Source organism: Ochotona curzoniae, unplaced genomic scaffold (assembly GCF_017591425.1).
Source record: "Ochotona curzoniae isolate NIBS_2020 unplaced genomic scaffold, NIBS_Ocur_1.0 scaffold_3223, whole genome shotgun sequence".
NCBI classification, from domain to species: domain Eukaryota; kingdom Metazoa; phylum Chordata; class Mammalia; order Lagomorpha; family Ochotonidae; genus Ochotona; species Ochotona curzoniae.
In genome coordinates this window covers 336,971-408,152 of record NW_024467108.1, presented here as the reverse complement: position 1 = coordinate 408,152, position 71,182 = coordinate 336,971, and the positions used below count along the sequence as shown (strand labels likewise).

The 71,182-nt window shown below is 44.6% G+C and overlaps 2 protein-coding genes, 1 non-coding gene and 1 pseudogene across 5 annotated transcripts; 1 reads left to right on the top strand and 3 right to left on the bottom strand.

Moving 5' to 3' along the window:
* The first annotated feature begins 492 nt into the window (after positions 1-492).
* CCKBR (cholecystokinin B receptor) lies at positions 493-10,568 on the top strand. Of its 3 annotated transcripts, none has more exons than XM_040964329.1 (5): positions 493-834; positions 8,196-8,447; positions 8,630-8,879; positions 9,143-9,300; positions 9,519-10,568. In XM_040964329.1, exons 1-5 carry the CDS (start codon positions 684-686, stop codon positions 10,052-10,054), a joined length of 1,347 nt encoding a protein of 448 aa, XP_040820263.1. In that variant the 5' UTR covers positions 493-683; the 3' UTR covers positions 10,055-10,568. The 3 variants fall into 3 exon arrangements, with proteins under 3 accessions (XP_040820263.1, XP_040820262.1, XP_040820265.1); XM_040964328.1 differs by having other exon boundaries at positions 640-834; positions 9,143-9,315; XM_040964331.1 differs by lacking the exon at positions 8,196-8,447 and having other exon boundaries at positions 640-834.
* A 42,830-nt stretch (positions 10,569-53,398) lies between these two features.
* CAVIN3 (caveolae associated protein 3) lies at positions 53,399-54,930 on the bottom strand. Its single transcript, XM_040964271.1, has 2 exons — positions 54,522-54,930; positions 53,399-53,964 (listed from the first exon to the last, which is right to left on the bottom strand). Exons 1-2 carry the CDS (start codon positions 54,903-54,905, stop codon positions 53,563-53,565), a joined length of 786 nt encoding a protein of 261 aa, XP_040820205.1. The 5' UTR covers positions 54,906-54,930; the 3' UTR covers positions 53,399-53,562.
* A 3,195-nt stretch (positions 54,931-58,125) lies between these two features.
* Positions 58,126-58,251, bottom strand: LOC121145544. The gene has a single exon (XR_005882036.1). It is a non-coding gene; the product is annotated as a small nucleolar RNA ACA64 (small nucleolar RNA).
* A 12,184-nt stretch (positions 58,252-70,435) lies between these two features.
* On the bottom strand, positions 70,436-70,937 carry LOC121145265 (annotated as a pseudogene).
* Positions 70,938-71,182: the final 245 nt, after the last annotated feature.

Sequence of the window (71,182 nt, the reverse complement as noted above, 5' to 3'; positions counted from 1 at the left end):
AGCCTCTCACTCCTATCCCACTACTAAGAGTCACTTGCGGGCTTTCACTGGAAGCTTGGATGCTGAGAGGTGGAGGATGCAGGGGCAAGTGCAGGGGCTACCCCAGCCTGCCACAGGAGCTGCAGAAAACTACAATAACGAAGGTGTCGCGGTCGCAGCTGCCACTGCCGCAGACTACCGCAAGGCCAAGGACCTACGTCGCAGCGGGCGACCCCACCGCACGCAACCAGGTCTCCAACGCCACGTCCACGTCCCCTTCCCCACCAGAGAAAAATGCTGGACCCTTAACAGCGTGCCCTGCCTTAGCCCTCCTACTCGCCTTTCACACACACACACACACACACACACACACACCACCACCACTTCCCAGGAGTCGTGGGCGGTGGTGAAGAAGGATACGCAGAAGACATCTACAAAGAAGCTAGAGCGGGGGCGGGTAACTCCTCGGCGGGGCTAGGGAGCGGAGCGTCACCTGGAGGGACTGGCACACCAGAACCCAGGCGGGGCGAGCGGACAGTGAGTGCAGGGCGGGGGCCAGGGCTGGGGGCGGGCCCAGGCGGGGCGGGGGTGGGCTAGGCGGGCGCAGGAGCTCGGCGGGAGCCGCAGCGCAGCCCTAGCAGGTGCAGCCGCTGCAGGAGCCCGCCGGGCCGAGCAGAGTGTGGTGCAGGGCTCGGCGGGGGGCCATGGAGCTGCTGAAGCTGAACCGGAGCGCTCAGGGATCCGGACCCGGACCGGTGGCTTCCCTGTGCCGCCCGGGTGGACCCCTTCTCAACAGCAGCGGTGCTGGCAACCTCAGCTGCGAGCCCCCGCGCATCCGTGGAGCCGGGACACGAGGTGGGTGCCTCCCTACGCCTGCGACACCAGCTCCTTTTTACTGCCCCCTCAGAAAACTAAGAGCGGACCCCCGTGACCTCAAGAGTCCCCTCATAGTGCCTTTCCCTCAGCCGCCGAGCCAACCTTCCCAGCTTCGGCCCTGGCAGCTACCACCTAATGAGAGCCTCTTCACGTCCTGCTCCTCTGCCCACCCCAACACACAGCCCCCTCCCCAGCACATAGGTACAGTCGAGAAGGCAAGGACCTCTGCTTGCTGACTCTCCCGGCCCTCTTTATGCTTTTCCATCCTCATCAGAGCCGTACCTGGGGAGCGAAGGAAGAAAGGCAAGATATAGACAAGAAGGGGGCCGGTTTAGGGAGGCAGCCCTCTGAGTGGGAAGTTAGAGACGCAATCTCATGTGTTCCACGTCCCACACCTCAGCCTTCCCTAATAAGTATCTTTAAATCTGAATCAGGTTGAACATCTCTGAGGTGTCCTGTGTGCCTTTTGCTCATACTCAAACCCCAGTCTCCAAATCCTTTCCCAGCCTCCCCTCTTGCCTCTTCTCGCCATCTGAGAGCCTAGTTGCCCCCTTTCATCCCATCCATTTGTGTCACCATCTTTTCTTCACAACTGCTCTTCAGACTGCTTCCCATCACCCAGTTTTCCAAACAATTTTCACTCTTCCCATCAGCCAACATCTGTATTTTCTTGACAATCACTTCAAAATACAGCCTCCCCCTGAGCCCGGTACCTATCCTTTTCTTCATTGTTGACTGCACACCTGCTATTGTACTCCCTAGGATGGATGCTGGGGACACAGAGATGAACCAGACCCCTTCTGCACCCTCATGTGTCCATAATCAGGTGTAGAAGGGGAGGTGAGTCAATGGGAAGAATCACAGTCAGCATGGAATTCCCAGGAGAGGGTTCAAGAATTTCAGAGGATGGAATCTTAGAATTGGGTCTTTAGGTTCAGCAGGTCTTGAGTTTAGAAGTCAGAAAAGAAAGGAGTGGTGATGGAGGGGAGAGAGCAGTATTAAACCAGAAAGTGGAGGAAATTATTCTACCTCCAAGAAGAGAAAGATGGAATAAACTGTAATCCAAATATTTATTTACTCCACAAAATAGCCTATGCTTTCTCGGCCCAGGTGTCATGTCTGTCACTTAGACTCCCTCATTCAGCAAATATTGATTGAAACAAAGATTGTGCCAGGCAGAGGGGGGTATGAAATGAGCAAAATGGACACAAATCTTACCTCATGGAGGCCTGAGTTTAGTGGAGAAGACAGTAAGCAAGGCATCGCAGCAAGAAGTGCCTTGCTAGAAGAACAGAGTGAGAACATGACAGGATAACCTTCCATCTATCCTTGCCTTGGGAAGTAAGGTCAGCCTCTGAGGTGAAATGTGCATTGAAACTAAAAGGTGATTGACAGCCAGCCACATAAAATGACCTAAGAGGCAGAGGAACAGGATTTATACAAGATACAGCCTTAATGTTTAAGTCTGTGCCACCTTTGTTCAGTGTGACATGGTTTCTAGCCAGCTGTGTAGCATTAAAGAAAAATAATAAACACTTATGTTGCAGACAGATCTACTGTGATTGTGGGAAGCCTAAAAGATCTGACTACAGAGTGTGGAATTCATCCCGAGAGCAATTGAAACTACTAAAAGATTGAATAGTACTGCCAGGATCAGCTCTGTCATGTAGAGGATGGATTGGACATAAGATGGAATACAGAGGAATGCTTCAGAGGCTATTGTATTACACTCTTCTGGGTGAAAGATGATGCTAGCTTACACTAAGGTACTTGCAGCAGGGTGGAGAGAAGTGGATGGATTTGAGAGTCACTTCTAGAAGTGGAACCAACAGAATTTGGGATTGATTACAAGTGGGGAGGGTTGAAGAGGTCAAGGGATGACATCCAGGTTTCTGGCTTGAACAATTGAATGGATATTGAAACTACATAATGAAAGTGACAACTAGAAATAGATGTGAAAGAGGGGATTATAAACTTTGGGACCCACTGGATTTAAATGCTGGGGAGATATTCCAGTGGGACTACCCACTCAGCTGTTAAATCTAGAGGCATAGAACTTACTGGAAGAAAACGTAGATTCAAAAACTCATTGCCTACAAGAGGTAATAGAAGTCACAGCAATAGATAAAGCAATACAAAGTTTGCATAGAATGAGAAGAAAAGAGACTCTGGGATAGAACCTTGTAGAAAACTAGCATTCAAAAGCCGAGTACAAGAAGAATACATAAAGGAAAACCACACAGAACTATCAGAAACAGTAGATGTCTCCTTCCAGAAGACGAAAGAAAAAAGGATGCTAAGCATAATAGGTTAAGCTATTTTGAATGTTACCCATGGAAGTCAGATGACAGAATAATATCCTTTAGATTTAATCATGAGAAAATCCTTGGAAGAAGTTCTGAATGTTGAGGGCTGAAGACTGGGCAAGAGGAGTACAGAATGTGAGAAGTGAAACAGTGTGTGTGAACTTTTGAGAAGTTAGGTATAAAGATTAGATAGATATAAAGAGTTTGAGAGATAAAAACAGAGTACTGCCAAAGTTAACATGGGGTTGAGAAAGGTGTGTGTAATATGTCTTGTGTTTGTTGGTATGTGTGGTAGAAATAGGAACATTTATAAAAAATTTGGTGGAAAATGTGCCAAAAGAGCAGAGAGTTGAAGATGTGTAGGTGAGAAAAGGAATAGTCAATAGAAGAAGGGTCTGAGGAAACAAGATATGACATGGTTCCAATCACAGGTGCAGAAACAGGCTCACTTATCTAGAAGTTGTTGCTCACACACATTCCGATGTTACCCAGGCAGTCAGGTGTCATACTGAAAGCCTGTTAGTGACACTCAGCCAACTATTAGCCCACAGGTTCATAAGCTACCCACACTTACAACAAGGTTACCAGCAGAAAAGTAGATTGCTGCCCACTTTATTCTTACACAATCTATGCAGAATTGAGCATTAGCCATGTTCTCCTTAGAAGCTACCCACAGAAACAGAGAAGTTATTCACACTTACTTCAATGCCACCCAGTCATTTAGATATTACCCTCCCATCAAACACTGCTCTTATTTTATTATCAGCTATACATAATCACATACTTCCATGCTTAACTAACTGTTTGTTTCTGTTCATTCACCTGTTGCCAACACCACTTGGCTTGTCCTCCTATTAGTACACATGCAGGCCTTTGAACATAACTCATACCTCCTGAAGCTGTTACTTATGAAATGGAATGTCATCTTTGGAGACTTAGATATATCCTTGCTCATTCAAATTTTACAATACTTGCTTAGATATGACCGTAGCTTAAATGTAACCCACACTCGATCAGATGAGACTTATAGACACAGAGATGTTACTGTACCCTAGATATTACAGAAATACGGGCTACTTTTACCTTCACCTATCTGGATAGTATTTCAAAAACTAAAGCATTTAGCCAGCGCTCTCTCTGATGTAACCTACACACCACTGTATACTACTTTTTCACCCTTGATTAATACCCACTGGTACTTGGATGTTCCTTATACCACAAGCTACTTTCCATAGTCCATTGGATGTTGCCCATGGTTGCTGCAGGGACGTGGATATGACTTGGTATATATGGGTGACAGATTCAACATTTCAATGGGAAGCAGAATGTAAGGAGTCAGCAGCTTTCATGATCTGTAGCATTTTTTCTAGGAAAAGCTGGATTCTTGTTTAATGTCTTATTGTTCAGTCTTTTGTATCATATTTTTAGCAGCCATCATATGGACAAAGAAACGCAGGCCCTCTAAAACCAAAGGAACTCAACTGCCCCAGTCTTCTGGATCCCTGCACTGATGTCTGCTCTCTTCTCATCCTCAGGAAGCTGATGCGTATGGATAAACTATCAAGGCACTACTAGCTGAACCCATACAAGTGCCAGCTCCCATATTCCCACCTCTGTTTGAGAGCCCTTGTCACTGAAGCCGCTGTGATCACTCATTTTTCTGCTAGAGAGAGAGAGATGTGCATGTATATGCATACACACAAACACACAGTTAATTAAATTTATGTTCATGTGTATGACACTTTAAAACAAAAGTCTTTTTTTAAATATTTATTTATTTGAAAGCAGAGGTACAGAGAGGTAGAGGCAGAGATGCAGCAAGAGATAGAGATCTTCTGTCTGCTGACTCACTCTTCAAATGGCCACAAGTGGCCAGGTCCAACCCATGCAATGGCTCAAAATACTTCTGCTGCTTTTCCAAGCACACCAACAGGGAACTAGATTGGGAATGAAACATCTAGGACTTGAACTGGTGAATACATGGGATGCTGATGCTTCAAGCAGAGGCTTAACCCACTGTGTCACAGTGCAAGTCCCACAACAGACAATTTAGACGTAGTCTTATGTTTCAAAAATACTTAATAGAAAGTGCAGAGTTCCTGTAAACACTCATATTTGCAGATACTCTCACACTTGAACATATATGCAAGCACACAAGGTTTACCATATTATTAACATCTTTCATTGGTGTAGAACACGATTACAATTTTTGGAACAATGTTCACACATTATTACTAAGCATTAACTACACTTTACACTTGGGTCCTCTTTGTGGGGTGCCTTTCAGTGGGTCCTCTCTTGTGGGGTGCCTTTCAGTGGGTTTTGACAAGCACACAGTGTCGCGTATCCACCACCATGCAGAGGAGTTTCACTGCCCTGACAACTTCCTGTGTCCACTTATCCCTCCCCCACCACAAACCCTCGGCTCTGAGACTGATTTTAATTAGAATTTTTTCATGTCCCTTAATTGTTCAACAACAAAGACCTAGAGAAATGGTGGTGACTGAAAATAAGAGAGTGGCTAGTGATTTTTTTAAAGATTCATTTTTTGTTTGAAAGTCAGATTAACACATAGAGGAGAGAGAGAGAAAGAGAGACAGAGAGAGAGAGATGCTTCATCTGCTGTTCACTTCACAACCCCCTTCCCTGCAACAGCCACAACTGCCAGAGCTGGGCTAGTCTGAAACTAGGAGCCTGGAGCTTCCTCCCGGTCTCCTACATGGATGCAGTGACCCAATGACTTGGGCCATCCTCTGCTGCTTTCCCAGACACATGAGCAGGAAGCTGTATTTGAAACAGAGCAGCTGGGACTTGGACTAGCACTCATATAGGATGCCAGCCCTACCTACAGAGAGAGGTCTAGACTACTACACCATGGCCCCAACCCCTGCTGCTGGCCATTTTTGTTTGGAAGTTTGTTCTCTAGTTTTCAGGAGTCCCCAGGCAGATTGAAGCTTCAGAATAGTAAGACCTAGCCTCATCTCTCTGTTCCACCACAATTATCCAAATTCCAGGTCATGCATATGGAGCACATCAGCTGAATGAATGAATGAATGAATGAATGAATGAAAATGTGCCTTCACACTTCAGAGTGCTGAACCAACTTGAGGTGTGGTAGCTGAACCAAGAATTAGCTAAAGAGAGACATCCAAAGGAGAATTTGAGAGAAACAATTCAAAGAGAAGGCAAGGGAAGGGAGTAAGGGGGAATGGAGGAGGCACAGAAAGTCCAAGACAGACCACCAGTTCTCCTCTTCTGGATCCAAGGACCTCCCTGACAGAGACATCCTTCCCAAAGTTCCTTTATTTACACACACACACACCTCGACGTTATCACTCCATAGAGGGATCCACATTCCAAAGGAGATACAGATTGTTTGTATGTATTATCAAAAGCAACACATCTGAAAGCATAGCCCCAAAGGTCTCCAAGAAGCCAAGGGGGTAAGAGAGGCATTCTAGAGCACTTTCAATGAGGAAGAGTAGAAAAGTAGGTGCATTTTTACCTTGAAAAGCATTTATTCAAGAGTTATGAAGGCATTGCTGACTGTCTCTCTGTCTCTGTGTCCTAGACATTACAACAAGTGCTAGGGATATACTGAAGAAAGAGGCAGATTTGATCTAGTGGAGAACACAAAAATAAGAACATTAAAACAATGAGAAATGCCTTGGTGGGACACAGAGAGGGACAGAAAAAGGCATTCAGACTTAGGATTTATTAGGAGAAAAAGGAGGCAGTGTGGTGAATGAGAGTTGCCAGGGACCCGTAGGCAGCAACACATTTTAGGGGTCCAGATTCTTGGCTTCTGTTGTGGCTCAGTGCCTTACTCACTGTATCTTGAGCAAGTTATGTTACAACTGAACTTAGTGTAGAAATTTCATATAAATAGCACTTACTGGATGCTTACAACAACGTCTACAGAAGTGGATTATTATGAAAAAAAAACAACAACAGTTCTATCTGTGGGTTAAGCGAAATGAATCAATGTATGCAGTTATAGAAGAGACAGTTATACCTCTATCCCTTCCCTAACCCCTAATCTGGGAGGTTCTGCCCCGCTACACTCTCTCACTTATAGCTTTTACATTCCTGTTGATAAGTGACTCTGTCCAGTTAAATTCAATTTAGTGTTGTCGGGTGTGCATGGCTGTAATGTGGAGAGCCAAAGATGAATTTGTCTCCCTCTAAACTATGACACAACCCATGTGGTCAAGCTCTCAGCTTATCTTACCCGCAAACACTAGAAGCTCTTCCTGTGAATTCCCACAGCTCCTTGTCCATCCCTCAATCTCATGTCTACCACGTATTGTCTATGTTCATATCGGAGTTTCCCTTTCTACCATGCATTATTAGATATCAGGGCATTTTCAGCGTTCACCTCTTTGTCCCCAGTGCCTAGCACAAAGGGTCTGTTTTAAGTATTTATTGAGTGAGAATTAAGGTTTGGAGATCATCAAAGTCGAAAGTAGAAAATAAACAAAAGGGGCTCTGATGGAAGCAAAGGGGACTTGCATAGATCAGGAAAAACCATACAGAAAAGGTAGTTAATTGAGTTTGATGAGCAAGGGGCAAACAGGAATCACCAGACATAAAAAAGAAGTAAGTTTGTGATTTGGACAGAGGTGTTGGTAAAAGTATTCAAAGCTGAGAAAACAACCTGAGCAGAGAGGGAGTCACAAGATGCATGATGAAGAAATTGAGTCATCCAGTTGCTTAAACGAGTACAGTGCAAAAAGGAAGTGGGAGGACTGTGGTGGGGAGCGGGTAAGTTCTCAGAGGATCTTGATGACAGGCTAAGGGTTGAAGCTGGCTACAAACGAACAGAAGAATTTAGAACAAACCTTGGGAAGAGATAGGCTTCCTGAATTTAGCACAGCTTCAAGTTGTTAGAAGGACAGAGGCGCCAAGTTCGCTGTTTACTGAGCAGGCATTGGACGGGAGCTGGAGGGATGTGTTCTTGGCACACAGGGATCTGGCTAGAGGGGTCACTGGGGGCCAGAACACCTACTGCCACTTCTTCCTTTTCCTGTCTAGAATTGGAGCTGGCCATTAGAATCACTCTTTACGCAGTCATCTTTCTGATGAGCGTCGGAGGAAACGTCCTCATCATTGTGGTCCTGGGACTGAGCCGCCGCCTGAGGACTGTGACCAACGCCTTCTTGCTCTCGCTGGCAGTCAGCGACCTCCTGCTGGCTGTGGCCTGCATGCCCTTCACGCTCCTGCCCAATCTGATGGGCACATTCATCTTTGGCACAGTCATCTGCAAGGCCGTTTCCTACCTCATGGGTGGGTGAGATAGCTACCCTACCCCTCTTGACCTTCTACCCTCCTAAAGTCCTTGCCTGATGTAGGGAATTTTGCCATGGGGGATATGGGGGCGGGGGAGAGAGGTTGAACTGAGAGAAAATCACACTGATGAGCGTGTGGTGCAAGTTTCCAAGGTGACTTCTTCTTTTGCCCTTACTCAGGGGTATCTGTGAGTGTGTCCACGCTAAGCCTCGTAGCCATCGCCCTGGAGCGGTACAGCGCCATCTGCCGACCACTGCAGGCGCGGGTGTGGCAGACACGCTCCCACGCGGCTCGTGTGATCTTAGCCACGTGGCTGTTATCCGGACTGCTCATGGTGCCCTATCCTGTGTACACCGCCGTGCAGCCAGTGGGGCCCCGTGTATTGCAGTGCGTGCATCGCTGGCCCAGTGCACGGGTCCGCCAGACCTGGTGAGGGTGCCAATGACCTGTTGCTAGAAATTCCCTTCTCATCTCTAGTATCCCTCCAACTGCTACAAGAATTGCTTGGTACTTCCCCTTCTGCATACCCGGCTTCCCAAGATTCCAATCTGGGGGCCTTCCCTAGATCTCTAGCCCTTCCCAGTGACATGTCCCCCACCCCATTCCTCCAGACACACCCACCCTAGAGCTTCACCCATGTGCAGTCATGTCTGTACTGAGACCCACCTGACCGCTCTTTGTTCTGCCTCCAGGTCGGTACTGCTGCTCCTGCTCCTGTTCTTCGTCCCTGGGGTGGTCATGGCGGTGGCCTACGGGCTCATCTCACGTGAGCTCTACCTAGGGCTTCGGTTTGACACCGACAGCGACAACGAGAGCCAAAGCCGGGTCCGAAGCCAAGCAGGGTTGCCTGGTGGGGCTGCCCCAGGTGGGCAAAACCCTGGGGGCGGGGGACGGGGGCAGAGCTTTGGAAGAAGGGCAGACCTAGAGTGCGCAGGTGAGGGCTAAAGTGGGTGCGAGAAGAGACTGAAAATAGAGTGAAGGCTTGGAGCTGGGCAGCATGGGAGGGAGGGATGGGCTAGAGGTAGGGAGGACTCTGCCTTCGGGTCTGACCACCCACCTTCTGCTCAGGTCCTGTCCAGAATGGGCGTTGCCGTCCGGAAACGAGCCTGGCTGGTGAGGATGGTGATGGCTGTTATGTGCAGCTTCCACGGGCCCGGCCTGCCCTGGAGCTGTCCGCACTGACTGCGCCCACTCCTGGGCCAGGCCCGGGGCCCCGACCAGCCCAGGCCAAGCTGCTGGCCAAGAAGCGCGTGGTGCGCATGTTGCTAGTGATCGTTGTGCTTTTTTTCATGTGTTGGCTGCCAGTATACAGCGCCAACACGTGGCGTGCCTTTGACGGCCCAGGTGCGCACCGTGCCCTCTCGGGGGCTCCCATCTCCTTCATCCACTTGCTGAGCTACGTCTCGGCCTGCGTCAATCCCCTGGTGTACTGCTTCATGCATCGCCGCTTTCGCCAGGCCTGTTTGGACACGTGTGCCCGCTGCTGCCCCCGGCCGCCACGAGCTCGCCCCAGGCCTCTTCCAGACGAAGACCCTCCCACCCCCTCCATTGCCTCGCTGTCTAGGCTGAGCTACACCACCATCAGCACGCTGGGGCCCGGCTGAGAAGTCGGGGTGGGTGGAGGTGTGGGAGCTGAGGCGGGACGGACCATCCCTGCAAGCACTGACCCATCCAAACCGCAATTGACACTAAAGACTGCGGGGACCAACCCCAATGCCCTCAAACAAGTAAGGTAGCTTACCTGATGCAAAAGGAACAGGAACCAAGCCTTCCACGGGAAACATGCTGGATCTGAGACTGAACCTGGCCCATAGAAACTTGGCACTGACCTTGGACAGACTATCCCTGCCGGGTAGTAACTGCAACACGGCTGACCTGCCCCTCCTGTGAGTTTGTCCATGGCATCAACTCTTTTAGGAGCTGTGGAGCCCGGCACAAGGCCAAGGCCTGGAACGCTCCAGGCCAGCCCCAGTTTGACCTTAAAATACTCTTTTTCACCAGGCCTGGTCTCACACCTCCCTGATTGTTTGGTCTTGAACAGTCCCTTCTGCTCTTCCCAGTCAAGGACTGTGACCTGCCCCTCCTCCTTTACCTGGTCTCTTTGAGAAATAATAAATGACTCGGCTTCCTTTTAGGCTTCCTTCATGGCCTTTTGTAAGGGCAGAGGAGGTGGCAGGGAACTCGGTGGCATCTCCCCTGTCAGCTGCTGCCCAGGGCTGCCGCCTCCCACACTGCAGTGTCCAGGATCGGAGGCTGGGTGGGATTGTCCTCCTGGACCCATCTTCTCTCTGCTGCCAGTCACTGGGCATGAGGCAGGAGACGGGATCCATGGCATATCACACTTCCTGAGCCACTGGTAAGGCACCATACTCATAGATGAGTGTGTAAATGTTGACGCAAAGGTAGTAAAATCACCATTTATGTTTGAAACACTAGATATTAGCCCAAGGCAGCTGTACATAAGTTAATTAAAAAGTAGGGCTTTTTATTGCATGCTTACTCTTCCCCAAGAATCTTGGCCAGGATTCTGTCAAATGGAAGCCCCCTTTCTGGGGAAGCAGAGTGTAGGGCTGAGATTTGAACACTCAGTCTCCTTTTGACTCTGAGACTGGTCTCAGCCCAAATACAGGCAGAGGATTACAATGTCACCTCACCACATATGCACAATGACAAACCAACAGGAGGAACAGGAATGGATTATCTCATTGACAGACTATACATGGGTAATTCAAGACGCAGAATGTCAGAAGAGGGTTCCCGGAAACTTACAATGCATGGGAGAAAATGAGATGCAAAGAAAGAAGTCAAAAATGGGGTCAGGACAAAACGGAAAAAAAAAAAATCATGCTGATGTCAACACTGAACTGGAAAGAAGCCATAGCTTGGAAGAGCAGATCCAGGTTTTATGGGACTAAAATGTATGCAATTGGGTACCCTATTGGAGAAAAGGAATACAAAATTACAGACACAAAACTAGTAGCATCCTATAGCATTAGGGCGCCCTGTACAATTTGTCCGCATTAGCTTCACAGCCAATACAACTGTAGATCTTGCCACTGACTGTCCTGGGGAAGGACTAGAGTGAAACTGAGAAAAGAGGGCTGGTCTTCTGGTTGCCAGTTCTGGGGTTGCACCATTTGCCACTCCTATAGGGTTCTGGGCGGCAGGAAGGCAGAAAAAGGGAGAAGTGTGTCACACCATCCGCCTGTGGCAGTGCTGGTTAGAAATGGAGCCCTAGCTGACCTGGGGAATTGGAAGAAGACTCAAGACTTTCATCTCAACGTTTCTGTGAGCCAGCCACAAGTGGGCTTGCTGTCAGGCCCCTCAGCACCACCTCTTGTGAAGTGATGGTGGCAGCTGCCCCATGGTGAGCCCTGCAGCTCCTGACCTGGGTCCTGCCCCTTTGAGCCTGGTATCAGAACCTGGGTATGATGTGGCTCAGGCCCAGCCTGCAACCTAGCACACAGGCCTAACTTGAAAAATACTGCTTCATATGCTGTGGCCCTTTATTCTATGGAATATTCTCGTGGCTGTCACTCTGTGCCCCACCCAGGCATCAGCAGTGTATTTTTGGACATCTCCCATCCATTCTCCATGTCTTGAAACCAACAAGTGTGTCAAGTCCAGATGTCATTGCATGATCTCCATGAAGGCCTGTTTGGCCACTCCAGCCCAGATGGGATGCTAATCAGTGCCTGCTGCTGTCTCCCCTGTGTTCCTACCTGACTTCCCTGGTTAGGCTAATGAATGGGAAGATGATTGAGGAACAAAGGATAATGAAGGGAGTGGTGGTGAATTCTCATATTTTTTGATGCTATGCAGCAGGAATTTTATATACCCAATGCATTCCATTTTCAGCACACACACTGCTAGTTTTCTTCATTTAATGGGTGAGGAAAATAAAGCTGAATAAACCTTGAAAGTTATGTGAGACCCACAGCCAAAGAAGAGATGAATACAAGTGCCAGTATCTGAGTACTTAGATTTCTCTTGGTCCATTTCACTATATTGACTTTTTTTTTTTAAGCCTGTAAGTTCTGCTTCTGTCTTTAAAGCTGAGTGATTTTATCCAAGTCATCTCACTGAATTTTAGCCTTAGTTTGAAAAACTGGAATAGTTATATTAACCATGTGCTATGGTCTTGTAGCTAATCGACACATGTTTATGCAGCATTTCTCATTGTATTGGGCACGTAAAAGGAGGGCTGGACTTTGGAATGCTTCAAGACCAGAAGGAAACAAGAGCACTGTCTCTGCCAGGAAACAAGGACATTGAGAAACACTCAGCCACTAACAGTTGAGGGGGGAAACTCGGGGTCTACAATGAGGTGATATTAGAAGTGGTGAAGTCAGGATTTGAAACCACTTCTGTCCAACCCCAAAACTCATACTCTGTCACTCACATCATGACTCTAAACTCCCAGAAGGCTCGTTGATGGCTAGAGACAAATGAACTGACCAGGAGCACTTGGAATCACTCAGGACTTTTCCCAGGCTCAAATAGAAGAATGGGTGAATCTACAGCTCTGTGGGCTTGGATCCCAAGGGCCACCACCCCTCCAGGAAAGCCCCAGTAGATGGATCTCCACAAAACAGGGGTTGGGGAAGTTGTAATTTCCAATCTTTCAAACCTTCCAGAAAAGGAAACTTCATGACTAAGTCTCAGAAACTCCAGGAGATATGGGCACAAAAGAAAGGGGAGCATCACAGTGAACAGAACATGCCAGAAGCTGGCTCCTCTTGGAGACATTTCTAGCCAGAAGCTTGAATGGCCATACACTTAGGTAAGACAGATCTAGTAGGTTGGTACATGGAACACTATATGGAAAGACACTTTTCCTTAAAATAATATAATAATAATAATAGCAGCAAACAGAGAAATAAGGGAAAAAAACAAACTAAAGGTAAGCTAAAATTAAACTATATATCTCTCCAGGAAAAGGCAGGAGGGATGGAGGAAAGGAGAGGGATAGATGGGGCAAGGAAGAAATCAGCTCCCATCTAGAGTCTAAGCCTTGATGCTTGACCAGTGTCTGATGGCAGGGTCCTCCTGGAAACCGTAGCCCTTTCTGCAAGTTCTAATCATGATCTGATGAGCACCTGTTGTGGTGCTGGGACCTGGTCTTGGAAATTGAAGTCTAGCTTGGCTATGTGGCCAAATTTGGAGGACAAGAAATGGTTAACCAATCTGGACCATTGAAGTGACTCTTTGTCTTAATTAAACAGTTTTAGGCGTCAGAACCCTAAGAAGGCATATCAGTAGCGAGAGATAAGACTTAGAGGGCTCTTGAGGAATGTACATTTGAGTGTTAACACTGGCTTGATGATAAGACTGTCCAGTTTCTCAGGGTGAGACCAGAAGGCTTTGAGCAAGGTGGGAGAGGCAGAAACCCAGACATTCCCTCTGGAATGTACCATCTCAACCACACTTCAGTACACAGGACCACAACACTGTGAGCAAGAGTAGCCAGGTACAAAGGCCCCACCTGGACAGAGGCAGAAGTTTCCAGGCAAAACTCAGCTGTGGGAAGGGAGAAGCTGCTTTTACTGCCTCAAACCAGAAATGACTTCCTGACCTTTCCAAACGCCTGGAGAAATGGGGTGGCCTTTCAAGACATTTGAAGGCCAGCCTCCAGACCACCTAGCTGTGGGACCTTCAGCTCAGCCTAGGAAAGCCCAGAGCAAGAGTGGCAGGGTACCTGAGGAAGCAGTTTCTATTACTGCAGCCAAAAAGGTGGAGGAACTTCATTATACAAGGGTACTATCAAAAATTCAGGGAAAATAAAATTTAATAATAATTTGGTGCAAAAAAATGAAATCCATGCATATAAGAGATTCTCAAATTGTTCATGAAAAAATGCATGTTATAAAAAATGAGTGTATACATGCATTTTAACTTTTTCATCAAAATAAACTTTACAAAATTATATTTGCCATGGATTTTTTAAAATGCTCTCATATGTTAGGCAGCAGCTATGTTCACCAACTTAGAATAGTGATGTAGGTTGAGTCAAACTCAAAAATAAAATGAGGACCAGGCCAGAAGAAAACGATGTACAGCTACAGGTTAGGGAGCTGACCTCAGACTCCTACTAGGAACAGAAGTGCCTTGACAGAAGGGTGCACTGCTCAGTCTGCTCCACTGCCAGTTATGAACTGTAGAAATACTAGCTCTGACTGGTTACCTCTATTTGCATGCCTCGGTCTCCTGTGGATGTTTCAAGAGTTGCAGCGTGGCTGTGAGGTTTGTGGGAGACTGAGTCTCCATCCCCTGAGAAAACACTCATGCTCAGTAAGAATGCTGGAGGCCTTGGCCTTGGATGAGTCTGGAGTCCACCCCCACATGTAGAAACTGCACTGAATCATATCACCTACACAATGAAGTTCAGTAAACTCCTGGCTTCCTCATGGATAAATGTGTCAGTCTTTTTTTTTTTTCTTTAAGACCAAATACTAATTTTACTTATTTAATTAGTTGTATACGCACACAGATGAAAGAATGAACTTTTTCTTCAGCATGAAGTCAAATAACAATCCTTGCTTCTTACTTTGCCCTTTCCTAACTCCCTTCCCCAGAAGGAATCATTTTCAAACCTTTCAGACATTGTTTTACAGTATTTATCTCCATATCTTCAAATAGCATTCTATTATTTATTTTTCTGTTTAGCAACACAACAGCAACACCTAGCAAAATGAAAGCTTAGCTGTTATGTCTACTACTAGACCACGAGATATACATACCCCTATACAATCTGCTTGTTCCAATACAATTATACTATAATTTGTGTTGTTGTGATAACCAATCTCCAAGACAATCCCCAATGACTCTCTTACCAACTTGTTCCCATGCCTCTGTGTGATACCATTTCATTAGAAGTAGGATCCATTTCTTAAAACATGTATTTATTTATTGACTTATTGATTTGAAAGGTAGAGTGACAGAGGGAGAGAGATAGAGAGATCTGCTATCTGCTGCTTCACTTCCCAAATGGCCAAAACAGCCAGTCTGAGCCAGGCTAAAGCCAAGAGCCAGGAACCCCATTCTGGTTTCCCACATGGGTGGCAGGGTCCTAAATATTTGGACTTTCTTCCATTGCCTTTCCAGGCACATTATCAGAAAGCTGACTCAGAAGTGGAGCACCCAGCACTGGAGCTAGCACTCCAAGGTACAATGTTGGTATCATAAGAGAGGGCTTAAGTAACTATGCCACAACCCCAGCACCTAGGCTTATGTAATTTAGAAAGTACTCAACTGTTCTATAAACACAGAATCCAGCCCGCACCTGCATGACTTGGCCTCATTCACTTCATGTTAGTCCCAGTAGTTTCTTTGTTTGTTTAACATTTACTTATTTTTATTGGAAAGTCAGATTTACAGAGAGAAGTAAAAACAGAGAAGGTCTTCCATCTGCTGGCTCACTCCACAAGTGGCCACAATGGCCAGAGCTGAGCCAATCCAAAGCTAGGAGCCAGGAGCTTCCTCTGGGTCTCTCATGTGAGTGCAGGGTCCCAGTGCTTTGGGCCATCCTCGACTGCTTTCCCAGGCCACAAGCAGGGAGCTGACTGGGAAGTGGAGCTGTTGGAACATGAACCCGTGCCCATACAGGATCCCAACGCATGCAAGGCGAGGACTTCAGCCACTCGGCTATCATGTTGGGCCCAGTCCCAGTAGTTTTAAACCCTTTAAATAGTAGTTTTAAACTCTTTAAATAGCCTTTAATAGCTTAATATTTTATTTATTGTAAATTTTTTATTATTCTGATTTTAAAATATTCATGGAAATATTCTTTATATTGATTACTTAGTTTTTTTCACGTTCATCAAATTGCACAAAATGTGAATACTTTACTCAGGTTACTTAGTCTAAGGCCTAACAAATTCTGGCAGCATCTTGAGAATGGGTGTGTAGAACACAAAATTTTGAAGTTATACTTTAGAATGTTTTGAATTCTATCTTTACACTAGATTCATAGTATGACTGGGTAAAATGCTAGGGATTATTTTTTGAAATTCTTATTCTAGTTAACTCAAGGGAGTTATTAGATTTCTCATCCTTAGCTGTACGTAATAGCCAGAATGTGTTTATTGTCAATTCTGAAAGTTTGTTAGTTGTATAGGCTGCTGCTTGGAGCTACTCATATCCTGTATTGGAATGACTGGTTCAAGTCTTGGCTCCACTTTCAATTCCAGCTCCCTGCTACCACACATTCTGCTAGGCAATAGTAATGATTCGAGTGCTTGGGTCTCTGCCACCCACATGGGAAAAATGGATTGAATTTTGGGTTTCTAAATTTGACCTAACACAGGCCAGGCTATTGTGAACATTTAAGGGAGTGAAACGGCAGGTGAGGTATCCTTTCTCTTTCCTTGATGGAATATCCCTCTCTCTCTTTGCCTTTCAAAACAACAAAAAATGTTTAAAAAGTGAACACGAATCCCTTTAAATTGTTTTAGGGAATCATGGTAGTCCTCAGGATGGTGCCAAAGGGGAAAAGACAATTTGGTGTAAAACAGATAAGGAAATACCACTCTCCAACTTTCTTTCACTCGCATCCATATATTACAAACAAATGTACTCAACTGGAGGCAGAGTGTGGACGTGGAAATCCCTTCACTATTGTTTCATTGGAATTTTAAGAACAGATAAGATCCACCCCCAGCACCAACATGGTGATGCAGCATGCTAATCCTCACCCCATGTGAAAGGCAATAGGTGTCCCAGCTGCTCCACTTCCCATCCAGCTCCTTGCTTTCAGCCTGGGAAATGAGTAGAGGATAGTCCAAGTCCCTGGGACCCTGCAGCATATGGGAGACCTGTAAGAAGCACCACATTCCTAGCTTCAGATCAGCTCAGCTGTGGCTGTTGTGTCCATACAGAAAATGAAACAATAGATTGAAAACAGACCTCCAGGTCTCCTCTCTCTGTAATGTAGAATAAAAATAAATACATCTGAAGAAGAATAGGAAGGATGAGAAGGAAAAGAAGAAGGAGGAGAAGAAGGGGAAGAAATGAAGAAATGACCAGAATTCATCCCTGGCTGGTGTTTAAACTGCAGCCTGACTGGGAAGCGTCCTAGACCTCTGCTTAGTTTGCTATTGGATTACAGAGCATTGGATGGGTTGCTTTGGAGCTCAATGCCTTTAAGAGAGCAAATGCTGAGGGTGTTGTTGGGTTTGCCATTTCACAATCAGCAAACATAGAGGATTTCTCAAGTGTTCTTCTGAATAATTATAACAACCTATAACAGTCATAAAAGTGTGATTTTTTTACATAGAGAGTTTGGGGCAAGGAGAGTGGTCCCAGAGATGACTACTGGATCTTCTTGCCTTGCAGGTTACCTTTCCCCATCCCATCCCTCCTTACCATTAGTTACCTTAAGGGCAGGGCCTGAAGCAAGGACGGAGCTGAGCCAGCTCAGGAAGAGACAGAGGTACCAGGAGTGCCCAAGGAGGAAACTAAGTGCCAGACCCTAGGACACATTCATGAAACCTTTAAGCTTTTATGAGTATCAAACTATGCATTTCTATACATGAATTTCCAAAATATTTTTCACCAAATAAATTTTCCTTTTAATTTCATTTCTCATGAACTAAATGAAGTACTCCCCTGTGCATCACCTTTCCCAGACAAGCTCTGGAAAAATTGGAGTCTGTGCCTGTCAGTGCTGTGACCCTGCCTTCAGCTTGACCCACACTTGGGCCCTCCACCCACTCGTGCAGATGAAGTCCAGACCACACAGTTATGGCTGAAGCAGCCTAGGGTGACAGCTGAGAAAAAGGCTGACACTGCAATGCCCTGAGCCTAAAATAAGCATTTGAGATGAGGAGACGGGAGAAAGGGAGTGACGAATTGAACAGAAAAGTGGCTGGGACTAGGAGGAAATAAAGAATTGGGGAGAAGCACAGGGAAAGTTGCACAAAGAAATGAAGGGGTGCCAGGATGGATAAGCAGTTTGTGTAAGAGCAATCAATAGGGGAAGGGAAACTGATGGGGCAGAAGGAGAAAGAGGACAGTGAAATAGAGGCTGAGAAGTTATGTAAGGGGAGAAGTGTCTCAGGAAGCTAGCCTGAGCGCTCCCTCGATGCAGTAAGGAGGCCTCGGCTCTCACCACGACAGCAAAGGCAGGTGCTGCTGTGGAGCCCTGAATAGCTGCCTGGGTAGTTTTGAAAATTCTAATATGCTTTATTGACTAGACAGGGCTGTCACTTGGCAAGACCTGGGAGATACTGCTATAACCGTTGGGCTGCTTGTAATTTAATCATGGCAGTGACGGACATATGGAAGTAACTGTTACAGTCCTGCCTCCAGTCATGTAATAATTAACCTTGCAAAAGTGCTTTCCCTTAACATTACGAGGTGGTCATATCGTCCACATTTTACAAGCAAAGAAGTTAAGAATAGGTGAAATGACTTGCTCAAACCATAGAATAAGGAAACAGCTGAGCAGAAAAAAACAAATGGTGATGTTTTTGACGTTATTGTCCAATCTGGAGTAAACGCCATCACAGCAGAATGTACCTTGTGATGAGGGATAGCACTAAAGTGATGATTTGCTGAGCCCACCAAAATAAAGTCCCCAGACTCAAAAACCGTTCCTTCTTCATTCACAAATGCCAGGATGGCAGGTACTGCTCAAGCTGGGTGTCGGGTCTCTAGGCCTCTTTAGCATCCTGTGAGGCTTAAGTGTAGAGCCCATGTCAGCCATGCCATTAATAAAAAACAATCATCAGTTTAGAAATTGGGATCCACCAAGGTCCCATTTGCTGCTTAGGTGCCATCTAGCACGCTCAAGTGACACTGCTGCACTTTTGTGGTTTGGGGCGAGACAGGGTTACAGTCTTCTGTTTTGTCTTTTAGATCAGCTCCACCTGCTATCTCATTGATTTAGATGCACTTAGATTTTTCTCTGATGGATGTGCAGGACTCATCTAACTTGGGTGCTGATTCAATCTACTGATGCTGACTCCATGCGAGGATTCCAGGCCTCGGCTTTGGTGTATAGAAGTCACCTACTTGAAGGTCTAGGGGAAGAGGTTTGCCAACGTTTGGACTAAGGCACAAAAGGTTCTACCAGGAATGAGTGAGGTAAGTTCAGAAAGCAGGGACCGTGGAGCCAAGGCACAATGAGCAGAGGAAGGTGGAGCAAAATTATGTCAAAAAGGAATGCAGGGCTCTACCTGGATGCTTTGCGGCCAGGGTAAAATCTAAGCAGGGGCGTGCTAGGAGGAGAGATGAGAAAGTCCCCTTTGAGGAGCCTGATTTAAAAATGCTTATTTTTTATTGGAAAGACAGATTAGACTTATGGAGAGAAGGGGAAACAGAAAGATCTTGCATCTGCTGGTTCACTCCCCAAGTGGTCGCAATGTCCGGAGCTAAGCTGATCTGAAGCCAGAAGCAAGCCAGGAGCTTTTTCCCAGTCTCCCATGTGGGTACATGGTTCCAAGGCTTTGGGCCATGCAGGGAACTGGAAGGGAAGTGGAGCAAATGGGATATGAACGGCTCCCATATGGGATCTCAGCACATGCAAGGTGAGGACTTAGCCACTGAGCCATCATGCTGGCCAAAGGGTGACTGATTTTAACACTACAGAACAGCAAAGGAGATAAAAATTGAAGAAGCCCAGGCCAGCCTGGCTAAACTTCCTTAAAAAGAAGGCTAGCCATGGTGACACGTAATGGTTAAGAGGAAACACAGGGAGTCAGAAACCTGAGGAACTTGATTTAGAGCCACATAAACTTCCGGAACCCAGAATGAGCGGGAGGTTTCAGAGGATATTGTAGACGCAAACCCAATCAAAGCTGCAGACCCTGAAACTCCTCTGAGGAAGGAGACACACCTCTCTCCTGTTTTCATTATGAGAAAATGTGAAACTTCCCATCTTTCTTGGTGTTGGGACATAGAAGTGCATTGTTCACTCATGTAAGACTTGTCCTTTAAAAATCTGCAGCTTCAGTATAGGATTTTATCAGATTGTCAATGTGATTGCAATGATGCCTAAGATCCCGAAGGATCAAAACACCCTGGAATATAACACCACCCTGAGGACTTCTGTAGTCCTAATGAGTTTATATTCAACCCTAGACTCAACAGGATCACCAGAGAGAAACTGACACTATAAAACTCTGAGTTTTCTGTTAACACATTCAGCCAAGCCACTGTCACCTCTTGCCTAACTTGTTTCTCTGCTTCCACACTTGCATCCTTACAAACTCTTCCCCAAACAAAAGAACCTTCTAGAATTTCTCAAGTTCTAAAGTCAGGATTTCTCTTCTCCAGGATTGATGAACTAGACAACTTAGACCAGTTTTCTTCCAAAAATAACTTTTGGAAAAAAAATAAGTAGGAAAAGTATATGAAATATTTCCTTAAAGTCAGTAAAAAGCTGACAAAACAATTAGGAATTAGCATGCCAAAAAATGAAAGGAAAATGTAGAAGAATATGAAGGCATGTGAGCCAACTTTGTTATTAGCCATCATAGTAAAATTCCAGGAAAGCAAAGAGAAACATTTAAAATATGCTAGTTAAAAGCACAAATTACATTTATGGAAAGGTACATGTCACGTGAAAGGTGTTCAACAAATATTTGTTAAGTGAATAAGCGATCTCACTTCTGTTTGCCTGACAGGTTCCTAGTCTGCAGAATACAGATAAGAAAACCTACTTGGCAAGGACAATTGTCGGGGAGTGTCTCTCCTTTCAGGAGACACAGCATCTCCCGGATCTCCCAGCAGGGGCTTTCCCCTTCTTTCCCATTCACTTTCATGTATTCACTGGGCGAGTAAAACCTCTCTGAAAAAAGAAAGGACAATCATTAGGATAAATCACAGCTAACATCTCCCAGTATGTATTAAACACCCCTGTTCTAGGCAAATTTGGGTTTATAGTCTCTTCTACAGAAATCCACCCTGTTACCTACCCAGGTCTCCAGGACAGGCTTTCTTCCCAGCTTTCCATATTCACCTGAAAACTTTTCAGTGTCTAAAATGCATTTTCTTCCCTGATACAAGGGAAAATAAACTCCAGGAAAAAAATAGCCCTATCGCAATCACACCTGCCCAGACACAGAAAACGAAAGGGTGAGAAGAACAGACATCTACCCCAGCGTGCACCTGACAAGCCCCTAACCTAAAGCGTTTTCAGCATTATTTTTGTAATTTCTATCATGATAATTACCTGGAGCCCTTGTTAGTAATACCCTTTTTCACTCTCTTCACTTGAGCAACATAATTCTTTAGGTTCAGAAAATCAGGAACCTAACTTTTTGAGCACTTATCTAGGTGACTTAATCTCCGTGGAATACTGAGACTGCAAACTTTGAGATCAAGATTGCAAAGTTAGCCAAGCCTCTAATTGGTTTGTTGCTCCACGTATTTTTCAGTGCAGGAAGGGAGAGAAGCAACTGCAAGCAAGGGCCTAGATGTGTGAAGGTAGATGTAATGGGGTCCATGCTTGCACAGGTTCATTCATTTTTGTAAGACATGAGTGTATGTGAAACTGTGAAGCCAGCCAACTGTGCTCACAATGAATGGGCAATAATAAGAAAGAAAAGTGGCTTTGATTGTGGGGTCCAAGAAAGCTTTGTGAAGGGAGTGCTCTAAATTACACTAACCTTGAGAATGCTATTGTTTTTTCAAATGCATATAAAAGGAAATGGAATTCCGAGAAAGGAAAATAGCTTTGAGCAAAAGAAGAAAAGTACACAATGTTAGGGTTGGTTTAAATATAAGCAAGAAAATTGAGCTATTTTCTCTATACCTGCAGGGAATATACTGTACCAAGAGTGTAGGCTGGAAGAAAAGGGTGAGGTGGAAATGAGTGGACAGTTTGAAATCCAAAAGCAAAAATCTGGCCACAGTAAGGGAGGGTCACCCTGTGAAGGCTACTAGGAGACTAGAAGCCCCTGGAACAGAGCAAGCCAGACACCAGCTTCTGCCTCAGCAAGTCCAATGCCCACGATTTTCAGGGTTGGTTCTCTATGGCTGAATGGTAAATCCTGAGACATTACACTCAAAATATCAACCCCCCACTAATCTATTTTAGTAATGGGGAGACCCTGCATTGCTTCCCTAAGACTTTAAGCACTTCTGACTGGTTCTATCTCCTGTTGTCAGGTCCAGTATCTTTCATTTGTACAAAAATCCTGCTTGTTCCTTAAGGGAGAATAATTTCTGCATTTCATTAGCAATTGTAAAAAGTATCCTGCCTCTTCCGTTTACTTACCACAGTCATTTGTCACATCTTCATTTGCGTGGTTCTTTCTCAAAGAAGCCTTTGCTACTCCCTTAGTCTAAATTGCCCTCCATGTACCATCTCATATGCCACTTTTCTCTTTTCTCCCTGGTGCATACAGATATTTCCGACTCCATAATCATCTGTGGTTTTAGCTCTTTGAACACAGAGCTCCACGACCCTGAGTCTCTCACCTCTCTTCAGTTGGTACCTACCTACAGCCCTTTCTCACTATTAATGTTTGCTTACCCAAGGGAGGGAGGAGGGACGCTTGACCTCAACAACTTAACCCAGGGATTGGCCCACCTCCTTCTCCAGGATCCTCTGCCGTCTTATGCCTTCACTGCTTTCACTGTCTCCTCCTCCACAGCTGATAAATCCTGACATTAATGTTCACTAGCCATGTATTACTGGATAGTCCATGTTGCTTAAATCTCAGGTGCCTTTACCTATGAACGGATGGGATAGTAATTCCTCATAGGATTACCAGAATTGTGAGAAGACATATGCTGCATTGGTCAGTTTCTGGCTGCAGCATCAAAACACCGAAGGGGACTAATTCTACAAAGAAAAAGATGTTTGGATCTGTCGGTTTAGGAGATTCAAATCCAAGCTAAAGCATCCTCCTTGATTTAGCCTCTGGAGTGGACAGCGGAGAGCCATGGCTGAGCATGTGCAGAAGGAATACAGGGAGAGCCAAGAAATGGAAAGAGAAGTTGGGCCCAAACCCAAGCAGAAATCTCCTGCTCTGAGCTCCCTTCTCCGTGGGTGCTTGTTGCTTCCCTACCTGGTATGAGGACCTCCGAGACCAGAGTTCTTGGGAGGTCACATATCTCTGATTCACAGTAGCCTTGAAAATCACTGCACACCGAAAACCGATTTCTAGGATTTTCCAGTGACGTCTCATGTGTGCTCCTTGTGAACCCCTTTGTGCATTTTCTTGTTAGGATGCCCTTGGGACAGTTCCCCAAATCATTTAGAACAGTTTTAGAAAGAGGCTGCCTTCTGTGGACCTGACCTGATAGGCCTTAAATTAAAGGAGAAGAATTTGGTGTGGTATAATCATAAAGCATTGTTTCTGTCTGTTTTCTTATTCCCTCTACTCAAGGGTGGATGTCTTCTTTGTCCCTTAATGAAATGTCAGGTGAGCCTCATATCCTTGTAGACATTCTTAGAAAAATTAAAATCCCCCAACCATTTTCAATGATAAAATATGTGGTACTTGAAATGCCCAGTCCCAAGAAACAGTTGAAAGTCTGAACTTTGGCCTGGTGTGGTGGTGTAAGAGGCTAATCCTCTGCCTGTAGTGCTGGCATCCCATATGCATGCTAGTTCAAGTCCCTGCTGCTCCACTTCCACTCTAGCTCTCTTTGTGAGCTGAGCTAACAGCAGACGACGGTTTAAGTGCTTGGGACTCTGAATCCATGTGGAGTACCTGAAAAGAAGCTACAGGTTCGTGGCTTTGGATCAGCTCAGCTCCAGCCATTGTGGCCACTTAGCGAGTGAGGATCTCTCTCCATCTGTCCTTTTCACTATAAGTCTGCCCTTCAAATAAAAACAAATATTTTTTAAATGTATGAAGTTTATTTAAGGCAAATGATTCTCCTTTTCCCCTCAGCAAAAATCCTAGCTGATTTAGGACCCAAATAGGGAAAGGGATCAGGATGTGAGGAGACGTGGCAGTGGTGGGAATTCTCTGAAACCATAGCTGGCCTTTTTTGTTTTCCCACCTACTGCTTCTACTGATCCCCAGCTCATTCTAGGGAACACATCCTACAGGGCTTGGAGTAATGTGGGAGAAGAGAAGCAGAGAAACTACAGTGCTCACAGACATTCAGTGGGGACTCCATCTTTCATGCAGCACTTACTCCGTGACTTCATGCATTGAAGTCTAACCTGCCTCTAGCAGGAAGCCACAGATCTGAAGCTCCCTAAGACCTTGTGTCCTTCACAGGTGTGTAGCATCCTAGCTAGACTTGTCACCTGTTGCTTTTGTCCTTTGTTCTTGGACTGGCTTCAGCTGTATCCGAGACAGAGTGGCTGGCCCCATTTAACATCATATCATGCTTTGCAGCTCCACAATGTACTCATAAAATTTCATCTTAAACCCTTTGGGGGAGACGTAATCATATCCACCTTTTCCAATACTATTTTAGGCATGTGAATGATAACACTGCTTTATTTTCCTGTCCTCACTAACAGTTTAATAATATAGCATAGTTTTGTGAAGGCTCATGCTTTCTTCCCTTTTGTTAACCATTGAGAAATGAGATTGGGCAACTCATCATCATGACTCCTGATTCAAGAATATTTACAAAGAGGTTTCAGAGAAGTAGGGGAAGCCTGCTGTTTTTCTTGCCTTAGGTAATTCTAGGAAAATAAATGCTTTTGGATTTGCAAGTATTTTCTTTTTACAGGGGAACCTGATTACGGAGATTTTCAACAAATTTGGGTTTTAAGAAATTGCTTTAAACTTTTACATCAGGATTTCAGAAACATAAGAGGACAATTGACCTTTTTTTTTTTTTTTCCATTGTTTGTGGGCCTATTGGTAACATTGCAAGCGCAATGTAGGTGGCAATGTCTGGCCTGACTGAACGAAAAGTATGGAATTGGTAGGTGCGGGAAAAGCCTTGGGAGAAGAGTGCTGCAGTCATGAAATAGAGCTGGGAAGGGATTACCAGGATTAGAAGTAAAATCTTTCTGGTGTAAGAAGTGGTGTACGATCTCAGCCTTAATGGTAGTCTTATGTTGGGGTAGGGAAGTAAACATCAATAAACCCATGCATTGTCTACAGCCCACCACTGCCCTTGTCTAATTCTGATGCCAAGGAAGTTATTTTACAACCTAGCTTGTAGATAACAGCAATATAAAGCACCATCATGATCCCACAAAAGCAAAACAATGTTGACTGTTTACATATCCTTGCTCTTTCCCTAATTTTAATTTTCCTTTCTACTAATTTTGTGTTTTGCTTTTGCTTTTGGGTTCATTTATAGCTAATAGCCATTAGGAGCAGCTATTACTGAAAACTGGGGATTTTGGTCTGATTATCTGGCAATTTCAATAATTGATTAATGGCTTATAGAAATCTAATATCTTCTGTGAGAGATCATGGAGAAAGCATATTATTGGTTCTTTTTGTTGGTTTGTCTATTTTGAGCCCAAATCAATTAAGAATCTTGTGACCCATGACAAGGAGTACACATTTCTCATGCCAGGACTAATGTGTTTGGGGTTTCCATATTCTCTTTTAATGAGACTGAAATTTTAAATTAAAGCTAGCAGACAACTTTGTCTCAGTATGCCTGTGTGTCTGTAATTCAGAAAGGCCTGCACCTCTCACGGCATGCATCTCAGGGTACGGAGGCGTTTGGGAGGCTGGTGTGGCTTCTCTCTTTGTCTCCCCCTTTCTCCCAGATACAGGAAGGAAAAAAAGAAAATGTGGAAATGGTGATCTCACCCACCTGTCTGTAGCCCTGGACCCTAATCACCCTAATCAACTATGTAAAACTCATCAAAAATAGAAAATGTTAATTTAAAATTTTTTCCTACCTCTAGAGGCTATTAATAAATTAGATTAGAAAGTCTCATGTTGAAAGAGCTCATTCATGAATGGCTAATGGAAATAAATAAGCATTTGAGCATATATTAGAAGAACATTTCCAAAATTCCCAAAAAATAGAATTCTATTGCTTTAAATGTACCATATTAAAAATGTTTTTACTGAACATCTTAAGAATTCTGGTTCACAAATTTAGGGAAATTCCTAGGGAATTACTCTAATTTAATAAAAACAAATAGCTGCTTTATGGGTTTTATTCATGTTAACTATAACTTTTAATAATATTCTACTTTGATATTATGTTCCTAGGTTTGCACATGTTCATAAGCTAATAACATTACTCCTAATTTTAAGATTATGAAAAATGTAACTTTGGGTCCAGTGCAATAGTGTAATGGTTAAGGTCCTCACCTTGAATGCACCAGGATCCCAAAGGGGAGCCGGTTCTAATCCCGGCAGCTCCACTTCCCATCCAGCTCCCTGCTTGTGGCCTGGGAAAGCAGTGGAGGATGGCCCAAAGCCTTGGAACCCTGCACCTGCGTGGCAGACTCAGAAAGAAGTTCCTGGCTCCTGGCTCCGGATCGGCATAGCACTGGCCATTGTGGCTGCTTGGGGAGTGAATCATCGGATGAAAGATCTTCCTCTCTGTCTCTCCTCCTCTCTGTATATCTGCCTTTCCAATAAAATAAATAAATCTGAAAAATATATATAACTTTATGTTTATATCAAATCATTATTCTGAAAAAAAATTTCTTAAACATCTTATTATTTTTGAAATAACATTTTAAATATACATTTCAATCAAATGTTTATTGATTCCAATAAATAAGCAATTCAACCTATCAAAAGAGCACAGCAGGCAAGGGCTATACACACAACCAAAGCAGAAGATGCTCCACTTGATCCACATACAATAAATGTTACAAGTCACAGAGTCACCGAAACTATGGTAGCATACAATTCCTATCAATCTGTTTGACAATTGTTTAAAACAGAGCTTGATAAAAGATTGCGTTCTCATCAATTGCGTTCGGTATACTTGGGCATTTTTTGCCTTCTGTAACTTTAGCTCCTACGTGTAAGGGAGAACCTATGGTACGCATCTGTGCCTTGCCTCCTTCACTTAAAATGATGTCCTCCAGTTCCAGCCATTTTACTGCAAATGACGACATTTCATGGTTTTTCATGGCTGATTTATACATTGATGCATTCACACTCTATATAAATTTCTCTGTTTATCTGGTGATGGACATCTTGGCTGAGGATATTTTGCCCATGGTGAGCAGAAGTGCTGTAAACGTGGTGATCTCCCTGGTTCAGAGTTCAGGTCTTTTGGATAGTTGGTGGGATTGCTTGATCATATTTCTGGTTTTTGAAGAACTCTCCATATTAATTTCCACAACTGCTGTTTTAATTTACCTTCCCAACAGTTTACAATAATTCTCCATTCTCCACATCCTCATCAATATTTACCGCTCTCTTTGCTTTGGATAATTGCCATTCTGGCAGGGCGGAGGTGACATTTCATTATGCTTTTGATTTGCATTGCCTTGGTAACTAATAACATTCAGTATTGTCTCATATGTTTTATTGGCCATTTCTATTTCTTCTTTTGATAACTGTCTAATTAGGTCCTTTACTCATTTCTTAACTGTGTTAGTTGCTTTTTGTTAGTGAATTGTTTAAATTGCTGATTCGTTAATCCTTTGATAAGTAACTTGAACATTTTCTCCTGTTCTATCAGTTGTCGCTTTGCTCTGTGGATCACTTCCTCGATTGCACAGAAGCGGCTGACTTTGACATAATCTCACTTGTTTAGGTTGGCTTTTGTTGCCAGCTCTTTGAGCATCTTATCCAGTAAGTCATCATCACCTACACTAATATCTTGAAATGTCCTTTTTATTTTATCCTAGCAGTTTAATAGTTATAAGTATTAAATCTTGATCTTTAATCCACATATTTCAACAATAATTTTGTTTTACAATTATTGGATTAAAAATAACTTCCAAGAACTTAAGATAACTTAAAACCTTAGGCTTAAATCGCAGTAGAATTGATTAATGAATAATCATCTGGGTACCAAAATCATTCATAAGAGAGAGCTCCTGAAACAGTGATTCCTAAGCATAATTTTAAGTTTATATGCATCTGTTTCTTTTATTACTTGAATGTTTTCCTGAGGACTCTGCATCATCTATAGACAATGTACCTTCATGTTTTCAACAAAGAATGGTCATTAAGTTCCTGGAAGAAAACTATGCCACATGCTTAAAACTGCTGGCACTTCAAAAATAGCTCTTGAACTTAGGTACTGATACCAGCACTTGATAAGTGGTATACTCTCCCAGTGCCAGACCCAGTTCTCCTCTTCTTCTCTTCTCTTCTCTTCTCTTCTCTTCTCTTCTCTTCTCTTCTCTTCTCTTCTCTTCTCTTCTCTTCTCCTCTTCTTCCTTCCTTTCTAGTTTGCCTTAATTTCTGAATTTCAAGACTCAGCCCCAGTCTTGTGTTTTTATTGGTGACATCACGCTTCCCTCACAGATTTGTCAGAAGATCTTTTTTGGATGGTACAAAGATTTCTTCAATAGGACACAAAGGCAATCAATCACGTATTGAGTCCCATACTTAAGAATCAGAAAAAGCAATAAGATATGGCTCAAATTTAAAATTCATGTGTCCTGAAAATTATTAAGGTGATAATTTATAGATCCTCCCTACTTGTGCTTCTCATTCCTGCTGAATGATTTTTTAATTTTATAAAATTCTATCTGAAAATTATTTTAACAAATAAGTTCCAACTAGGAACACCAGGAGCATCTGATCTGAGTTCTTTTTGTCCTTCTTGAAAAGGACAAACAGGGGCAAGTGAAGAGACACCCTGTAAGAGAGTTTGTGATAAGGCAGGAGAAGAGGTCCATCCCCCACCCCAATCTCCCTACTCCTCTGCACACGAATCGCAAGGACACCAGCAAAACCCCATGCCAGTTGCTCAAGTCCACGGTCTGCATGCGTGGCTGCCAGGCAGCAGCTTGTGGAGGGCCGGCTGCCCTGCCAGCCTGGAGAAGCTGGAGCTGAAGCCTAATGGCCCACTTTGGAGAAGTACAGTTCACTCTACCAAGCCAGTGGTGGCAAAGTCCTCCAAGGAAAACTGGCCTGGTACCTTCTTCACAGGGTCCTGCCTTGCACATGATAAGGTTGAGTGGCAGATCAGGATCCTGGGAATGTTTTGAAAACTTCAAGCTGGGAGACAGTTGCCCAAAATAATTGAGTATTGCCAATGAAATCTTATGGAGAAAGTTCTTCAGCCTTGATTTCTGCATACAGTCGGGATGTGATATAAACTGTGTTTCCCAAAGTTAATTTTTTAAAAAAGATTTATTTTATTTTTATTGGAAAGGCAGATATACAGAGAGGAGAGACAGAGAGGAAGATCTTCCATCTGATGATTCACTCCCCAAGTGAGCACAAAGGCCGATGTTATGCCCATCCGAAGCCAGGAGCCAGGAACTTCTTCTGGGTATCCCACATGGGTGCCGGGTCCCAAAGCTTTGGGCTGTCCTCGACTGCTTTCCCAGGCCACAGGCAGGGAGCTGGATGGGAAGCAGAGCTGCCGGGATTAGAACTGGCACCCATATGGGATCTCAGGCGTGCAAGGCGAGGACCTTAACCACTGCACCACTGCACCGGTGCCCCCAAAGTTAATTTTTTAAGTTTATTTATTTTTATTGGAAAAGCATATTTTACAGAGAGAAGGAGAGACGATGATCTTCCATCCAGTGGTTCACTCCCCAAGTGGCTCCCCATTAGGCTGGAGCTGAGCCAATCTGAAGCCAGGAGTCAGGAGCCTCTTCTGGGTCTCCTGTGTGAGTGCAGGGTCCAAAGGCTTTGGGGCCATTCTCCACTGTTTCCTCAGGCTACAAACAGGAAGCTGGATGGGAAGTGGCACAGCCAGGACACGAACCAGCACCCACATGGGATCCCAGTCGTTGCAAGGAGAGGATTAGCCACTATGCTATCATGCCAGTCCCAAAGTTCATGTTTTGATAGCTTGTTCATCCACTCAGCAATGCTGGGGAGTGGTGGGTCTGTGAGAGGTAAGGCACAGTGGTTGGTAATTAGCCATGTGAGTAGGAAGGTGCAGCAGCGCCTCACAGCGACATTCTCCATGGAAGAAATTAAAATAATTTCCATGGGACTTTTTTTAGTTCTCACAAGAAAGTTGTTTTAAAAGGAGCAAGCCTGCCCCTTCCCGATCTGGCTTCCTACCTCAGATGTGACTTTTTTCCTCTCACACCAATTCCTACTGCTCCTACTAAGGTGATGCACCTGCCACGTGGTACTCAGTGCTGGACAAAATTAATGACCTTCTTGGGCTTTTAGCCTCCAAACCTGTCTTAGGAATTACATTATGATAAGAGAAAAATGACCAATGCAACTTTCTGGCCTCAGGACAGAGTTTTGTTGTTGTTTTTAATCAGAAATTGAGATATGGTAAAGGAAAAATTATACTTAAATAAAAAATTATGCCTTGTCATTCTACAGCACACTTGGGTTGCCTGGTTTTGATTCTGCAGGTAACTGACAGAATATTACATGTTTCTTGTCTATAAACATGAAAAAGAATTCTATCTTGAGAACAAACAACCAAAACCAATAACACCCATTAGTTTTAAATATTCCTGATCCGTAAATGTATCTGTTCTTACAAATCTCCTTGAGTTAATTGCAGTATGTCACTAGTTTACGCTGAAATGAGTTAAGTAAAATCTGTAGCATATTTATTCTTATATCTGTATGAGTCATGATTTCACTTGTTTCTTTTATAATTTTTATTCATTTATTCTAATTTATTTGTAAGTCAGAGAGAGAGAGATACAGAAGAAGATAAATGCAAAGAGAACTTTCCTCCACTAACTCACCCCCCACATTCCTGCAACAGTTGCGGTTGGGGCTTTGCAAGGCCAGGAATCCAGAACTCCATCTGGGTCTCCCATGTGGGTGGCAGTAACCTGCAGACTTCAGTCATCACTGCTTTCCAGAATCCAAATTAGCAGGAAACTGGAATCAGTAGAAAAGCTGGAACTCAAACCCAGCAATGTGATGCGAGATGTAGGGGCACCGAAGAGTGTCAACCACGGTGCCATACGCTAGCTCCATTATTTCACTTGTCTCTGAAAATCATTTACTTATTCATCTTTATTTGTTTTAAAGGCAGTGTGGCACAGAGAGAGAGAGAGACTTTTCATCTTCCACTTTTTTACTAAAGCAGCCAGGGCACAGCCAGGAGCTTCATTTGGGTCTCCCTCTCTGGGTGGCAGGGACTCAGGACTTGAGCCATCGTCTGCTGCCTCCAGGTGTGTTAGCAAGCTAGATCTGAAATGGAGAATCCAGTAACCCTGATATGAAATGTGAGTATCCCAATCAGAGGCTTAACTTGCTGTGCCACACATCCATCCCTGAATAAATGATATTTGAATCACTACTTGGAACTAATCCACCAGTTAATGTTCTGATCAAATGTGCCCTCAGCTACAGAGCACCAGAGTTTTTTAGTCAATCATGTCAAAGATTGTTTTACATGGCCTAATCTTTGAAGAAACCTAGCATAGACCTTTTTTTTTTTTTCTAGAAGCTTTATGGTGGCAGCCCTGTTCAGAAACCACCTGGTACTTTTTATTCTTATGAGTGAGGGTGTCCAACACTTCTCTGCAGACATTGTCCTGGTGGTCTCATTCCTTAAAACAGTGCTTCAGGGAAAGACTACAAGTGTAAGAGCCTCAGGTTATTATGAATTCCCACAGACAAGCTTGATGTAGTGCTGAAATACTAGTCATTTAAAGCTTCATGCATGTGTCCAGCTGGCGTAAGAGGAGGCTGCACTTTCCTCTAAGGCAACTGACATTTCTTAGTACCTCATGGAGATGTTCCTGTACCATTTCCCTTGAGGCCACTTTAGAATTCATGACCTAGCCTGCAGCAAAACCCAGCAGAACAGCCAAGAAACCCTTTCTGACTTAACTGATTTTTGATGGTAAAAACAATTCTTATTTTCCAGATTTTTAGAAAATCAACTCGGAGATATATATATATATCTCTCTACATATATGTGTGTGTGTATATATATATATATATGCCTGGTGTAGCAAAAGAGAAATATTAGCCTTAAGCCAGTTGAGGACAGTCTTGAGCACAAGATGTTTTCGCAGGTAATTGCAGCAGGTCCAGGTCACTGTGCTTCTGCGCTGCACAACGTGTCCTAGAAGATTGTGCCCTTTTTCACACTTCCCGGAGAGCTTAGGATGTGCTTAGCCTGACAAGCAGGTGCATAAAACTAAAGAGGGATCGGGAGAGAGAGAACAAGCTCTGGGCTCAAAAGAAGCTCTGGTTGCTTTGATTATTACAAAGCTGTTCAGGAAGTAGTGCCTGCCCGGCCATTCCCTCCTTGGCAGGTGTTGCATGCTACGTAACTTCTCAACTGTGGACCACATAGCACAGCCTTGTGGTGGACCTGAGGGGAGTGAAAGAAGCAACTATTTTTCCTGCCCAAAATTAAAGCTGCTATAGAGCTGATGAACAGTAGTGTCACGCACAAGAAGAGAATCGGGTCATGTTTTTTCTCAGCTACTCCTGGCTGTAGTTTGAGAGCAGGCCCAGGACGACATGCTGACTCAGAGCTTTCTGAAGACAGGTGAGAAACATCTCCTGAGTCTCCAGAAAGATCCTGCTCTGGAGGGACCCCAGAGTGGAGCAGGCAGACAGGAGGAGGCTTGTATCCCAACCCTGAAGACTCCCAGATACTCACCAAGGTCTACATCCCAACTGCCAAGGAGACCACGGGGAATTGGAGTGCCTTCGGAGGCCGAGAACTCTGAGGTCACCCACCCCCATTTGGATCTACCACATGGGATGGGAGAAGTCTAAACTCTGCCGTGCAGGATCCAAGGTCATCGGAACGACAACCAGGAGCACTGAGTGCTCCGCAGAAACAGAAGAACAGTAAACTTTCTTCGGGACTAGGGAGAGGAGCTTTCTCTGGTCCTTGCCTGGTTCCGACTTTGGATCCCCACCCTCTCTCGTAATGACCACCAGGATCGCTCCAGAAACCCTTCAAAACAAACGAACAAACAAAAAATCTAGAACAGATAGACAGAGAACAACAAGGAAGGCTTGGAATCAGACAGGAAACAGTCAGCGGGGATGCACTTATAACTCACTGGGTGGGACACAAAGATTAGTTACTCCTCACTACGGTATTGAAGATTTCTCTGCACACCCCTCCTAAAACTGTTCATCTAAGCTGTTGACATATGTCTTGTTAGAGTTAGACTACCCAAAAACAGCCAGGTTCAGCAAAATCATGCTTCAACGCTATAAACTGCTAAATACTAAAATTAGAATAGACATGAGACAGCTGAATAGTAATCTATAGCCATTTTAAGGTGTATAGAACCTGGTTGTATACAAACTAGTAAGTGAAACGTCAATGTAGAAGTCACAGGATGTGGTTGAGAACTTGCATTTTTTTTTCTCTCTTCTAACATATTGGTTACTCAATACTATGTCAACTAATTCCATAACGTTATAAATTGTTACTGATGTAATGCTGGGGCTTTTAATTGATCGGGATGATACTCTGCTGGCTCTACCTTCAGACCAGAGATGGTCTCCCCAAGAAACCGTTGAACTTATCTGGACAATAAGATGCTGGACTTTATGCTTGGTAGATGCTTGCAATGAAAGAATCTCAACTGAATCTGAACTGTGGTAACACAACAAGGTGGAGGAATCCACCATGGAGGGGGCGTGTTGGGGAGGGGGTGGAATCCCAGTGCCTATAAAACTGTGTCACATAATGCAATGTAATCAATTTTAAAAAGAAAGAAAGAAAGAGAGAAAGAGAGAAAGAAATAAAAGAAAGAGAGAGAGAAAGAAATGAAAGAAAGAAAGAAAGAAAGAAAGAAAGAAAGAAAGAAAGAAAGAAAGAAAGAAAGAAAGAAAGAAAGAAAGAAAGAAAGAAAGGAAGAAAGAAAGAAAGAAAGGGTAGATATGCTGTAGGAGACCACAACCTTGACCAACAAATCACTTTCAGGCAACATCACAATGCAGCTCCGGACAGATCTGCCCACCTGGACAGCCTTAGATTGCTAGTTTGCATTGTTTGTTTGAGCAACGTAGCTATGATGACTAGCAAAAATGATCAGAAAGAGGCAACCTCTGATTCATGCCTTTGGGTGTGTCATTTACCCATCGTGTCTGGAACCCTAAGGGTAGAGAGAGGTCTTAAATCTGTGATTTATGAAACAGCAAATTCCTTTCATTTCTCCACAAGGGACCATGGTGCCAGCATCATCTTCTTGTGAACACGCTTAGACACCTTTGTCATCAGCTGACAAAGTTGGTGATTTTAAGCATTGTTGCTTTAGACAGAGGAAAATGTAAGTATAACCCTAGACTGGGGCTGCCTTGCTGAGCAATTTCAGATGTATGAAAACTACCTCCATCAGTTTGGGCTGCTCTAACAAAAAATACCAGACTGTAAAAATGAGATAATGTAAGTGTATTTCTCACAGTTCTGAAGACAAGAAGTCCAAGATCGTGGTTCCAACTTAATCAGGCTTTCTTTGTAACATTTACTTTATTTTTATTGGAAAGATGGATTTACAGAGAGAAGGAAAGTCAAAGAAGAAGATGTTCCAGGCCCAGCATGGTAACCTAATGGCTAAAATCCTCACCTTGCACGCCTGGGATCCCATATGGGCACCAGTACTAATCCTGGATGCTGCACTTCCCATCCAGCTCCCTGCTTGTGGCCTGGGAAAGCAGTGGAGGACAGCCCAAAGCCTTGGGACCCTGCACCCGCATGGGAGACCCAGAGGGGACTCCTGGCTCCTAGCTTCAGATCAGTTCAACTCTGGCCATTGTGGCTGCTTGGGGAGTGAATCAACAGTCAGAAGATCTTCCTCTCTGCCTCTCTTCCTCTATATATATATATCTTATATATCTGAATTTACAATAAAATTAAGTAAATCTTTAAAAAAGAAAAGAAAAAGAAAAAGATGTTCCATCTGCTGGTTCACTTCCCAAGTGGCTGCAACTGCAAGAGCTGAGTGGATCTGAAGCCAGGAACTTCCTCCAGGTCTCCCATGTGGGTACAGGGTCCCTAGGGTTTGAACCATTCTCTATTTTTTCTAAAACTTTCCCAGGCCACAAGCAGGAAGCTGGAAGGAAAGTACAGCAGCTGGGATACGAAATGGCACCCGTATGGGATCCCAGAACGTACAAAACAGGGATTTAACTCCTGAACCATCACACCTGGTCCTCTTGGGAGTGTTTTAATGAGGGCTTTCTTTTGGGTTGCTAACTGCTAACTTCTATCCTCTCATGGAATAGGTGCAAAAACTCTGTGGGATCTTTGGTAACAGCACTAATCCCATTCAGGAAAGCTCCACTTTCATAGCCTCATCATCTTCCAAAGCCCCAGCTCTTAATACCAATAGATGTGGAGTTAGAATTTCAACATGAATTGTGAAAGTTCACACTGGGTCCAGTGCACTGATATTTACATATTACTCCTGATCTGTGCTGAAATTTCCATGTGCAATACTGCTCTGTTGAAGGCTGCAAAGAAGCAGATTTTAACAGGGCCATGGCATACCAGGGATTGGGATGACTGGCTCTACCTGGTCTGTTTAAGACCATTAATGTTTTACCACCAAAATTCCACCACTAGAGAGATTTTTCAGTCTTAGAACAGACATGCGTATCGCCACAAGTGTAATTAGATACAGCTTTGGTCAAAGTATACCATGAAGAATATCGTTTCCCAATCTCTCTTTAGGCAGACAGAAAGAAAAAGGTGGTCGCTCAGCCCCCAGAGTGAACCAGAGTTCACTCAGGCAAATTCTCCTGACAGAGTTGAGCTAGGCCACAGTGGGGAGCTCAGACTTCAGTTTAGCTCTCCCACATGGGTGGCAGGAACCCAGCCCCTCGAGCTGACATTTGCTGCCTCCCAGGAATGTGTACGCAGGAAGCTGATGCGGGAGCAGAGCCAGGACTTAAGCCCAGGCACACCCGTGGAGGACGAAGGGTCACATGTGGTGGCTTCGCTGCTGCAGCAAATACTTGGCCCTGAAGTTTGACATTTTAAATAAATTTCCACATAACTCGTGTTGAGTATGCTCATCCACATCTGAGTTATAAAAAGGAGGCTCCCAATTACCAAGCCATGAAGGTCAATGTGATGAGGGGTGATAGTTAAAAACATGCTATTCAACCACTGTGAAATTCATTTATCAAATATTAAGTACTTGCTATGCTCCAAGCACCTTCCAGAGTGCTAGGAAAAGAAGAATAAATTCCTTATTTTCAGAGAATAAATTTTCAAAAATAAAAGTCAGGTTGACACATTTCCTCTGGTTAATTAATGGATAAATGTGCACGATGTTCGAATCCTTAGCAATTTGTTAAGGATACACTAGAAATCCAGTAGCAAAACACTTTCATGTTTTCGTGGGATATTCTACTATGTTCTAATTTGGCTATATATCCATATGAGAAAAACTATTGGACATGCAACTTCAGTATTTACATGCTTACAAGTGATACGCATGTACTACTTACAAATTGCAAACATGAACTATTACGTAAACACATAAAACAGAAATGTAAAAGACTGTTCTGAATATTCCGTTGTGATTGTACACAAAAAAACAGGACAAATATGTTCTATTGTCAATTAGTAGGTGATGACATAATAAAGATTTGCTGAAAAAACCAAGGACATCTGCACAGTCCAGGTCACCTGCATGCTTCATCACAGTGTGTGACCCTAGTGGATCTTTATGGATTGTTTCGGCATGTCATTACTGAAATAGCTATGAGTATTCCTAACAGTAATAAATTCATTACCGGGTATATTTCCAAAAAATGAAATAACCATACTATAGAAATACCAGCATAGTCACAGCAGTCAAGCTATGGAATTCACCAAGTTGTCCATCATCAGAAGAATGCATAAACAAATACAGTATGCATGCAGATGGAATTTTATTCAGCCATAATAAAATTAAAATTTTGTTATTTGCAACAAAATGGAGAGAAATGGAAAACATTAGTTAACCGAAGTAATCCATACACAGAAAGACAAATACTCAAGTTCTCATGTCCCCTTCCCCTGCTGCCCACCTCCCCACCCTCCCTCCAAAATACCTCACTCCTAAAACAGAATAGCAATTACCATGGACTAGAAAGAGTGAGTTAGAACAACAAGTATCAGATCAGAGTTACATCAGAGGAAAAGTTCCTAGCGCTATACAGCACAGTGAACTAACTACAGATTACAATAACCTCTTATGAGCAAGTAAAAGAACAGAGCTTCATGGCTCCAATCATAAATGAGTGTCAATGGAAAGGAATTGTTGATTACCTGACTTGACCAGTGTACACTGCAGACAGTGCTGAACTTTCACACTGTAGGCCATGGATATGTATATTTATTAATAAGAATGTTTTAAAAACAAAATGTTCAACAGTTTGAGACAAAAAATAAACAAAGTGAGCTTTTATTAAAGCAAGAAATAAAAGAGAAAATGGGACCTCTACAACCCTCCTTAAGGGCAATCCCATAAACTAAAGCAGCTTGGGAACAGATCAAGCGCTTTGTCATCAAGTCTGAAGTCAGAAGCTGCCAAGCCCATCATCAAGGTTACAGGCATTACCAAGAACTCTGCAATAATTCTGGAAATGTGAAAAATTTTTGTTGACACATTGCTTGAGGAAGAAATACCTACAAACATCTTTTAGAGAAAGGTTTTTTTGTGACAAGTGAGCTAAAGCAAGAAGAAAAAAATTAAGGAGTTGCACCAAAAGTCCATCCTTGTTAGCAGTTCCATACACACCCTATCACTCGTTTTGGATCATCAAATTTAGGACAAGCCTATTTTGTACTGAAGAAAAGAAACCTCTGGAAATTTGAGCAAAGACCCTGTGAATAGGGCAAGTTCTTTTTCCCATGCCTCTGGGGTTCATAAGAAGACTTTTTCCATCACTAAGCCCACCAAACTTATGTCTTTCCATCCACTCAGATGAATTTATCTTGGAGATTTAACTAATTCGCCTGAGAGGAGAGAAGGGAACTGGGCATGTGCGGCCCTCCCCTTGCATATTACCCATCTGCTTGACTGCACTGGCCATGGGTCATGATTAGTGCTTGACCCTGTGGTTTTTTAAGTTGGACTGTTTAGGGTAAACCTGACAAAACATTGGAGCTAGCTGTTCAGGATTGGATATTCTACAAATACCGTATATCAAAGCCAATACTTCCAACCAAACTTTATTATGAAAATTATTTTTTTCTCCTCCAACTGCCTTATCCCTCCAGATGTCAGACAGGAAAAAGACACTCCATGTACTGAATTTTCAAATATCTCAATATTCTTATCAAATTTTCCTGCACAAATACTACTGCAAGTCTGGTCCTGGTCAACAATGCTGAACCTGAATAACAAGGACACAGTTCAAAGATAAAGTTTAATCCACTGGTGAGTGAGGAACGTATTAAACTAGTGATTTCAAAAACTCCTGTCCCACTCGGTCAGGGACTGTCTGGGGATTTCAAGGGGGACAAAAGAGATGGTGGGCTGCTGAGAACATGATTAGTGACAACAGAGTAGACGGGTATCAAAGTTCGTTGTGGGTCCAACAACAGGGTGTTTCACTAATCTCAGATGTCAGTGCCGTTTCTTGAGAAACTTACTTGATGTCTTGGCTTTATCATGAGGAGGACGTAAAAGGATGTTCTGCACAACTAGGAAGATACAAAATTTTGTTTGGGTTCTGGAAGAGATGAAATACTGTTGAGAGGTTTCAGCATTTCATTAACCAGTATGAAACCCACTTAGCCGGCTTATTAAACCCTTAGTTATAAGCACCCCCCTCCCTTTACATTTTGTTACAATAAATTCAATGGATTCTTCTGTCATGCTGACCAGGGAGGACCAGATAACTTTTTAATTTCAGGTTGCTTTTCCAAGCTAGTTTCTGGAATTCATAAGTAAGCATTATGTGTTGAGTTGAATAGACACTTTAGCTAGTCAATGACTCAGTAATTACTTTTTTAAAAAATCAGAATACAGAAAAATAAAGATGTTTTCAGTGTGGTTGTGATGCAGTTTACCTAATGCCCAAATTAGATAGCAACCATGAAAACTACGTGAAGATTCAGCTGCCACAGATACCGTAAACATTGTGATTGTGGGTATAAAATAGACAGAGCCCATGACCAGAGTGCAGCTCAACAATGCTTTTCCACGTCAGAGTGTCCACACTCCCAGAACCCTTTGCCTCATTCTGGATGAATCCTGCCAGGACAAGAGAAATCATAAGTGACAATGTTAATTATATGACTCTTTTTAAAACTACCAGGACTAATTAAATCCATGCTGCTTCAAAACAAAAAACCTCAATGCCACTAGTTTTATTTCTGGAAACAGGATACTGTTAAAAGGGTTCTACAAGACACAGTATTCATGGGCTTAAAAAGTCCCTGTACTGACAAGTACCACCTATCAATTCATGTTAGGCAGCTGTGTGGCAGGCTGCGCACATCTTAAGCACTCAAGGAAGCGTGAAGGAAGAGCCATAATTCTCCAGGACATAGCAATCAGGTGCTTCAGCAGAGTGACCTAGACCTACTGGAGTTACGTGTGGAACCATTGCCATAACAACAATGGAACATATATCCCCAGAGCCAACGGCAAAGCTGTTTGTAAGATATTGTTTGTAAGATGTGATTTTTAGAGCAAGATAAAAACAACAGGATGCATATGTGGGCATTTTTGGATACCACTTTAAGAATTAATTTAAATATTTCTTAGGTGAGCATTTGCCCCAGCGTTGAAGACCTTAGTCAAGATACCCACATCCCATATTTGAGTATCTGAGTCCCAGCTTTGTTCCCAAGTGCAGCTTCCAGCTAGTATGCTCCCTGGGAGGCAGTAGGAGACAGCTCCCATGGCTGAGTAACTGCCAGCCCCATGGGAGACCTGGTTTGTTTCTAGCTCCCTGCACTGGCCTGGCCCAGCTGTTGTAGGTATTTGAGAGGGAACCAGCAGGTGAGACTTCTCTGTCCCTGTGCATATGTGTCTTTATTCCTCTCAAATGGCACAATTTTTAATTAATAAAAGTGATTTTAAAATACACTGCATTACTATTGCGACTTATATGTGAAGTCAGATTACCATTGTGACTTAGCAGAAACATGGGATCCATCTCATGCTGATCCACACCCACCACAGCAGGGAGTTGAATGAGGGCTTACTGATGTGGGAACGGTCATTCAGTCCAGTGTAAGCTGACCATATTTGTCTGTAGTGTCTGAAAACAATAAGGAAGACTTTAAGCCAGAGACACATGCCCAGTTGAGAGCCATGTCTCTCACGGGCATCATGAGCCATTAAAGCCCACCTGTCCAGTCTGTTATGGCCTCCAAGATTCTGTCTATGGCATCTGATTTGCTCATGCATTAGCTTAGCTGAGACTGAGTAAAAGAAGCAGAGAGGGCTTCTGAGACAGGAAATTACCAAAATACTTAGTGGAATCTTACTGTTACCTTGGACCCCTAAGAATGATGTTAGGAGATAGGCATATTTCTGGAATGCATTAGTCACTGGGAAAAGCTTATTAATCACATTGTGGCTAATGCCCACTTGCACAAATCTGGTTTCTAATTTAACATCCCAGAGGGTGGCCGAAGGAAGTATTTGGCTTCCCAAATAAAGCCCAGGAGTAAATGAAACCTGAATTAGCAAGCAGCCTGGACAGGCTGGAGAAGGATCAAGCAAAACATTATTCTTGGGGTGTGGATGGCAGTTGAGTCATAAGCAGGAACTTTCCCAATGCACATTTCAAACTTATTGCGGTAATTCAGAGCTTGCTGTACATGTGTTCACAGGGGCTGTCAGAAAGAATAGAGGTGCACAGGGGACAAAGAAAGCATTTTATTCTGTTGGGTAATGAGCACCAACATATCCTGTAGACTTTTAATTGCCTGTGCAGAATGTGGAGCGGTTAACATGTGGTCTAAGGTACATGGACAATGCCTTAAATAGGTATTTTAAAGACCCTTTAATCTTCTAAGAAGCTTACAGAACTCTCTCATTAACAGAAAGTTCACAAGTTAAGTTTTTGAGAGTGTAGAAAATGAAAATGCTATAACACAAGGCTTTCCTTTTGGAATAAGAATGATTGGAAGAGCTGGGATTTCAGAGTCCTGATGAGACCACTAGGATTTCCCCCCTTGAAATCATTCACTCCCACTGGTTAGAGCAAGAATAGGGAGACTCAAATCCACAGTCGAATATTGGAACACTGGTCATGTTAGCGTGAAAGGCAGCTTGAGGACACAGAAAATTACTTCCAAGAAAGTTAGCAGAGCACCCTGTGAGATGGTACCAGTTATCCCCGAATTAGGTGGAGTCCACATTTGTGTCCATCAAAGTACAGAAGCTAGAACCATTTGTGAATAGTGGAAATCACTTAATAAGAGAAAGCATCAATGTCAACCAAAGATGAAGATGCTGACACCTACCTACCTGCAGGTTTCTAAGAAAAGGGGATGATATGGTTCAGCCTTTTTGGAAGGTATTTTCATCATTGATTGGTGATTTTGATGAAAGCTGGTGTTTTCCAGACAGATTTTGTGATTCAGAAAAAATTATCAGTTCCATTTTTCTTACCTAAAGCAACTTTTTGAAAGGAGCTTCTTGACTGAGCGTAAGGAAAGCAGATCAAAGTTTAGTTAGTAATTAGATACTGAGAAGTAAAACTTACAGTAAGGGGTTGATCATCCAATGTTAGAGTGCCTGGGATCATGTTCTGCCTCTGCTTCCAATCCAGCTTCCTGCAGTGTGCACCCTGGGACCCCGCGGATGATGCCCCACGTGCACGTGTGCACCCTGGGACGCCGCGGATGATGCCCCGCGTGCACGTGTGCACCCTGGGCCGCCGCGGATGATGCCCCATGTGCATGTGGAAGACCTGTACTGAGTTGGCGCCACTGACCCGGGCTGCTGCGGGCATGTGGGGAGTGAAGCAGTGGGTTGATGATCTCTCTTTTTTCTGTCTCTATGTCTCTCTACCTTTCAAATTGCTTTTTTTAGAAATTCAATTAAGACATACCAATCATACATCTACTACTCTGTAAAATTCTTCAATTGAATAAATTAGTAATTACGCACCAAGCACTCATCATAAAATGGAATAAGCATTCTCATGACTTCTAAATATGTGGCTTGATGAGGTTCTGATAGATGAATTAAATGCACCCCTTCCCTCAAGGAGCTGTGTGGGAGAATAGAATGATTCCATGGAATGGTACAGGTATTACACAGGAACACTGTTTTGACTAAAACAAACAATTACAAGTTTTGAGAAAACAGTGTTCTTTTTTTTTAAGACTTATTTTATTTTTATTGGAAAGGCGGATATACAGAGAGAAGAGACAGAGAGGAAGATCTTTCGTCCAATGATTCACTCCCCAGGCGGCCACAACAGCTGGAGCTGAGCCAATCCAAAGCCAGGAGCCTCTTCCGGGTCTCCCACGCGGGTGCAGGGTCCCAAAGCTTCGGGCTGTCCTCAACTGCTTTCCCAGGCCACAGGCAGGGAGCTGGATGGGAAGCGTTGCTGCCGGGATTAGAACTGGTGCCCATATGGGATCCCGGGCGTTCAAGGCAAGGACCTTAACCACTGAGCCACCGCACCGGGCCCAGAAAATAGTGTTTTGACTCAAATTAAATACGAATATTTGTGAGATGGTTTCAGAATCTTATACTACAGGCAATGAGATTTCTATACTAAGATAGTGGCAGTAAAGCAAGAATGAGGAATAGGTTTTGAAATGTTTGATAGTTTCTTCGTCCAGGTTTGTTGACTATTTGCATAAGGTAGATGCTTAAGACAGAGGAGAGGAGAAAAATGCCTGAGGACTAAGAATTAGAATGATGGAGACATGATCCACAGAATAAAGAAGGGAAGAAAGGGCAATAGAGTGGACCATGGCCAGTTCCCTTTTTGAAATATGGCTTTAAAATTGTATGCTGAGTATTCAAGAGGTTGGTATCAGACAAGATTTTTCGCCAAAGACACAAGAAGCTGGTGATCATATAGTGTGTTACCATCTTGTCTTATTTCTCCCCAGTGAAAACACTTGTTCTTTTATTCTGTCTCCACAGTCACGCCCTTGGCCTTAAGCTTCTGTGCAGCCTACGTATTATCGCATTGAAAACCAGTGTTTAGGATTCATGTCTTCAGTGCTGCCTCCATCCTGTCACCTCTATTTAGCTTCAGCTCCCTACAAGTCATCCGGATGCCTGCAGTTTTATTTTCCTACATGTGCTGACATGACTGGGGTGAGCCTGCCCAGCTGCAGTGTAGCTGTACTCCATTATTAAAGTGCCTTCCAAGGAGAGACCACTGCAACAACTCAGCTTCTGGCTTCTCGGCACCATCCGACGCCTTGATGGGAACGCTGAAAAAACAAAGCTTACTGTCCCAGGGTCCCTTCTGTAAACCAGATGACTTATTACTTGCTGAACCCTGTAACTCTTCCCTGAATTATCCATGTCCATATAGACCTCTCCTAGTATTCCTTCCTCTACTTCATTTCATTTTCATTTCTGACAGCTTTTGTTTATTCTATTTTTTGTGTGTGTGTTACTTCACATCTTTTAAATGTTCTACTTTATCCTATTTATACAAGTAATAAGCACTCACTGTAAACATAACATGAGTTAGAAACTAAGAAGAGGGCCCAAGTGCGGTAGTCTAGCGGCCAAAGTCTGACCGCTCTGGAATCCCATATGGGCGCTGGTTCTAATCCCTGCAGCTCCACTTCCCATCCATCTCCCTGCTTGTGGCCTGGGAAGGCAGTTGAGGGGGACCCTGCACCCGTGGGACACCTGGAGGCCACTAGGGCTCCTGGCTTTGGATCAACTGGGCTCCTGGCTTCAGATCGGCTCAGCTCTGGCCATTGAGGCCACATGGGGAGTGAGTCAATGGACAGAAGATCTTACTCTCTGTCTCTCCTCCTTTCTGCATATGACTTGCAATAAAAATGAATAAATCTTTTTTTAAAAAAAGAAAGAAACTAAGAGTAACACAAAGAGGAAAGATTGTGACATATACTCCCATCACTGTTGACAACTTCATCTAGTCTTTTCCTTTTCATAAACATTCTAAAACATAGCTGGGATCATACTATGCTAATAATTTGGGTTTCTGATATTTGTAACTACCATATTTTGAGAATTTTTCCAGTATAATTAAAATTATTTTAATCATTTCTATCACCATAATTCTGTATGTTTTCCTAGTGATATTATCTCCTGTGCTAATTCTCTAACTTCTTAAAATAAAATTGTCCTGAGTTGTTCATATGATTACAAGCGATTGTAAGGAAAAAAATATGAAAGTCAAAATTTACATGAAGAAAACATGGGTGCCAGTGTTTGGCATAGCAGGTGAAGTCACTGCCTGCTACGCTAGCTTCCCAAATGGGCAAAAGATAGTGTCCTGGCTATTCTGTTTCCAATCCAGCTTCTGTTAGTGGTCTGGGAAAAGCTGAAGAAGATGGCCCAAATGCCTGGACCCTTGCTACCCGTGTGGAGACCAAGAAGAAGCTCCCAGGTTCTCAATTGCATCCCCAGCCCTGGTCATTGTGTCCATCTTGAGAGTGAATCAGTGGATGGAAGATTATTTTTTCTTTCTCATCTCTTCCTTTCTCTGCAATTCTAATTTTCAAATAAATTATTAAATATTTTTTAAAGATTTATTTTTATTATTTTTTATTGGAAAGGCGGATATATACAGAGAGGAGAGACAGAGAGGAAGATCTTCCGTCCAATGACTCACTCCCTAAGTGAGGGCAACGGGCCGATACTATGCCAGTCCGAAGCCAGGAGCCTCTTCCGGGTCTCCCATGCGGGTGCAGGGTCCCAAAGCTTTGGGCCGTCCTTGGCTGCTTTCCTGGGCCACAGGCAGGGAGCTGGAAGGGAAGCGGGGCCGCCGGGATAGAACCGGTGCCCATATGGGATCCCGGGCGTGCAAGGCAAGGACCCTAACCACTTGCGCCACCGCGCTGGGCCCTTAAATATTTTTGAAATTCTATAATTCCTTATGTGTCGAGGTTTTAGGCCATGATTACAAAGTGGTCCTTCTCACCAAAGCCTATGGAGGATGGCGATGAAGAAGGAAAACCAAGGAGATGAGACCCAAGGGCGGCAGCCACCTCAACTGATTGGTGCTGCCACAACTACAATGATCAACTCAGTAAATCTTTCTTTTTTTTGAAGTTAACAAACTGCAAGCATCTGTTAAAGTCTTAAATAACCATAAAAATGATATAATTATTAATTCAAAACATCTGTTTTATATTTCCACTGTTAAAGTTATATGCACCTGGCTTTGGAGCAGCTGGGGCCATCTTGGCTTTGGCTTGGAGGGCTGGGCGTACAAACAGGACCCTTCACCCCGTCAGCCACTTCTGGCTGGTTAGGGTGGGGGACATTGCCTAGCCTAGCTGCTTTGGAGCAGCTCGGGCCATCTTGGTTCAGTCAGCCAGCACACCAATCAGTGCCAGGGACTTGAGGGTGACAAATTACTGCCTAGGGACATCCATGGATAAGGCCACCGTATGTGTAGGTGAGGACTGAATCCTGAGGGACACCCAACAAGACCACTGTACTGGCAGGTAAGTGCCAGGACTGAGACTCGGCATTTGGATGGGAGAGATTGGATCTGTACGGGTCAGATTGATTCCCCAGCCCACATGGGAGTCCTGAGATGGGCTTGTTAGCAGAGAGCATCGCTGAGCAGAGGATAGCAGTGGAGGCAAGTTTATTCTTAAGTTGCCTAACATAAAAACAAAAAGAGAGAGGTAAAAAGAAAAAAAAAGAAATTAAAAAAATTGCCTGACCATCTCAAAGAAAGGACAAAAAAAAAATTGTAAAACTGCTAAAACAATGAAATTGTGCATACTCATGTCTTTTCAGTCTGTAAATTGATATTTTTGGTTCTGAAATGCTATGCTTGAAATGTGCATCTTTCATATTTGCTTTCAGAGAGGAAAGGAATGTCTTCTAAGAGTTGGGGGGAGAGCAGAAAAACGGAAAGCAGAAAAGCAGATTTTGTTCTTGAAAATATGTGACAGAATTTTCAAACTATGTTTGCTTAAATAGATGTAGATGTCTCCTTAGAAGATATTTAAAAATAATTACCTAGGGAACATGAAAGAGCTGCCCCTGACAAGGAAGTGGTCATTTAAGCTTCAGGGGAAAATAACAGTCAATGATTTACCCAACTGGAGTTTTGAACAAGAATTATTCTTAAAATGTGGGATGGAAAACATACTAAAAAGAGAACAGATGTTTTCCAAATTAGCTTTACAAATGTGTTCAAAGGACCTGAATGATCCCTTCAAAATGCTTGTCAAAACACATGTTAAAGATTTCAAATGGTGGAGCCAGCAGGTGGAACAGAATGTTAAGCCAGCATCTGCAGTGCCAGCATTCCATGTGGCTGCCTGTCCTAGCCCCAGCTGCTCCACTTCAGACCCAGCTCCCTGTTTATGCACTGGGAAAGCAGTGGACATTGGCCTGGTTCCTTGGGCCCCTGATCCACTGTGGGAGACCTGAAAAAAGCTCCTGGCTCTTTGAACCAGCCCAGCTTCAGCCACTGCAGCCATTTAGGAAGTAAACCAGTGGATAGAAAAATCTCTGTTCCTTCTTTTTCTGTAACTTTACCTTTCCAATAAAAATAGAGAAACCTTAAAAAAAAGTTTCAAATGATAAGCAAAAATTAAAAGAATACATTTGTAGAGTTTTTAAATTTAAGGAATATTAAAACATTTTGTCTAGCTGGGCAGAAAGATATCTAAAACTGAAGCTGAGAAACATGGGTAGCTTGACAATACAATTAAAGCAATAAAGAAAAAGGCAGGCATGCATGATGTCATAAAAAATAGCACTTTGTATAAAAAATAGTAATACTGGAGAAAGGGTTTAGCCTGGTGTTAAAAGGTCCCTTAGTTGACATCCTGGCTGCACTCTGGATCCCAGCTTCTTGTCAGTACACACCTCAGGAGGAGCAGGTGATGCTCTGATTGGTTTGTGTCACACATGGCAGACCTCATCTGGGTTCCTGGCTCCTGGCTTCAGCCAGCCTGGTTCCAGCCACTAAGGGCACATCGGGACTGAACCAGGGGATGGAAGTTCTCTCTGTCTGCCTCTCAAATTAATTAAGCTTAACTATTGAAATAAGAATAATGCTGCATTTAATGATTCCCATTGCTTTAGAACAGTCTAGTGCATGAATCTGAAATAGCAAGAGTTGTGTAAGTTAAATTGATTCAACGTCGAACTACTACCATGTCTTCATTCTGCATAAGCAAGCAGGTCTGTAGAAATATGTAAACGGGGCGGGAATTTGTTGCAGCAATTAAGTAGCTGTTTCGCATGTCTCATTCCAGATTGAAATCTGGTCTCCTGGCTTCATCCTAGTCCAGTTCTGGATGCAACAGGAATCACTAACCAGCAAATGAAAGATGTTTCTCTCTCTCTCTCTCTCTCTCTCTCTCTCTCTCTCTCTCTCTCTCTCTCTCCCCTGCCAGTGTCCAGCTCTCCTTTTCAAATAACAAAAAAGGTTTGTGATCATTCTTGTATATCCAACACCTCTCTTGTATACACACTTACTTTTCAAATATTCAGTAAGTGCCTATCCTGTACCACGCGGTGTTAGGTGCTGGAATGCTGAGTATCACAAGTATGATATCATTGCTTTCAACATTGTTTCCAGGGTCAATGGGGCTAAATCTATTGGGACTCTCAGCTGCCAATAAGTAAATAAATAAATAATTTAGAACTAGGGCTAAGCCAAGAATACAGCTTTAGCTTATACAGCAAAATGTCTGCGGTTAGAGCTGATTTCCTGCATAATTGAATTAGGTAACATTAAGAACATTAAGCTCTCATGTGTCTGGCACAGTTTTGTGGCTTTTATGTATTGCTGTAACACCTCAGACTCCCATCACAGCACTTACTTGACACTGTTATCTTCCCTTATATGTGAGCTCCATAAGGGCAGAATCCTTATCATTATGATACACTATCTACCCCCATCATCTGAAACAACATAGATCAAATGAATGAATGAGTGAATGGACAGTCTTATCTAGTTCTCATCATGCACCTGGGGAAAAGGAATTGTAACTGAGCGGCCACCAAGCTTGCATGCTTGGTAGCTGACGTTGGGGGCCTTGCTTTGTCTATGACACATCTACATCTCTGTATTTAAGTCCAGCATGGGTAGAGGCCAGAACCATGGTGTCACAGGTGAGCACAGGCTTACAACATACGTATCCCTTTTACGTGCTAGTTCATCTTCCGAGTTCTTCACTTCTGATCCAGCTCCTTGCTTATGGCCTAGGAAGGCAATGGAAAATGGTTCTAGTCCACGAACCCCTGCATCCAAATAGGAAACTCCTATTTGGTTCCTGGTTCCTGGCTTCAGATCAGCTCAGCTTCAGCCATGGTAGCCATTAGGGGCGAGAATCAGTGTATGGAAGATATCTCTCTCTCCACCTCTTCTCTTTCTGTTTCTACCTTTCAAAAACTAAAATCAATCTTTAAAAACAAAAAGCTGATTCAGGTAAACCAAGAATGGACAGTGTGTAAAGGAAAAGCTGTACACGTCAGGAACATTTGACCTAACGAAGAGATTCTAGGAGCGAGCCTGCAAGAGTCCTGTGTATCCTGCTGGGGTTAGACTCCAAGGACGAATAGGCCGCAGAAATAAAGAAAGCTTGTGAATAAGACATTACTGAAGGAAGGCTGATATCACCAGAAATCCTAGAGACAGATTTTGATTTGGGCAAAAATTAAAAAGTTTTCTGTTCTGTCTAAGTTGTTCCTCCTGAGAGGCAGTGAGCTCCTCCTATTCAGTGGACTTTTTAAGGTACAAACAGCTAAGGGGAGGCAGCGAGGTGGTGGAGGATACTTCAGTGTCGGGGATGTGGTTGGCTAGATGGTTTGTGAGTTCCCTTCAAGGCTGAGGTTACCTGATTCCTGCAATTGTAATAGTGCTGAACAAGAGGAGACACTGCTAGCAGGGACGGACATAGTCTTACCCACACGGCAGGACCATCAAGGCAGCGAATGTCCATACCACTTTAGGTAATCCCACCCTTCGCCTGTTTCCATAGACTTCAAGATTTTACATTGGTTTCCGACACAGACTTTGTCGCAGGATGAAAATTGTTCCAATTAGCCAGCTGGATTATTCCAGTCAGTTGGCAGTGAGCTCGCTTAGGGACATTAATGAAGCCAGCACTCCTATTCATCAGCATTTTCTGAGTTTGGTTATCACAGATCAGCCTAATCAGGCTGGCACACATAATAAATTTGCCCTTCTGGCCTCAAGAGATGAGAAACATCTCAGAACCTCAGAACCATAAGTGTGCCTTCCACCTGCTTAAAATAGCTGCCTAAATGTCGCACATGCTGGATGGCAAGCTGGTACTTCATGTCAGTGTCTCCGTTCCCCTCCGTTTGTAATGATATTAATAATAAGAACCACAGCCGTGACAATGGAGAACATAATGTAACAAAATGAGCCATCAAGAATTGAGCTAATTGTGTTTTAATTTGATTGATTATTTGCTATCGACAATCAGGAACAAAAAGAGTAACATTCCCTTTTTACGCAGAAATTTGCCAAGTCCTCATGTTTCCAGGGGCTAGGAATGATGACATTTTATGTGGGAAATGTGCAGGTTTTTAGCAGTAAATTCCCAGGAAATTAGGAAAACATGAATTTATTTTTCCTTGAGGATACATAATTAAGCCTGCCCAAGCAAGCAGAACCTTGAAAGGCCTGGGTGCTGGGAGGCTGGCACAGCCTGCACACTACGGCTTGGGGGCCAGCAGGAGGAGCCCTGAACTTCCCGCAGATGAAATGCAGCTGCTATAGATCTGTCCTCCTGTGAAGACCTCCAGTGGCCCCCAACTTCTCTACTGTCACCCCAGTTCACACTCCATCCCCATGTCCACACCAGCGGGAAGGCTGGTTTCAGGGAGTTAGGTAAGGCACCAACCAGGAAACAGGTACCCAACAGCGACCTCGTGTGGTCATCAGGAGCAGCAGCAGCAGGGACATGCAAAGCCTGGAGCTTTAGAGCTTTACAACCAGGTACAAGTTTGTAATCTAGCAAAGGGGAAGAAAGCTAGGTAACTAATCGCCGACTTCCAGCCAGAAATGATACATCTGGAGCTAAACAGAAACAAAATACGTGACACTTCTTGAAGTATCGAATAACCCATGCCTGTAACAATTCTGTGGTTACTCCCAGTGTCTCCCTCTCTCCACACACACCACAACCATTTTCTGTATCCTAAACCTGTTGTCTCCCAAGTTCATAACAAGAAGGCCTTTCTGGAGTTTTGGCATATGTCTTAACTTGCCACCTTTCTGCTCCTACTAGATGTTAGCTCCATAAAGCAGGAATATTATCTCTCTACTTGCCGCAGTATCTGTGGCTTTTAAAACAGCATCTGTCGGGCCCATTGTGGTAGCCTAGCTGTTAAAGTCCCCACCTTGCACGCTCCAGAATCCCATATGGGCACCAGTTCTAATTCTGGTAGCCCTGATTCCCATCCAGCTCCCCACTTGTGGCCTGGGAAAGCAGTTAAGGACAGCCCAAAGTCTTGGGACCCTGCACCCGCGTGGGAGACCTGGAAGAAGTTTCTGGCTCCTGGCTTTGGATCGGTTCAGCTCCGGCTGTTGCAGCCACTTGGGGAGTGAATCATCGGATAAAAGATTTCCCTCTCTATCTCTCCTCCTCTCTGTTTATCTCACTTTCCAGTAAAAATTTAAAAATCTTTAAAAAAAATTAGTGTCAGTCACACACGAAGAGTTCAGTAAATAGATGCTGAATATATGAGATCCTTGGAATTTGTGGGGCAGAAACTTTGTTTCAGGCACTGTGTTAGGTCGCTTAACCCTTGAGCATCCCCTTAGGGGTCAGCTCCATAAACGAGGTAACCAGGAGTCCAGACTGGAGTACTGAGCTCCACTTACATTCACACTCCAGTCGTCCAGGGCACCATTTACATTCCCTGGAATATTTCCCCACGTTTCCTCCTTTGGGTTGAGTCATGTTCCCTCCCTCTTTGCTCTCAAATTAACTTGTATGTAACTATTAAGCACTTACCTCATTCGTTGTAATTATTGGTGTTTATGCTCTGCTTTAAACCTTGACCTTGAAGGCAAGAATTGCCTCACCTTGGTGTTTGCAAGACCTAAATAGTCTGGAACACAGTAGGGATTCAAAAACGTTTTGGCATGCCGGAGACTGAGTGGTGGGGAAGGTTATACTCCCCGTTTGGCTACTCCCTTCCCTCTTTCAAGGGGCTCTTGCTCTCCCGCTGCAGGAAGCTGTCCCCAGAGCCCTGTGCTACACCTGGCACAGTCTCCGGTGCCTTTGCAGAAAAGCTCAAGTGGATAGGGGTCAGGCAGGGGAGTAACCACAAGCGATCACGACCTGCAGTCAGCCCTTACAGGTGTGCAAATGGGCTCCGAGACAAGGAGGAGAAGCACCCAGCCTTGTAGCAGGTGCGCCTTGCTGAGTTTGACAGGGCAGCAGAATGACAACAGAGTAGTAATTCAGTGTGACTTGACGGCAGCATGAGAACTGGTGGAACTGTAGTCTTCCTATCACTATCAGTTATGATTGATGGTGAGTTATGCCTGTGCATGTAGAGTGGATTAAAATTATGTCTTTTTAGAAACTGATGAAGAGAGGTGAGGAAAAACAGTCTGGGGAGAGGAAGTAGGGGAACTGAATCTAAGGAATACATAAAATCTTCTTGGAATTGTACCTAATGAATGCATAAAGTCTGTTCTCTTTAATACTTCTTTTTTAAAAAGATAAAGCTATTAACACAGGAAGGACCAGCTGACAAAGGGCCTGGAAGATAAGCCTCATTCGGAAGGTGACGGGGAGACAGGGGAAGGTGAGTCAGAAGTGATCAGATTGGCAATGACCACACCAATTGGGGGAAAGTTGGGGCAGACGGGGCAGTAGCCAGAGACATGGAGAAAACCCAGCAAATCGCAAAGGCAAATCAAGGGGCAACTGTTTCCTTCTGGGAGGGCAGCGAGCGAGGCTGAGACAACAAAGGTTCCAAGGATTCCGTGCAAAGCACAGAGCCATTTCTGGTAGAGAAAACACGAAGTGGGAGGCACTGGTGAACCAGGCCTAGCAGGGCCTGCCACATAGCAGGTATTCAATAAAAAGCTGTTGGCTAAAAAAAGGAAGAAGACAGCTATCTTAGGGTACACTTCAATGGCAGCTCAAGACATTGACCTTGAGTGGTATGCCAATGGTGGGGGAAGCCAGGGAAGTCAGCTGGAGGGCCCGTTATGGTAGCCTAGCTGCTAAATTCCTTGCCTTGCACACGCCAGGATCCCATATGGGCACCAGTTCTGTGTCCCTGCAGCCCCACCTTCCCATCCGACTCCCCGCTTGTGGCCTGGAAAAGCAGTCAAGGATGACCCAAAGCCTTGGGACCCTGCACCCACATGGGAAACTCAGCGGAAGCTCTTGCTTCTTGGCTTCGATTCGGCTTAGTTCTGGCCTTCGCAGCTACCTGGGGAGTGAATCTGTCTGTTCTCTCTGTAAATCTGACTTTCCAACACAAATAAATAAATCTTTTTTTAAAAGAAAAATGTCAACTGGAAGGTAACCTGAGTGAAAAGAGGACTGAAAAAAAAAAAAGAACTCTGGAAAACTCAGCTTGTAGGAGGTGGCAGAGGAAGACGAGACTAACAGAAGAATCACGAGCTAAGGGTTAGCGGGCATCTGCAGCCGAAGACTGACTTGGATGCTGAGAAACTGCATGTGGGACCAGCAGCAAGTGGCCAACATCTATGCACTGTCGGAGGTTGGGAGTGAGGAGCAACCGACATCGAAGCCGCATTCCATGCTCCAACATCACCTTAATTCTTGCACTGCCTTCCCCAGCCCCACCTTCTTGCCAGCATCACAGAGCCTGGATTAGCCAAATTACTTTTATTGATAGTGAGCAGAAGCAGGAATAAGTGGCTGCTCCTTTCTTGGAGGACACAGGGTCCTGGGGTGAGAGAGGCAGTGAAGGAGGCCAGTGCGGCTGCGGGTACAGGATTCACTCCTTATTTGGGTATGAGTGCAGCATGTTAAAAGAATCTATTTTGCGCCAAGACACAGACACGGGGCGGGCAGGCAGCCCCAGCCATCAGGCCGCACTTTCGATTTGGAGCTGGGCCACTTCGGCAGCCCCAGGTCTCTCGGGCTCTCCCTCGGTGTCCTTCGGAGGTTCTGGCTCCGAAGCCGGCTCGAGCGCTGGCGCAGCTTCGGGCTGGCTTGCAGCACTGCGGCCAGGCGCGAGGCGGGGTGGCTTGACCGGCGTGGCTGCTGGCGCTGCAGGCCCTTTCCGACCCGAAAAGGCCCTTTTCAGGCTCTGTACCTTCTCCAACCCAGTGCGCCGAAGCCGCTGAGCCCGGGACTCCACCGGCTCCTCGTCCGAACTCTCGCCAACTTCGGCCTCTGGTTGCTCTGCGCCCGGCTCGGACTGGTCGGCCAGGGCCAAGGGCTCTGGCGCCTTCTGGAAGGCACTGGCTGGGATTTCAGCCTCCTCCTGCGGGTGACAGATATAACATTGACCCTGGCAGTGCCTGCCCCTGATCAGTCTAAGACACCCTTAACTGTGCGAGAATACCCCGCCCTACCCTTTACCCCGGCAGTCCGAGGGGGGAAGGAAAGGGGTGGAGAGTGGGGGACAGGCAAGGGGAGGAGCCACGGGAGAAAAGCTGCGCGTGAAACGCCCGGGTTTGTAAAGCAGCTGAGAGTCAGCCAGAGGCGTGAATCCCGCAGAGTGGCCTCGTGGGCGCAAACTGGAGCGGGCGGAGAATGACAAGGGGCGCACTTCCAGCCCTTGATGGGCTGGACTGGGACCACATTCTGTGAACATTCCTGAGCGCACCTTCAAGGCTGGGCTGGGCTTGGGCGTGGGAGAGAGGGCTGGAACTTGGTTGTGGGAAATGGGTGCGACTTTGGAAAATCTGTGCCGCAGCAGCGCGCGTGCCGGCCCATGAACGTGGGTGGGGTAGGCAGACGGGAGCGGGTGGTTTCCCCAGATTGGTGGCCCGGAGGCGAGGCAAGGCCCCGGATTGGGGGACGCCTGAGGGCACTGACCTTGAAGAGCAGAACGTGGAGCTTCCCGCGCGCCACCAGCAGCCCGTGGTTGGCCTCCAGCCGCTGCACCTGGGCGGCGCGGCGCACCGCGCGCTCCTGGGCGGCGTCGGCGTGCGAGCCCACGCGCTCCGCCTTGGCCAGCAGCTGCGCCAGCGTGTTGCTGGTAGTGTCGTGGCTGCGACTCAGCGCGCCCAGGCCGCTCTGGATGCGGCGCACCGAGCCTGCCAGGCCGCCCTGTCGCTGAGCCAGGCCACCCTGCCGCTCCCGCAGGGACTCCAGCATGGTGGCCAGCTTCTCCAGCAGGGTCACCACCGTCACGGCATGCACGGGACCCTTCCCCGGCTCCCCGGGCACAGGCCCGGCCTCCAGTGCGCTCTCACCCATGGTTCCCCGACCGCCCTGCCTGCTCTCCCTGCGGCTGCCGGCTGCGCTCTGGGCTGGGGCCGCCTTTCCCCGGCTCCTCCCCGGCTCCAGCCGTGACTCAGACAGGAGGAGTTGGCCTGGGAGGGCGGGGGGCGGGATGTAGGCAGCGGGGTCCTTTGGACGAGCCCCGAGCTGCCGCCCCGCCCCAGGACCCGCGGGGAAGCAAGTTGGCTCAGAATCGGCCCCCCACAGATCCTCTGGCTGAGTCGGAGTTTCCCTCCCCTCCTCAATTCCCTAGTGTGCCTTTTTCTGGAATGTACCCTTCCCACGGCAATGGACGAGTCACGGAAAATGTTATTTATTGCATGAAGTAGGCAGAGAAACTATGTGTTAGCTCGGCAAAGGGATAACTCCAGAATGGCTGCCGCCTGCCCTCTGCCTCCCACTTCGCTGAAGGTTGTGTTTGCGCAGCTCCCGGGCTGGGCGCGGTGGAGGCCCTGGAATGTTCCTCTGCAGACTGAGAACTCTCTAGCCTGAGGCCGTGCCAAGTGAGCGGGTAGAGCCGGGCGGGGCATCCGCTGGTGTGTGAACAGTCGCTGTTTGGGTTTAACCACCGACGGCTTTGTTCCTTGCTTCTCTGTTACTTCCTGCTGGGAAGCAATGTTCTATTTAATTCTCTGCTTTTGGGATTTCAGGGATAAAGCTCTACAAGTACCTACCTGCTTCCCGCCCCCTCACCACTCCCACCCCCGCTCACCACCCCCACCCACCCCTACCCCCACCACACACACACACACACACACTTGGAAGACAAACAGGAAAGCTCCTCCTTTGAAGGCGTTGAAGGGTTAGAGTACATCAGCTGTGCCTGGCTTGATGGAGGTTGGCTGTGGCCCCTGTCTGCTGGTCCTCTTCCAGCTCTCCCCGGACGAGGGCTTACAAGCCTAGCACCTCCTGAGAGTGAGGGCAAGTGCTGCCATCCTCCTAGGAGTGGAGTTGATAACGTGCGTACCGGGTGAGTTGGTATTGTTGGCAGTTTAGAAAATTGTATGCTTTGTCTAGCAACACTCAGCAAGCTGACCGGAGTCTCCAAGCAATCCACTGATCCTGAAATCTCCCACGACCCAACCTGTGCAGGACTCTTGACTCTGAAGAACCCTGTGTCATGAAGGGGAACAGCAGAAGCCTCTAAGATCCCAAGGTCGAATTACAGCAGAGAATGGGCGACTAATGCCAGAAATCTGTCAGTGCTGAGATTATAATGCAGCATCACAGAGCCTGCTCCCTCCTAACACGAGGGAAAATGAATGCACTTGGAAATGTGCTGTAAACCACCATCTCTTCCAGAGAGACCAGGCAAGGATGTACCAGTTAAAATGGTTTCAGTCTGAGCCAGCAACACGAACTCGGGCTGTTCTCAATAACAGGAAGTCCAATTCACGCGTTTGGGAAGGACTGTGGTAGAGTGATGATTAAGTGTGTGTCAGTCACAGCTCCAGTTTGGCGTCCTTCTCTCAGTTATGTCCCCCAGCATCACCCACCACGGAGTCAGCTTAACACTCCTTCTCCAAGCTGAAGCCAGGAATCAGAAGCTTTCTTGGGCTCTCCCACATGGATGCAGGGGCCCAAGCGCTTGGGCCATCCTCTGCTGCTTTCTTAGGCACATTAGCAGGGAGCTGACCAGTGTCCATGTGGAATGCCAGTGTCCCGGGTAGCAGTGGTGTTACCCACTATGCCACAATGCCAGTCATAGATAGGTATTTTTAAAAGACCTGCTAAATTCCTCTATGGTTGTTTTAGAATAAGCAAGACCTTAAAACTTAGCAATAAAGCAAATCATGGTTTTACTAGCAATGTTACCAAAACTTCAAGAATAAGAACTGAGAAATACTGAGAAATAAAAGCCCATGAGGTAGGTAGAAATAACATGGGCCTCCCAGAAATTTTTCAGAGTCAACAAAGAATTCTTCAAATTTCAAGTCAGCAAAGCCCAGATAGAAATTGAAGTAATGAGACCTTTGGCCATGAAGTTACAAGGAAGAACCATATTGCAGTTTCCAGTGAAGGTGAAAAAAAGATGAAAACAAAGATACAAAATACCTTCTATTTAAAAAATCAACTTAGACATTTCATTTCTAAGGAGTTTATTTGAACAAAGAGTGATTCATGAATTGGGCAACACACAAGACTGCAAGACATTCAGACAGCCCTGCTACAGCAGCTTTTGTCAGCTCAGGGTGGAAAAACCATGAACCAAAAGAAAAACCTCTTTCCTTTGCAAAGTTAGTCACTTCAGGCATTTCATTACAGTTACAAAAAAGCTGACTAGTGTGACATATCTTTGGGAGGCCATACTAAGTACAAAAATATTGTGATGTTGACAATGATTAATCAATGGATGTATTTATAGATAGCCTTGATGTACAATGGAGTTATAGCCTAATAAACCCATTGTAAGTTAAAAATATTATAATACAAAATGCATTTAACATACCTAGCCTACTGAGTATCATAGCTTAGCAACACAGGACACTTCAGAGTCAGTTGTTTAGCCTCACAATTGTGTGACTGAGAGAGCAGCGTGCACTGCCCATGCCCAGCATTGCTAGAAGCCATCTTTCTGTATATGACCATGCTGGGAAAAGGTCAAAACTCACAGTATGATTCCTAGTAAAAGTATATTTCTTTTGTAGTATCTTAGGATCTAAAAATTCTAAGTCAAGCCAGGCAGTGTCTTACATAGTATAATCTGCAGCTCTGTTTTCTTTCTTCTTTTCTTAGTGATCAAATCTTGCTGAGGCAAAAGTGGTAGAGACACTGCACTCTGTACATCCTACCGAGGGGATCTGTGTGTGCCCTGAGGTCTAAAGACCAGTCTTAAGGGAGTCAGCAGATTGAGCTCACCTAAAAGAGCAAGCAGCACTTAAGCCCATGAAATACATGTAGCATCTCCCCCTGCAACAAAGAGCAACGCTTAATGAGTGCACTTCGGAGTCACAATATGCTCACCTTGGAATTCTTCAAGGTGGGCAACTTTATTATCAACTTCTAACCCATCCCCACAAGCAAGAAACAGGTTCCATCTTTACTCGTTTGTCTCTCTGCCTTGCTTACACTGACTTGACTTCCCCTTCACAGGATGTGGGGGACACCCCAGCATCTCTCACCTCTCTCCCCAGAATTCTACAGAGAGACGCAGTGTAGAGGGAAGGAGTGAGAGAAGTGCAGGTGCATGAATGGCATCTGTAAGGGCCTGGGTTTCATCCCCCACACTCAGGCAATGGGGGGTAAGCTGAAGCCCCAGGTGGCTGTGGATATCAAATCTCTCCCACGGCCATGGACACAGCCATGGTGATTCTCAGCCATGCCATTTCACCTTAGAGTTTGGTGGGTTTTTTTAAGCTTTATTTATTTTTATTAGACAGGCAGATCCGCAGAGAAGAGGAAAGACAGATCTTCCATCCACTGGTTCACTCCACAAAAGGCTACAATAACTGGAGTGATCCAATGTGATCCAAAGCCAGGAGCCAGGAGCTTCTTCTGGGGCACCCACAGGGATACAACACCTTGGAATTCTTAAACACTCTGTATTGTGGGTCAAGGAAGCTATATGCTTTGAATAAGGTTGAAAAGAGTTTCAGTAAGTGTAGCTCAGTTATACAATCCAATCAGATCCACCTGAAGAAACAAAAGTGTGACAGCTTTCCTGTCCGTTGTAAGGGTTCTATCTGACACTGCTATCACAAGACAGATTAACAACAGAAAGGCAGAACAGATTCATTTAATTAGAATTTTATAGGCCCTAGTACACTTCAAAATTAAGACACTAAAATTTAGTCTATTTCAGGTTTAGACATGATGAAGGACAGTCATGTAGAAATGCAGTTGGCAAAAGGGTATGGCCCAGCGCTAACAGACTGAGCAACAAACCCAGACAGTCCAGTCCAGGTCTCTGGATCTCTCTGTGCAGTGCTCTCTCCCCCTGGGTAAGGGGGCGTAATTTCTCTGAAATGAGGATCTTCAAGGGAGAGGGAAAGAGAGTGACCGTTTAGGTGTTATAGCTTGTTTAGCAGGGAGAGGGATTCTAATCTCCACAATTTACCTGTTTTCCCCACATTGCTGAGGAGGAAGAAAGGGAAGAGAGAGACAGAAGGATAGGAGCGAGCCAAGAAGACATTGCTCTGAGATCTTGCTGTCCCTCTGAGTCCAGAATACTCAATATGTCAAAAACCAAACTTTGAAACATGATTTTCTGAGTCCAGATGTACCCGTTGGGCCTTCGAAGTTGGGAGGCCTGAAGTCTCTGTAAATTTTACCTTTCCCACCAAGACGGTGATAAGGAGATAGCTCCTGTAAGGAAAATAAAGAAAAAGTATTAAGCATTAAATTTTTCAGTTTTATTTTATTTGAAAGGAAGAGACTAGGCTCCCATCTGTTGGGTTGCTTTCCAAATGCCTGCAGATGCTCAGACTGGGCCAGACTGGAGCTGGAAGCGGGGAGCTCAATCACGCCTCCCAAGTGGGAGCCAGGGGCCCAGGTCCTTACCTTAGCCCTGCTGCTCCCCAGTAGCTGCAATAGTGAGAAACTGGAGTCCGGAGCTAGAGCCAAGAATGGAAGCCAGGCGGCCCAGTATGTGATGCCAACATCTTAGCTGCTAGGCCAAATGCCCAACCTGAGGATATTTAACTAAAGGCAATGCTTTTAGCAGCTGAAAATTATACTGCTTTTCAAAGACAATTGCTGCCTTATTGCTGGATACAAGTAGAAAGATTCTCTAGAGATTTCTGGACTGTTTACGCATTGGAACTCATTGTCTCATAAATAGCCTAACAGTCTGTGATTATTAATGGCGAAAAAAATCTGAAAAACAATGAGCCATCTATGTGTACTGATGGTACAAAAAACATCCCCGACCCCGACCCTCGCTTTCAGCTTCCCAAAAACTGAGGCATCCTTCAAAAACTTAACCTTTGAATCAAAATTAACAGCCTGAGGCACAGACAGAGCAGCAGTTAAACAGGGACTGGGCCTCAGCGGCCAGACACGACCTTCCACCTTTTGTCACAGATATCCTGTCTACGGAAGGGACAAAGCCAGTCCACACAATGAGAGAGCTCTGTGCCACCAGCAATTAACATAACTGTAAATTAGAAGCAAGAGGAAATGACAAGTTGTCCTGATTCCAGAAATCAAAATATCCAAAGTGATGATATATTATGTGTATTTAGTTTATTATGACCAAGAGGTCTGGACATCCCTTTTTATGGCAACAGTTAGGACAAGTGGCCATTATTTTATTTCACATTTAAATGGGTTGATTAAGGCACTACCCAAAAGATATATGCAGGTTCTCATCCATGTCCGTGAGCATGACTTTTCCTGAAAAAAAAAAAAAGGAGGGGGGGAGGTCTTGCAGATGCAATTAACGTTCTTGAGATGACATTATCCTAAATTTAGGCTGGGCCCTAAATCCAATAGCTCATGCCTTTATAAGAAGAAAAGAAGACACAGAGGCACGAAAAGGAAGCCGAAGTAAAAACAGAGACAGAGATTGGAAGAAAGCCACAAGCTGGGAGAAAGAGGCATGGCACGCATTCCCCCGCAGGGCCTTCCAAAGACAGGCGGCTCTGCCAACTCTGTTATTGGTACCTGTGCCCTCCAACACTGTAAGGGAATATATTTCTGTTGCTTTAAGCCTCTAAACTTGTGGTAATGTATTCAGCCAATGCCCAGAGCAGCTCAAAATTCTTAATTGTGACTCATTTCTATTTAAAGACCTTAAAGCTCCAGATGTTCTCCACAGTCGTCTTTTTGGTGTTCAGCCACGAGCCAGGGAGAGCTGCAGTCACCAGCCACACTGGACTAGTCCAGATGCTTCTGCAAGGGCAACGCCTGAGCAGGTGAGTCAGAGAGTTTCCAAAGGTCACCCGGTGCTTCATTTTAATACTGAGATCTCTGCCCCAGGAGGAGCTTACATCTTCTTACCATTGTTTGCAGCCTATGGTGGAGCATGTTTCTGAATTCTGCCTGCAAACACATCTACCCACCTCCCCACATAATGTCGAGACCTTGCCCTTTCATCTTTTTATTTCTCTATAAAAAAAGAAAAGGGGACCTGCTGTGGGTTGAGTAGGATTTGTCTCCCTTAACCTCAAAGGACTGTCTAAACTCTGATATCTTGTCAGTAATAGTTGATGGATTAAGAATTACCAATTGATCTATCAATGGCATCTGAGAGTTGGGGTTGATGGGATGTCTTTGGATTAATGGGGGCATACCTGTAGAGGGTGATTCTCAGGAGAGGTTTGCCTATTGGGATTCAAGTTCAACCTAGAGTCTCTCTGCCTTCCTGGCTCATTATACAAACATGACTCCAGACAGAAAGCTAATATCAAATATTTCAATTACGGTAATAAATGCTACACCAATTTTCCCTGTTCATGAAGTTGTGACTTTGTAAATTATTTCTTGTGGTCTCTTTATTTTCTATAAATAAATTAATTTGTGTGACAACCCCTTCTGGCGATTCTTTAGAAATGTGTTAACAGCAGACTGAGGAAACTAATATGTGTATGAACACCTAGGGCAAGGTTTAGGAGCAGAAAGGCCATTTAACAAGTAAATAAAGTCAGTTTGGTGGATAGCTTGTCCAGCACACGTTGAGTGCCTCATCACACTGTGCATGAAGATAACCTTGAGGTTGGCAGGTGCCCAGAGTTTCAGAGGTTATTAATTCCTGTTGTAGCCAATGATCAGGAATTAGGAGCTGGGCTCCTCCCCCCAAAAAATGGCCTCTCAAAAGTCAAAAAGTCTGCAAGCTGTTCCTGATAGTCTCTGCTGTAATCCCTCCTGTAATGTAAGGAATTCAACAGGCTCTGGTCTCAGGAAGGCCTACTCTTAAGTGGAGTTTACATTCTTAAACCACTGAGAAGCTGCTGGCAAAAGCCCTGTAGGCCTCATCCTTGAGCTAATATGGAATTCTCAGCTAAACCCTCAATGCAGGGATATATTTTGTCACCCACATGATAAAGAACAGAATAGATCTTTGGAGAATGATATGGCCTGCCTCTCCTAAGCAGCCCTCTCTTTGGCTTGGGAGATAGAATGTGGGATAGGAAAACGGGCTCAACCAAGGTGTCAAGGGCAGCAATTCCAGGTGAGTGGTGACTTCAGGAAAACATCCACAGCTGTGGGACTGCACTAGCCTTCATCTTGGCACAAGTGTCACCCTGCGGATCTGGGACAAGGCTCAAGAAGGTCAAGTCAAGCATGGCTTATATACCTATGAAATAATTTGACTTCGAAGATTTAGCACTACATTAGTTGGATGGTGCTTGCTTATGAAATTTTGCTGGAAAAACTAGCTGTCATTTGTTCAGTATTCAAAGAAGAGATAAGTTACTGATTAGTGCAACTGAGAAAGCTAGAGAAGTGAGCCTGAACAGAAAGCAGCACTAGCCCTCCCACTCCACGCTGCTTAGGACTTGATGTTACACAGAACAAATTGCCTCATTGAATGTTTCCTTTTCTATTTTTTTGCTTGTTGGACTTTAGAAGCAGAATAGAGTGCAACTGAGAGCCAAGCCCGATGAGCTAGAGCCCATTCACTAACTCGCCCGCAGAGAGGCAAGTGAGAGCTTTGAAAGGTGTAAAAATATCTTAATTGGTCTCCAAGCTTCCCACGAAATCCAAAGGTGAGAATGGTCTCTGCAGCTTGGAGAATGGTTCCTGAGACTGGTACCCCAGCTTTGTGGCATCCATCACATCCGGCTATATGATGTTCTCGCAGTCATCCACTGAGTCCCCTGAAGAAGTACAAAGTTGATCTAGCACCTGTTCTTTAACTTGTCCTTTTGTAGAAGCTATAATTTAATTAAGACGTCTTGCTATGGTGAAGTTGGATGAGAAATATCACTTGACATAGGTTGGACACAGGTTGTAAGGTACCCTTGCTTGTCACCAAGCTGCATCCAGGCCATATCATGAATGGGCTACAGTGCAGTGACAAGACACTTCCACCCCCACAGAGTGCAGAGGGCTGACTCAGAGCCTGGTTTAGGGGGAAAAAACCCAAAGCAGGAAAGCTGGTCTGGGAGGTCTTGCCCACAGCAAAGTAGAGTTAGTCAGAGCTGATCCTCCTGGGAAGCTATTACAGGAAGGCAAAACGTTGTGTGGTGGACTGGAGCCATTCTATTGGTGTGACCTAAAGATGGATGAAAGAAAAAAAAAAGGAGGCGGGAGGAAGGGATAAATTTATTCATAGATGCTTCCACACTGTAAAAATTTTTGCAAGTCATTGAGAAGACTGTAGAGTTACATAGCTCCACCTAGAATGGAAAAATTCAGAGAGACAAAAAAATGTAATGTCCACTTTGTGCTGTACTTAAGAAGGTTGCATTGTTGAAATGTGACTCACGCAAGAAAAAATTAAATCTGTTCTTAGAACTTATTTTAGGATTTGAAGTATCTGTAGGAAACCAGATTACAGTGCCCCATGGTGAAACCCAAAGGATCTAACAAGAAGAGAAGGATCATTTAGGATCCAGAAAAAAAACAGGACGGGATCTCTGTCTAAGACCCCTGGGGAAACCTGCAAGCCTCATTAGGTCATGTGACTGTGCGACTGCTGCCTAGTGCCATCATCACGGTGTGAGGAATAAATAACTTTCTACGGTTCATTTATTTGTTTTGAAAGGCAGAGTTACAAAGAGAGGGAGAAACCGTGAGAGAGACAGACAGAGGTCTTCCATCCAGTGGTTCATTGCCCAGATGGCTGCAACAGCCAAAAGCCAGGAACTTCTTCCTGGTCTCCCACGTGGTGGCAGGGACTTAAACATGTGGCCATCTGCTACTTTCCTCAGACTATCAGTAGGGAATTGGATTGGAAGCACAGTAACCAGGAGTCGAACCAGCACCTCTATGGGATGTCGGTGTTGCAAGCAACACTGACCCCAAAGATGAAAACTTCTTAATTCAGCACTGTCCATCCATGTATGTAATTTTTAAGTTTCTACTAATTGCATTTCTAAAAAACAAGAAACAATTAAAATTATTAGAGCAATGTCTTGTTTGATTCATTATATTTGATAGATTACCATATGAACTTATAATCATACAGAAAAGTATATTAACTAGATACTTTGCATTTTTTAAGTGGCTCAGTTTAAGTGTATTTTACAGTTACAGAAAGTATCATTTCAGATATTGCTTTTTCATTGGACATAATTGGTCTATATTTAGATTTCAATAATGTGTAATTTAAAGAGTGCAATCACACACCCAAGTTGTTCCAAATTTATTTAAAAGTTTTCAGTAGCTGAACCAAGGTTTTCTTTTTAATTATACTTAAACAGATTAAAATTAAATATAATAGAAAGAGCAATGAAATTTCACAGTCGATCTCTGCAGGGGTGTGAGCCTAAGGTTCCTTTATCTGATCGATGTTTTTGCTTTTCTGACAAATTTGGCTAAAAGCTGGCTTGTGAGGGAGGGGTGCTGTGCCTCTGCAGCCTAGTCTGCAATCTGCAGTGCCTACATCCCATATGTACACCTGCTGCTCGCTTCCCATCCAGATGCCTGCTAGTGTACCTGGGAAAGCAGTAAAGGATGACCCAAGACCTTGGGCTCCTGCACTCATGTGGGAGATTCAGAGGAGCAGCCTGGCTCCTGGCTTCCACCTGATTCAATTCCGGCTCTGCCATTTGGGAGAACGAATCAACAAATGGAAGATCTCTCTGTCTCTCTGTCTCTCTGTCTCTCTCTCTTTCTCTCTTTGCACACACACGCGTGCGCATGTGTGTGTATAAATCTGCATTTCAAATACAAATAAACTGTTTTAAAAAACAGATTTTAAAAGACTGACTCATGCATAGATAAAGTGACAGAATGAGGAAGTCCTGTACCATAAGAGAAGTCAAAATTGGAAGTGTTTGTTTAAAGGGATGTACAGTAACTGTGAAATGGAGACTATCATATCCAGATGTGAGGATACAATGCAGTACCCATCTGTACTGCCAGACCAAGGATAGAGTCCCAATGAAACTATTAAATATATCTTGGGGCCCGGTGCAGTGGCTCAGTGGTTAAGGTCCTCGCCTTGCACGCCCAGGATCCCATATGGGCACCGGTTCTATCCCAGCAGCCCCGCTTCCCTTCCAGCTCCCTGCCTGTGGCCCGGGAAAGCAGTCGAGGAAGGCCCAAAGCTTTGGGACCATGCACCTGCGTGGGAGACCCGGAAGAGGCTCCTGGCTTCGGATCGGCATAGCATCGGCCATTGCGCTCACTTAGGGAGTGAGTCATCGGACGGAAGATCTTCCTCTCTGTCTCTCCTCTCTGTATATCTGCCTTTCCAATAAAAAAATAATAGAAATAAATCTTTAAAAATATATATATCTTGACAAAAGGATGCTGGACGCTCTGCCATTGTCCATGCCCGCAATGATGGACATGTGACTGTGTATGAAGAACTACACTATAGTAATGATACAGAGGCACTCCATGAGGGAGAAGGAAATTGAGGAGGGAATATGAGAAATCCCAGGGCCTATGGAACTGTATCATAAAATGATAATAATTACGAAAAGAAGAAAAAAACTGGAAGTGGTACCTCAAGGCTCTCAATTCCTTTAGGAAAGAGACAGTGTCCATCCAGCCAGCAAGCGTTCCTGAAGCAGGGGAGGACACAGCCCCTCCCTCACTGGTTAGCCAAGCAAATCACACAGGGCCTTCTGGGCCTCCTAGGTACTGAAGCCATCCTTTGATACGCACAGTTGATCTTCATTATTTTCAGAGTCATTATGTGCAAATCCATCTACTAAGTTATTTGTCACTCCCAGTGCATACACAAAGTGGCCCATGTTCCCAGCTGAGGATCAACAAGGCGTTGCTCTCTGCCTTCTTGCTTCAGCTCCTAGCCATAAACAAGTGTCTTGTTCATGGTCTGTCTAGGGTCCCGTTTTGCACATCTTTCACTGGTGTCAGTGACTCCCCCCACCAACACAGTGCTGATGTGTGGTCGAGGGGCCTTAAACACAGGACTGTGTTGAGGAAACGCTTAACTAGGTAGCTTCTTTTAGGTATGGGTTAGATTACTGTCAGCCATGAGCTCAATGTTAAATAATCAGCACATGTTAGATAAGATTTTTTTAATTGGATAGTCAGATCTACAGAGAGGAGGAGAGACACAGAGGAAGACCTTCTGTCTGATGATTCACTCCCCAAGTGAGCGCAATGGCTGGTGCTGTGCCGATCTGAAGCCAGGAGCCTGGAGCTTCCTCTGGGTCTCCCTCATGGGTGGAGTTTCCCAAGGCTTTGGGCCGTCCTTGACTGCTTTCCCAGGCCACAAGCAGGGAGTTGGATGGCAAAGTGGGGCCATCAGGACTAGAACCAGCACACATATGTGATCCCAGTGTGTTTAAGGCAAGGACTTTAACAGTTAGGCTATCACACAGGACCCTAAATAAGATTTTTAAAGCAGAAATACACACAAAAAAAAATATAGGCATTGATTGGTTGAAGAAAATATGAGAAGACACTTGCAGGAACCTTAGCCTATATTTCTCCTGAGGGTAATGACTTCCTGTTCACTAAATCAGAATTTGAAACAGCTTTATATGACAAAATTCAGCAAGTAATGAAAATCGAACATATTTTAAGTCTCAATGCAAATCCCAGTTCATTCCACTGAAAAGGTAGGTATTAGTCAAGTCCTTCTTTGTCCCTCAGAAATCTCAGTTTGGACCCTACTGATACCACAGTCTGTGAAAATGCAAGTTCTCTCCAAATATTTTCTAATCTATTCCCACAGTTCATTTAAAATTTTTTTATTGTCTTCCACTTTCTCCCACCGAAGCCCTGACAGGCAAGTATCCTGACGACTTCAAACAGAACCGGTTTTTGCTAGGCACAGTTTTAAGGCTTTTGTGTGTAATAATTCAATCAATCCGCGCAGTGACCTTCGGAGGTACAGCGAGGTAGTCATACCCACTTCACAGTGAGGAGTCCAGGAAATGAAAGCTAAAGCACTTGCCGAAATCAGACTGCTGATAAATAACAGAGCCAAGAGCCAAACCCCGGCCTGCGCTTCTTAGACAAATAAACAGTGCTACCAAAAATATCACAGCGGCCAGAAAAACCATTTGAATCCAGGGAAATTAGATTTGTTGGAAAAGAAGCACCCCCACATCACTCTTGGCATATAGCTTCTTTGTTTTTTGAGCTTCTACTGATTTGCCACACAAGAAAGGAATCATGAGGATTAGATAGGGAGAGGGGCGTGCCCAGGGGCCACTGCTGTCAGTGGCAGAGGCAGCGATGAAAGCCTGTCCAAAATAAAGTTCCCTCCATTTCAGCCATGAAGAAACTGAAGCCAGAAGCGGCTAAACCGGTCCCAACCGCGCACCCCTGTGGCCCTTTGCAAGGTGTTGCTGCGAAGCAGGCGCTAAGCCGCTCTGACGTGAGTGACTAGATGCTATTTGATTTCTCAGACTACTTGAGGGAGTCTGGGACCTGGACTGCACTAATGTAGACAGCAAGAGAATTTGCAGGCAGCAAATGAAAGTACAGAACATTCGTTAAATTTGAGTTTCAGATAAACAACAAACATTTTTTATTAAATACATCCCATACAACACACAAAAAAAGTTATCGACTGAATGCAATTAAATTTAAACTAGGCATCCTGTGTTTTGTCTGTCAACCCAATCCATGATCTAGGCAGACATATTAGGAAAACAAAAAGAGAAATGGAGAAATGATGGAATACAGTGAGGGAGAGGCACTCTGAATGCGAGAACCCATTTAGGGGTGACTTGGCAGGGTCTGGCTTGTCCTTCTTCACAACAACCTTGGGTCGGGGACAGGATAGCACCCACCTAGTTATACAGGACATCGGCGTGTCCATCAGCACACCTGGGTCCTAGTCCTAGCCGTGTCACTCCCTGCTTGTGTTAACCTACATGTGCTAAGTTTATAAAATGTTTGTGTTACTCAAACATCTTCTACTTACTTTTCTTGATGATACTGATCATATTGACCTCACGCAACAAATTAGCAATACACTGATGTTTCCCATTCATAACTTTTCTTTTGGCTGAAGTTTGTTCTTACTGGTACTGATCAAGAAGGAATATCACGCCTTGGTAAAAGTGAAATGATGTTTTAAAACTAACTTTTTAGGGATGAATGTTTGGCCTGGCAGTTAAGATACCAGTATCCCACACTGGAATGCATGGGTTTGAGTTAGTTCAAGTGCCCCTTTCCAGTCCCAACTTCCTGCCATAGGAGGCAGCAGGTGTTGAAGATTCAAGCAGTTGAGCACCTGCCACTCACACAGCAGACCCAGACTGAATTCCCAACTCTTGGCTTTGGTTCCTGGCTTCAATTCTGGTCCAGCTCCTGCTATTGTTGGCATTTGAGAATGGGGAATCTCTCTCTGTCCCTATCTCTATGCCTCTTAAATAATTCTCTTTTGATTTAGATGCTTTCTGAATACTGGGTGTCTTCCTTGTTTGTGCCTGACTGGTAGGTAGCAGGAAGGCGCTGGGATGACTTTACCAAAGAGGAGCATGGAGAACTGGCTGTGGATTCTGTCTCTGCCACTCACCACCTGCTCACTGAGTGCCCCTAATCAGCCACCCCAGAGAGGGCATGAGAGAGAAGAAAATTCATAGAAAGCTGACAAAGGATGAAAAGCGTGGAGAAATATGACCTCGGAGAAGAGAGAGCCCCAAGAGGAGAGAAATGCTGTCTGGCAATCTTTGAATAGCAGTTAAAAATAGTTCCAGGCCCCTGCACGATTGCCTAGTGGCTAAATACTCGCCTTGCAACTGCTGGGATCCCATATGTGCTCTAGTTCATGTCCCAGCTGCTCCACTTTCCTTCCAGATCCCTGTTTGTGGCCTTGGAAAGTAGCAGAGGATGACCCATGGGACTCTGCACCCACATGGGAGTTCTGGAAGAAGCTCCTGGCTCCTGGCTTTGGATCAGCTCAGCCTCAGCCATGTGGCCATCTGGGGAGTAAGCCAGTGGACAGAAGATCTTTCTTTCTGTCTCTGCTCCTCTCTGTAAATCTGCCATTCCAATAAAAATAAATAAATCTTTTTAAAAATTTGTTCTCAAAGTTGATCAGGGTGCCTTATAGCCTCAGCTACATGCTGGTACCTTTCTGGAACTCTCATCATGAAGTTTATGCTGAGCATCTCGCCTGAGTCCTCTGCAACAAGCACCCAGATGCCATTCCACTGAGAAGCACAATCCAGCCACCAGGCGAAAACACCGTGACCTCAACCCTATTTTCCTAAATTCATCCAATGGCTTTGTTTTTAAGCCCTGTTCTAATTTTAACTTTTAATTAATGAAGTGACATAAAATGTAAAGCACGACCTTCAATCATGCTAACATTTCAAGTACTTAGCAGTCCATGTGCCAAGTGGCTTTCATACAGAACTGCAAGCCTCTTGCTAACACACACCCACGAGCGAGTGTGCCGCCCAACCCTCCTAGTTACCAATGACAACATCACAGGCTGCTCTGAGAAATAAGACAAAGAAAGCTTCTGTTCAGGCTGAAAACTGCGTCTTGAGCAGAAATCATCCATATGAATGAAATTACAGAGCAGTTAATGGAGAAGTGATTTCTCCTAACAGTGTTGGGAGCAATTGAAGTTAGTAGAAACGAATACAGTAGAGATTCTGAAAAGGTCCCATGCTTTACAACAGGCCTGGCACTCACAAAAGTATGCAGCTTCCCACGCAGATCTCCGTCACTACGGGAATGCTATTGTTATCAATTGTATCCTTCAAGGCAAGTATTATAGAAATGTCTGCTAAAGAGCCTGCACGGTGGCCTAGTGGCTAAAAGTCCTCTCCTTAAACACGCCTGGATCTCATGCAGGTGCCAGTTTGTGTCCCTGCGGCCCCACTTCCCATCAAGTGGCCTGGGAAAGCAGTCGAGGACGGCCCAAAGCCTTGGGAAACTGTACCCACATGGGAGACCCAGCAGAGGCTCCTGGCTTCTGGCTTTGAATCAGCTCAGTTCCAGTCGTTGCAGTCACTTGGGGAGTGAATCATCAGGCAGAAGATCTTCCCCTCTGTCTTTCCTCTTCTCTGTAGATCTGACTTTGCAATAAAAAAAATGTCTGCTAAAGTAGATTCCTTTGTCTGTATGGTGAAAATGTTTAAGATGTTCCCTAGCAGCCCATCCCAACCTAGAAAAGGGATCTGAAGGAACTGAGACAGATGTAGGTGTTGAGTTTGGAATATGTGATTTATCTGAAGCTGTTTGACACATCAATTTTAGTTTTTAGTAAATAACAGTGGCCTGCAGAAAAAAGTCTTGAACATGAAAGAGCCCAATGCAGATTTATTGATGCAGAAGAATAAAGTGTTTTGCTAGGTAAGATAAAACACCAATATGAAATGAATGTTTGGACCAATCATAAGAATTAAACATTTTAATAAGACTTGAGTCTTGGGATGCAGTGGGTTAAGTTGCCGACTTATTCCATATGGATGCTGGTTCGAGTCCCGGTTGCTCCATTTTTTTTTCAATGGTTAAAAATACATATTTAGAACTAGAAAGCTGGATGCACTTTGGATGATCCCAGTTTTGTTGGCGACATCCACAGCATCATGATCAGGAGCCAGTCACACGTGCGCCTTCTTTTCTCCATCGGGCTTGATCAGGGTATTGACTTTGGCCACATCAGTGTCGTAGAGCTTCTTCACGGCTGATTTGATTTGCTGCTCGTCGGCCTTGACATCACAATGAACGCAAGTGTGTTGTTGTCTTCTAGCTTCTTCATAGCAGACTCTGTGCTCAGGGGCAACTTGATGATAGCGTAGCAACCAAGCTTGTTTCTCCTGGGGGTGTTCTTCCTGGGTATTTGGACTGCTGCTGCAGGCCCTGAGTCTTAGGCCACTGGAAGGCCGGGGACATGCAGAAACTCATGTGGCAGTGAACATCTTTCAGCACTGCCTTCTTGGCCTTCAGAGCCTTCGCTTTGGCTTCAGCTTTGGGAAAGGCAGGGGCTTCCTTCTTCACTTTCAGAGACATCTTAGTGGAAAAAAAAAATCGCTCCACTTCTGATCCAACTCCTTGTTAATGTGCCTGGGAAAGCAGCAGAGAATGACCCAAATTCTTGTCCCCTGCATGCATGTGGGAGACACAGCAGAAGTCCCTGTGTCCTGGTGTTAGACCAACCCAGCAACAGAGGTTGTGTCTGTTTGGGAAAGTGATCCAGTGATGGAAGATTTCTGTCTGTTTCTTTCACTCAGAAGCATACCACCTCTCTGTAATTC

Coding starts and splice junctions, on each gene's coding strand:
- CCKBR (XM_040964328.1), top strand. CDS start 684: ATGGAGCTGCTGAAGCTGAACCGGAGCGCTCAGGGATCCGGACCCGGA. Junction 835..8,195: donor CCGTGGAGCCGGGACACGAG/GTGGGTGCCTCC, acceptor TTTCCTGTCTAG/AATTGGAGCTGGCCATTAGA. Junction 9,316..9,518: donor GCCTGGTGGGGCTGCCCCAG/GTGGGCAAAACC, acceptor CCTTCTGCTCAG/GTCCTGTCCAGAATGGGCGT.
- CAVIN3 (XM_040964271.1), bottom strand. CDS start 54,905: ATGGGTGAGAGCGCACTGGAGGCCGGGCCTGTGCCCGGGGAGCCGGGG. Junction 53,965..54,521: donor TCCACGTTCTGCTCTTCAAG/GTCAGTGCCCTC, acceptor TGTCACCCGCAG/GAGGAGGCTGAAATCCCAGC.